The 72,089-nt window shown below is 41.7% G+C and overlaps 1 protein-coding gene across 1 annotated transcript; it reads right to left on the reverse strand.

Moving 5' to 3' along the window:
• Positions 1-13,816: 13,816 nt before the first annotated feature.
• Positions 13,817-44,589, reverse strand: ZNF717 (zinc finger protein 717). Its single transcript, XM_050786144.1, has 5 exons — positions 44,500-44,589; positions 40,939-41,096; positions 17,534-17,660; positions 17,208-17,300; positions 13,817-15,351 (listed from the first exon to the last, which is right to left on the reverse strand). The coding sequence occupies exons 2-5, from the start codon at positions 40,993-40,995 to the stop codon at positions 13,904-13,906; spliced, it is 1,725 nt and encodes a 574-aa protein (XP_050642101.1). The 5' UTR covers positions 40,996-41,096; positions 44,500-44,589; the 3' UTR covers positions 13,817-13,903.
• Between the last annotated feature and the right edge of the window lie 27,500 nt (positions 44,590-72,089).

Genomic DNA, 72,089 nt, shown 5'->3' on the forward strand with positions numbered 1-72,089 from the left:
ATGTCAATTTGAATATTCCCATTAACAAGATAAATAGCCAGCCCGCCTCTATAAATTAATAATTTACTTCACCTGCTCTATGTTTTGAGGGCAGTGCTTCTCCTTTGACAGTCACAAGATTCAGCCGGGGATCTCCTTAAAATGTAACACCATAGACCACACTTTGACTAGCTGGGATAAGGGGTCAGAGCATCGAAATGAGTGTGTAGGAGACTGTGCTAAGATTCTACTACTCATCTGGGCACTGGCTCACCATATAAACAAAGCTTAGGACCTCTAGTCCTTGCTGGAAAAGAAACACACATACATAGGATGTGACTGTGCATATGGAATATCTGTTGTGTTCTGGACATTGTACTAGACACTAGAGATAAGAAATCAAATAATCCCTTGTCTCTATCTCAAAGGAGTTTCCTACACAGTGGCTTCTGGAGGTCTCTTAAACTGGATTCACTTTCAGGTTTGATCATTATATTTATTATTTGATATTGCCATTCAACCCTGTGATATGATAGTTTTTTTCAGAACCTGCTAGAACAATTGACTTTGCTTTCAGCATTACGGAGCTACTTTTGGGCAAGTAAATAGCTCTCTTACTTTTGTATGTAAACCAGATAGGAATAACTTGAAGGATTTTTTTAACCATCTTTCTTTTTGTTTTTGAGACAGGGCTTCAGTCTTTCCCTAGGCTGGAATGCAGTGTGGTGTAATCTCAGCTCACGGCAGCTTCAAACTTCTGGGCTCAAGCGATTCTCCCACCTCAGCACATGCCATCACGACTGGATAATTTTTAAAATTTGTTTTGTAGATATGGTTTTTTTCCATGTTGCCCAGGCTGGTCTTGAACTCTTGAGTTCAAGCGATCCACTCATCTCAACCTCCCAAAGTGCAGAGCCTTGTTTTTAGTTCATTTTGAACTGTTTTATAATCGTTTTGAATCTATAAATTTGGATTCATTCTGATATTTACAGATTTACCATCCTACTTCCCACAATGCTCATATCCTTGATCCATTACAATAGACACCTCGTCCATCTCTGCTCACAGCCCCGATCCATCACAGTAGTCACCTCGTCCACCTCTGCTCACAGCCTTTATCCATTACAGCAGCCGCCTCATCCATCTCTGCTCACAGCCTTTATCCATTACAGTAGCCACCCCGTCCACCTCTGCTCACAGCCTCGATCCATTACAGTAGCCACCTCGTCCATCTCTGCTCACAGTCTTTATCCATTACAGTAGCCACCTCGTCCATCTCTGCTCACAGCCTTTATCCATTACAGCAGCCACCTCGTCCATCTCTGGTCACAGCCTCGATCCATTACAGTAGCCACCTCGTCCATCTCTGCTCACAGCCTTTATCCATTACAGCAGCCACCTCGTCCATCTCTGGTCACAGCCTCGATCCATTACAGTAGCCACCTCGTCCATCTCTGCTCACAGCCTTTATCCATTACAGCAGCCACCTCGTCCACCTCTGCTCACAGCCTCGATCCATTACAGAAGCCACCTCGTCCATCTCTTCTCACAGCCTAAACTAATCTATTAGTTTAGTTTAGCCAGAGGGAAGAAAAGGAAGCCAACGCGGGTCCCGAACACACATTTTATAAGAGCATAAGAAATTTAAAAATAGCAAAGTATATCACGAAGTTTGTAATAGATATGCATGATTAAAATTACTATTTTAGTCAATATATTCCATAAACAGACAAATTTAAATATGTGAAAAGACAATTTCATAATTAATGTCAAGAATATGGCTTATGTTTTTATCTTTGCAAAACGCAGGGGCACTGGGAAGGAAGAATTTATAATCGTGGGGAGTGCATATGATACTGGAGGGAGCCTTTTGACAAGGGCGGAAATGGCATCATGAGATATGCTATGGTCATACCTATGTGGGAGCACAGCTAGCTATGGTCTCCCCCATCCAACCCACTGGGCAGTACCAATATTGAGGTAGAGCTCACTCTCCTAGGTCAGAAGAGAAAATCTACACTGCAGTCAGAAGCCACTGTGTAGGAAACCCCTTTCAGATAGAGACAAGGGATTATTTGACCTTTTATCTGTAGTGCCTAGTACAATGTCCAGAACACAACAGATATTCCATATTCACAGTCACATCCTATGTATCTGTATTTTTTTTCCAGCAGGGACTGGAGGTCCTAAGCTTCATTATTATGGTGAGCCAGTGCCCACATGAACAGTATCATCTTAGCACTGTCACCTGGACACCCACTTAAATGCTCTTATTTTAGCTAGTCAAAGTGTGGTCTATGAGTTTGCACTTTAATAAGATCCCCCGGTTAATCTTGCGCATGTTACTGGGAAGCACTGGGGTCCTACATCATATGTGACAGGCTCTCACAGTCACCATCATCACGGGAAGCTGCATTTAGAGCATTTAACTATATGGGCTCTGAAATCAGATGACTTAGGTTTAGACTTGCTTCTACTTCTTACTAAGTAGATAATTCTGGGGTGAAAACTTTACGAGGCCCAGTTTTATCACGTCCAAATTGGAGGCACAGGGAAATTATAGCATTTTGCATAGAATGTCGTTTTCAGTATAAAATGAAATAGTATGCAGGAAGCTTCTGCCATATGCTAGGTGCACAATAATTATTAGTTAATAGTAACTCATTTAATCCTAAGAGGTCTATAAATTTGTACATAATTTTTTGTGACTACCCAAATTTTCATAATTAATCTAGATTTAAAATCAAGGAATGTTCTTACTTGTAGTTGGCAATCAGTATGACATACCAAAATCATATGTATTTTATTGTTGGTGGGGATATAAGAAATTTGCCATCAAAAGAGGGAGGATAATCTTTGTTTGCAGACTCCAGAAAGCTGTCTCTCATATAAGAGTTTGCAATTTCTGGGGGGAAAAAAGAGAAAGTCGATTGCATAAATAAACATTACCATAGAGTCTTCTCTATGGCAACATCAGAAATGAAAGCTGATTCTCATCTTCCTAACAATCTGCAAAGATGAGTGAAATGCAACCGACTGAGCATCCAGCTAAAGAAGGAGAGAACTTGAGTGGCACAGGAGGAAACCATGTTGCCGCTAGGGAAATCAACATGACCAGCATTCCTCTGCCCTCCTCCGAGGATAAGGGTGGGTTAAATATCAGTGGCTGACCTCAGATAATGGAATGAGCAAAAGAGCTATAAAAATGCCTGCATTACATAACTAAGAGGGTGGGAAGGGATTTTTTTAAAAAGGCAATTCCTAGTTGGGTTCCTTCCTGTTTATCCCATTGGTGAAGAAGCTAGTGTTGCCCTAGGATTCTGGGAATGGCTGCAGACACAACAAACACTGAGTAGACGAAATTCACAGTAATTTATTCGTCACACATACTCCGCCCAGCAGAGGAAGACACTGCATCTATGCAGTGTCTTCCCGGGGATTGCACTCTGAAGCAGAGGGTGAGGGAGGCAGGCCTCGTAGAAATCAGAGGGTGGGGAAACCCCTGGTCCCTTGAGGGATATGTTTGACTATTTCAAAGAGTTTTGCAGTCTGGTGGGGGCATGAAAGCCATTATGCTGAGGACCTGGTGGGGTGCTGCATGAAATTTTAGGTGTCACAATACAATTGACCCCTGATGCTTTAACATCAGATATTTATTTTAATGATGACTAATATTTTAAGAGGCTGAGAGAAGGCTGTTGAGACACTGTAATAAGTGCTTGGGGCATGAGAGATTAGTAAGGCCACAGTTGTGAGTAATGAAATGTGGAAGCAGATGTAAAGCTACTGCCCCCATTTGTTTCGCAGGAGGCAAGAAAGGAGGCCTCTGGCAGCACAACTGTGTTTGTAAATATGTGGGTGACTTCATGCATTCCCCATGCATTGGTTCTGGCAAGACAAGCATGTTCGTAAATATCTGGGTGACGTCATGCATTCCCCCACGCATTGGTTTAGAGATCTGGGGTCTCTGGCAGCACAAGTGTGTTCGTAAATATTTCGGTGATGTCCTGCATTCCCCATGCACTGGTTTAGAGATCCGGGGCCTCTAGCAGGACAAGCGTGTTCGTAAATATCTGGGTGACGTTATGCATTCCCCATGCGTTGGTTTTCATGTTTCCAGTGAGTTGGTGGGCAAGTCTGATATTACTGATCCACATGCAGCAGGCAGCTTCCTGTACGGAGCTACCTCCACCCCTTGGACAGTCCAGGACTGTATGTTTGTCAAAAATGCGAACTCTTTGATGTCCATTAAAGGCAACTGAGAGAACTGTGTAGCACTGGTGCAAAAAGTGCACTTTCCTAAGGAGTATGAACTTAGAGTAACCAAAGCCTGTGGCAATAGTGGAACCCAGCAGGTCATCCACTCGCTACTTAAATAGGAATTCTTTGTGGAGCTCAGTCTTTGTAACTTAAATAGGAATTCTTTGAGGAGCTCAGTCTATCTCTCAACTAAAGCAGCTGCCTGCAGCCGATAGGGGCAGCGGAAACTCTACTGGACATCTTCTTCACAAGTCCAGCACTGTGTTTTCTGATGAAATGTTGCCTTGGTCCCTATCAGTAGTGTCTGGAACTCTGCAGGGGATAAGGAGTGTCCCTGTAAGATCCGTACTGTGTCCCTGGTTAAAATAAAGGCATCTGTTACCTTGACTGATATTCTGAATATCCCTGAGACAAGAAGTTTCTTTAATTCAATGGGGAGGGGAGGTGGACAATTCTTGGCAATTGCCAAAAAGTTTGTAAAAATGTACAAATAGGGCTAATTGTTGGCCCAGCATCAGTGCTGAGATGACCATCTGAAGTTTGGCTGGTCGTGCTGAGGCTTGGGTGTCATCCTTTATCAGGGACATCCTAGCTGAGGGAGGGAAGGCAGCAGCATCCCACTGAGCTCCATCATGTCCGATGATGGCATCCATTCAGAAGGCAGATGAACTTCATTGCTGGTCACTCAGGGGATCCCAAGGGGCCTGGGAGAAGGGTGACTTCCAGCACCACAGTCTGAGGATGGAGGCAGCCAGTACCAGCACCACAACCTGAGGATGGAGGAGGCCAGTGCTTCCTGTAGATGAGAATGGCAGGGGTTCCAGATTTGACTCCATCCTGAGGCAAGGAGGTCTCTGCAGCTGTGCCAAGGCTGTGGGGTGCTGCTTCCCAAGGCTTGATGGCCAGATGGGCATGAAGGCTCATGGACATGGACACAGAGCCCTCTGTTTCCAGATGGTCCAGTATGTGGTCAGCAATTACTGCCCTGATGCTGTACAGCACAGGGCCAAAAGGGGGCAGGTTTGTTTTCTACATCAGAAGCCCATGGACAACTTATAGCCACCATATGCAACCCAGATACTTCAGGAAGCATGAGAAGAGGTTGCTCAAGCACCTGCAGTGTGTTCTCTGATGGAATTCATAGGAGCACCTGTTAATTTAAATTTGGGCAGATTCCAGGATCACTTGAGCCCAGGAGTTCAAGACCAGCCTGGGTAACATGGCAAGACCTTTTCTCTACCAAAAAAAAAAAAAATTAGCTGAGTGTGGTGGCACACACCTGTGGTCCTATCTACTTGGAAGGCTGAGATGGGAGAACTGCTTGAGCTCTGGAGGTCGAGGCTGCAGTGAGCTGAGATCACGCCACTTCATACCAGCCTGGGTGACAGAGCAAGACTGTGTCTCCAAAAAACAAAACACAAATTAAAGAATGTTGGGCTTCTATTAACCTTGTGGACGCTCAGAGAATCAATAACTGTTTCTTGAAAGTGTCGGGAATAGAGCAGCCGCATGTTTACCAAGGCATTTTCAGGAATTGAAGCAAAGTGGCAGGCCCTTGCACTATTGTGCTGGAGAAAGGTCCATTCCCTTTGTGGAAACCTCCTTGTGTCTGTGTGTCCTTAGTGTGTAAAATGAATTTTCTCTGAGAATGATGTGATCAGTATGTCACACCTGTGCTCCTGCAGAAAGGTGGTTGTAGTGTGATCTTGTCTGTGAAGCCTGCATGCAATGACAAGGCTGCCAAGGCATTTCATGGGTCACCTGGTCCCTTCAGAGATGAAGGCAGGCTGTGACTGAGACTCTGTTAAAATAGGTACAAAACAGAACATGTTATCCAAATCTATAACAACAAAATATTTACCAGTTGCATGAATATGTATATAGGTTTATTATAAGGAATTGGCTCATGTGGTTATGGAGGCTAAGAATTTCCAGGACCTGCAGTCAGTAAGCTGGAGACCCAGGACTGCCAATGGTGGAATTCCAGTCCAAGTCTAAAGTCCTGAGAGCCAGGAAAGCTGATGGCATAAGTTACAGTCCAAGTCTGACTTCAAAGGCAAGAGAAGATCTACATCTCAGTTCTGAAATCATCAGACAGAGCAAATTCTCTCTTCCTCTACCTTTGTGTTTTATTTCGGTTTTTAATGGATTGGATGAGGCTCATTCACAATGGGGAGGGCAACCACTTTACTAAGTCTACATATTCAAATGTTCATCTCATCAAGGAACACCCTCACAGACACACGCAGAATGTTTAACCAAGTATCAGGCAACCCAACTTGGCAAATAAAATTATCCATCATAAGGTGAAAGATGTACACGATCTGAAGAGAAACCAGCGATGCAGGGACAGTTAAACATCTGCAAGTCAACAAATGTGATACACCATATAAACAGCATTAAAAACAAAAATCACATGATCATCTCAATTGACGCAGTAAAAGGATTTGACAAAATCCAGCATCACTTAAAACCCTCAGCAAAATCGACATAGAAAAAGCATTTGACAAAAATCCAGAACTCCTTTACGATTAAAACCCTCAGCAAAATCAACATAGAAGGCACATACCTTAAGGTAATAAAAGCCATATATGACAAACACGCAGCCAACATTATACTGAATGGGGAAAAGTTGAAAGCATTCCCCCTGAGAACTAGAACATGACAATGATGCCCACTTTCACCACTTCTATTCAACACAGTACTAGAAGTCCTCACCAGAGCAATCAGATAAGAGAAACAAAGGTTATCCATATCTGTAAAGAGGAAGTCGAACTGTCGCTCTTTGCTGATGACATGATCGTATACCTAGAAAACCCTAAAGACTCATCCCAAAAGCTACCAGAACTGGTAAATGAATTCAGCGAAGTTTCAGGATACAAAATTAATGTAAATCATTAAATTAATACAAATCAGTGGCTCTGCTATACACTAACAGTAATCAAGCCATGAATCAAATCAAGAACTCACCCCCTTTTATAATAGCTGCAATAAAAACCTTAGGAATATTATAATTCCTATAATTATAATAGTATATTCCTATAATTGTAACTTGCATGCAATCTTTGCAGATAAAATCTTAATTATATCTTGAATACTTAACTGAAGAGGCCAAAGGTATCTACAAGGAAAACTACAAAACACAGCTGATAGAAATCATAGATACAAACAAATGGAAACACATCCCATGCTAATTGATGGGTAAAATCAATACTGTGAAAATACCAGACAGCCAAAAGCAATCTACAAACTCAATGCAATCCCCATCAAAGTGCCAATATCAGTCTTCACAGAACTAGAAAAATTCATATGGAACCAAAAAAGACATATAAGGGACAAACCTTAAGGTAACAAAAGCCTAGAACCAAAAAAGAGTCTGATAGCCAAAGCAAGACTAAGCAAAAAGAACAAATATAGAAGTTGACTTCAAACTATACTATAAGGCCATAGTCATCAAAACAGCATGGTACTAGTATAAAAATAGGCATACAGATCAATGGAACATAATAGAGAACCCAGAAATAAAGCCATATACTTACAGTCATCTAATCATCAACAACTCAAACAAAAACATAAAGCAGGGAAAGCACACCCTATTCAACAAATGGTGCTCGGATAAATGGCAAGCCACACACAGAAGAATCAAAGTGGATCCTCATTTCTCACCCTATACAAAAATCAACTCAAGATGGATCAAGGACTTAAATCTAATACCTGAAACCATAAAAATTCTAGAAGATGATATTGGAAAAACTCTTCTAGACATTGGCTTAGGCAAAGACTTCATGACCAATAACCCAAAAAACATGTGCAACTAAAACAAAGATAAATAGATGGGACTTAATTAAACTAAAAAGCTTCTCCACAGTAAAAAGAAATAATCGGCAGAGTAAACAGATAACCTATAGAGTGGGATAAAATCTTCGCAATCTATACTTCTGATTAAAGGACTAATATCCAGAATCTGCAAGGAACTCAAACAAACCAGCAAGAAAAAAAGTGCCGTCAAAAAGTGGGCTAAGGACATGAATAGACAATTCTCAAAAGAAGATCTACAACTGGCCAACAAACACATGAAAAAATACTCAACATAACCAATTATCAGGGAAATGCAAATTAAAACCACAATACAATACAATGCCACCTCACTCCTATAAGAATGGTCATAATCAAAAAATCAAAAAATAATAGATGATGGCATGGATGTGGTAAAAAGGGAACACTTTTACATTTTTTGGAGGGAATGTAAACTAATACAACAGCTATGGAAAAGAGTGAGGAGATTTCCAAAAGAAGTAAAAGCAGATCCATCATTTGATCCAGCAATCCCACTCCTGGGTATCTACCCAGAGGAAAAGAAGTCATTCTATGAAAAAGATACTTGCACATGCAGGTTTATAGTAGCACGATACGCAATTGCAAGAATTTGAAACCAGCCTACATGCCCATAAATCAATAAGTCAATAAAGAAAATGTGGTATATATATTTACCACGGAATACTACTCAGCCATAAGATGGAATGAAATAATGCATACACAGCAAAAAGTGAAGTAACCTAGGAATAGAAAACCAAACATTGTATGCTCTCACTCATAAGTGGGAGCTAAGCTAAGAGGATGCAAAGGCATAAGAATGATACAATGGTCTTCGGGGACTCGGGGGAAAGGCTGGGAGTGGTGGGGTGGGTGTGGTGAGGGATAAAACACTACACATTGGGTACACTTGGGTGACAGTTACACCAAAAATCTCAGAAATCGCCACTAAACAACGTATTCATATAACAAAATACCACCCGTTCCCCAAAAACCTATTGAAGTTTTTAAAAACCCATCATATTCCCCAAAAACCTATTGACAAAAAAAAAATTAACTACAATAATATTAGGCATTGAGTATGGCAGAGTTGATGGATGGGAGCACTGCACTAACATTACAGCAATCCACTGTGAAACATTTATTATTAGCAAGTTTAAGAACAGGTCAAATTCTACCGCTAAATGTTGAAGCAATGAGGATAATCACCCCTTCACTAATTAATTAGGTCTTATATAATAAGTTTTATTTATCTGAAGTCATGTTGTAATTTTTTTTGCACCATATTTCCTAATTTATCAACATGAAGGCCAGGCACCATGGCTCAGGCCTGTAACCCTAAACCCAACACAAAACTCTACCCTAACCACTAACCCTAACTGCTAACCTTAAACCCCAACCCTAACCACTAGCCTAGCCCTAAATCCTAACCCAAACACTACCGTGACCCTGACCCAAAACCTAACCTATAACCTAACCCTAACCATAACCCCTAGCCATAGCCCTAGCCCCAACCCTAACCAAACCCTAAACCCTAACACCCTAAACCATAACCCTAAGCCTAACCCAACCCCAACTCCAAACCTTAACCCCAACGCTAACTCCCAACCCAAGCCCTTAAACCCTAACTCTAACCATGAACCTGAACCCTGAACCCCTAACAACAAGCCACGGCCCGAGCTCTAACCCTAATCCCTAACTCTAACCCCTAATCCTAACACTTAGCGCAAGCCCTAGACCTAATCCAAACCCCAAACCCTAACCCTTAACCCTAACCCCTAACCCCTAACCCCTGGACCTGGCCATGGCCCTGACCCTGACGCTTACCCTGACCCTGACCCATAACACCTAACACTAACCCAACCCTAACCATAACACCTAGCCTAGCACTACTAATAGGCCTAGCCCTAACCCATAACCCTAACCCTAAACTCTAACCCAAACCATACCACTGACCCCCTAAACCCCTAAACCTAACTCTAACCCAAACCTGAACCCCAACTGCAACACCAAACTCTAACCTAACACAACCCCAACTCTAACCCTTAACCCTTAACACTAACCCTCAACCCACAACCCCTAACCCTACCTTAACCCTAACCCACTAAACCTAATTTTAACCCAAACCCGAACAACCGCAACCCGAATCATAACTTTTAACACTAACACTCTAACCACCGAACCCTAACCACTAAGCCTACCCTAACCCTAAACCCTAGCCCCAACTCCAACTCCAAATCTATGCCTAACTTAAACCACTAACCCCAATCCAAAACCAACACCAACTGCAACCCTAACCCCTACCACCAAACCCTAACATTAACCACTAACATGAACCCTAACCCTAACACCAACCCCAACCCATAATCATAAACTCAATACATACCCGCAAACGCAACTCCAACCCCTAACTCTAACAATAAAACCTAACTCTAGGCCTAGCCCTAATCCTAACCCCAACCCAACCGCAACCTAACCCAAACGTCTAACCCTAGCTGCTACCCTACACTAAACCTAACCCTACCCTAACCCTAACCCAACCCGAAAAACCTAACCCCTAACACTAACCTCTAAACCTAACCGTAACCCAAACCCTAATCACTGACCCTAACCCTGCCCTAACACTAGCCCTAACCCTAGCCCAATCCTAACTGGACCACTGACCCTTTAATGCTGAACATGACGTTGACCCTAACACTTGACCCCCGACCCCTACCCTAACCCTAACCCTAAAGCTACCCTAACCTCAGCCCCTGGCCCTAACCCTAATCCAACGCGAACCCTAACACCGAACCCCTTAGCCCTAACCCTAACCACAACCCCTAACACCTAAACCTAACCACTAGCCCTAACACTTAACCCTAAACCATAGCCCTCTTAACCCTAACCCTAATACTAACCAGGAACCCCAACACCTAGCATTAAACCCTAACCACTAACCCAAACCCTGGCCCTAACCCAAGACCTAGCTTCAGCACAGACCTAGCTCTAACCCTAACCCGTAGCCCTAACCCAAAGCCCAAAACCTAACTGCAAGCCCCGACCAGGACCTTATCCCTAACCCCTAACCTTAACCCTAATCCCTAAACCAAACCCTAGCCCTAGCCCTACACTTAACTTTAAACCAACCCTATGCCTAACCTTTACCCCTAACCATGACCCTGACCCCAGCCCCGGCCCTGAACCTAATACCTAACCTCAAGCCTAATCCTAGCATTAACCCTAAGTCCTAAACCCTAACAACCCTAACCCTAACCCCTAACCCTAGCCCTAACTCCAACCCCCAACCCTAAACCTTAACCCCAACCCCTATCCGCAACCTGAACACACATCCCTAACCTTCTAACCCTAACCCTCATCCTAATTCTAAGCCTTAACCCTAACCCCAACCCTTACCGTAACACAAACCCTCTAATTGTAGCCCATAACCCTAACCCAAACCCTAAACCCTAACCCTAATCCGACAGCAACCCCTCACCGTAACTGCTGTTAACGCAAAACATTAACCCTAACCTTAAAATGTAACCGCAACCCAAATCCCAAAGCTGATGTATCCTAATCCATAATCTATTCTAATCCTAACCACAACCCCTAAACTCTAACTCCTTATGCTAATGCCATCCCCAACCCCAACATTATACCCTAATCCTAACCCTCACGCTGACAGCAACCCTAAATCTCACCGTAACAATTGTAAACCTATCTTTGGATTCTAGGCCGTGACCCTGAGTGACCCTAACCCTGCTCCCTTGTTACACATTCCCATTTCACCATGCCGTATTTGGAATCGAGCCGTGTCACTCCACTGCTGCAAAATCCTATTCGTCAAGATCCTGTATACCTTACCTTGCCTCAGCAGGTGTCTGTCTTTGACACGTTCTTCAATACTGCTCTTCCCCATTAAACTACTGTACTCAGGAAAAAAACGTTGCCACACTTGTGTGCACCACTTACCATGGATTAACACACGTCCTAAAGGAGTAAGCCAAGGATAGACATTCAGTTTGATATTTTTATTTTTAATTTTTGTTGGGACACAGTAGGTGTATGTGATTCCTTCAGTCTTAAAGCAGCCATCTTCTCCCACCTATGGCTCCCAAGGCCATCACAGGGGTCCTCAGCACTTCAGTACCACAGGATCTGAGAAAATGTGGAAGGTTTTATGTCGTCCTGTGTAAGGGCCAGGCCCGTAAGGATCATCACTTGCATACTTTGTTTTGTTTTGTTTTTGAGACGGAGTCTTGCTCTGTCGCCCAGGCTGGAGTGTAATGGCGCAATTTTGGCTCACTGCAACCTCTGCCTCCCGGGTTCACACAATTCTCCTGCCTCAACCTCTAGAGTAGCTGGGATTACAGGTGCACACCACCATAACCGGCTATTAATTTTTCTATTTTTTAGTAGAAATGAGGTTTCACCACATTGGTCAGGCTAGTCTCAAACTCCTGACCTCGTGATCTGCCCAACTCAGCCTCCCAAAGTGCTGGGATTACAGGCGTGAGCTACCACTCCCAGCCACATGGGTACATATTCTACTGCAGAGCTGTTATCTGATGCAGCCACAAAAACAGAGGGCTGAGAAATGCCGTGTGTCCAACAGAAAAAGGTGTGAATTTTGTAGAACACATTTAGCCAGTCTCTGACACACAGGGTTTCTCTCGTGTGAATTCCCTAATACCTGCTGAGGTGTTACTTCAGACAAAAGGATTTTGCACATTCATTACACTTTTTTTTTTTTTTTTTTTGAGATTGGAGTCTCGCTCTGTCGCCCAGGCTGGAGTGCAGTTGCACCATCTCGGCTCACTGCAACCTCCAACTCCCAGGTTCATGCCATTCTCCTGCCTCAGCCTCCTGAGTAGCTGGGACTACAGGTGCCCGCCACCTCGCCCAACTAGCTTTTTTGTATTTTTAGTAGAGACGGGGTTTCACTGTGTAAGCCAGGATGGTCTCCATCTCCTGACCTCATGATCCACCCTCCTCGGCCTCCCTGCCCTCCTCGGCCTCCCAAAATGCTGGGATTAGAGGTGTGAGCCACCGCGCCCAGCCCACATTCATTACACTCTTAGGCTTTCTCCCTTGTAAGAATTTCTTGATGCCTCCTGAGGTCTGACTTCTGCTAAAAGGTGTTTCCAACACTCATACAGCCACAGGGCTTTCCCTGTGTGACTTCTCTGATGGGTATTAAGGCTTGACTTGTGGTTGAAGGATTTCTCACACTGGTTACATGCACAGGGTTTATTTCCTGTATGCATCCACTGATATGCTGTAGGATTTCATTTGCTACTAAGGCTTTTCACACCTTCAGTATGTTAACAGGCCTCTTCACCTGAGTGAGTTCTGTAATGTACAGTGAGGGATGACTTCTGGTAGAAAGCTTTCCTACATTCTTTGCATTCATATGGTTTCTCATGTGTGTGAATTCTCTGATGTCTATTGAGAGTTGACTTCTGGCAAAAGCTTTTCCCACATTCTTTGCATTCATACGGCTTCTCCCCTGTGTGAATTCTTTCATGTATCATGAGGGATGACTTCTGGTAGAACATTTTCCCACATTCCTTACATTCATGGGATTTCTTCCCCATGTGAATTCTTTCATGTACAGTGAGGGCTGACTTCTGGAAGAAGGTTTCCCTACATCCATTACATTTATAAGGCTTCTGTCCTGTGTGAGTTTTCTGATGCCTGCTGTAGTTTGCCCTCTGACGAAAGGTTTTTCCACATTCGTTACACTTGAAGGGTTTTTCTCCTGTGTGAGTTCTCTGATGTGTGGTGAGCACTGACTTCTGGTAGAAGGATTTTCCACATTCATTACATTCGTAGGGTTTCTCCCCTGTGTGAGTACTCTGATGCATCCTCAGGTTTGACTTCTGGCTAAAAGTTCTCCCACATTCATTACACTCATAGGGTTTTTCCCCTGTGTGAGTCCTCTGATGTTTAGTGAGAACTGCCTTCTGGTAGAAGGTTTTCCCACATTCACACACTCATAGGGTTTTTCACCTGTGTGAGTACCCTGATGCATCCTGAGGTTTGACTTTTGGCTAAAGGTTTTTCCACATTTATTACATTCATATGGTTTCTCACCTGTGTGAGTTCTCTGATGTATAATGAGAACTGAATTCAGGCAAAATGTTTTTCCACATTCATTACATTCATAGGGTTTTTCTCCTGTGTGAGTTCTCTGATGTACAGTAAGTTTTGACTTCTGAGCAAAAGTTTTCCTGCATTCTTTACATTCATATGGCTTCTCACCTGTGTGAGTTCTCTGATGTACCGTGAGGGCAGACTTATGGTAGAAAGCTTTCTTACATTCTTTACATTCATATGGCTTCTCACCTGTGTGAATTCTCTGATGTACCGTGAGGACTGACTTCTGATAAAAGGTTTCCCCACATTCATTACACCTATATGGTTTCTCTCCTGTGTGAATTCTCTGATGTACATTGAGGGCTGACCTCTGGTAGAAGGTTTTCCCACATTCCATACATTCATAGGGTTTCTCTCCTGTGTGTATTCTGTGATGATAAATAATGGCTGACATTTGGCAGAAGGTTTCCCCACATTCATGACATTCATAGGGCTTTTCCCCTGTGTGGATTCTCTGATGAACAATTAGGTTTGACTTCTGACAGAACGATTTCTCACATTTGGTACATGCAAAGGGTTTCTCCCGTGTATGTGTTCTCTGATGATTTGCAAGGTATGATTTCTTAATGAAGGATTTCTCACATAGTACACATTTATAGGGTTTCTCTCCTGTGTGTATTTTCTGATGTTTGGTAAGCTTAGACTTTTTACAGAACACTTTCCCACATACACAACATTCGACATTTATCTTCCGGCAAGTGAGTGCTGACTTATCACAGGATTTCCCACGCTCACTATAGGTACATGGAGTCTTTCCACCGTGACCCTTCTCTGCCTCAGTGCTGAAGGCTTTTCCTTGTCTACTATACTCAAAAAGCTGCTGCTCCATATGAATCTTGTTATGGTGACTAAAATACTCATGACACGTGAGAGATTTCCCAGTTATACTTCGAGCATCAGGTTTTCCTCCTGCCTGCATTTCATGAGGCTCAATCGAGATATGTATGTTCTGACTTACATTTAACTCCTCAGGCCTCATTCCTGAATAGTGTGCATTATTTACCATCACATCTGGAATATGGTTTAAGCTCAAATTAAGTATTTTTCCTAATTCAACTGTTTCCTTGGTTGATGTTTTGCTGTTGGTGACTGCAACTTGCCATATACGTCTATGATGAATTTCCTGGCTTCTTTCAATTATATCAACTGTCTGGACACCTGTAACGAAGAAAAAACAAAACAAAGCAAAACAAAAATCCATGAACCACACACAAGCATTTGTTATGGAATGCTTATATAAAGACTCAATGAAGTTATTTTCTCTCCTAGTGGCATAAGATTCTTTAAAAATCAATAATCAGGACTGGTTTTATAAGCACATGGCTGTTCCTACTAACTTAATATAAGAAATTACATTACTAGATTTTCTAATGTGAAATTATGTTTTTCACTGTTGTTTCATTAAAAATATTTGGTAAAAAATATTCACCTACACCTAGTTGTAATTTTCCCCTAAGGGCTTATCACCTGCCAACTGTTTTCTCTATTGTTTTTCTCCATTTCATTCTTGTAACAATGGGAGGCATCTTGTGCTATTTTTCTCATTCCGCCTTGAAGATGATAAGGTATTCCTGGATCAGCTACCTGCAGGTGCCCACCATGGCCACTTGTCTTCAGGACCAGATTTTACACCAGTGTTTCTTTAGCTTTCATGCTTCCCTGGGAATGTCTATAGGCATCTGGGCATTTTTCAAATACAAAATCTCTCCTCCAAACTAGGTGAAGACTGCCTCTTTCAAATTTCTAACTTAACCTGACTCGCTTAGCTTCTCAGAACTGTAATAGATACATGAAGTTCCACTCCACCACTGTGGGCATCCCCTCCCTGCTGGTCCTAAGGATTCAGTTCTGGAACTCGGGTGGGGTTCACCATCTTTGAAAAATCATTTATTGGCTCCTTCCGAGATGAATAGACCTGATATTCTCCCCCCAAATTCTTGGCACATCCATCCCTGCTTCATAATTCAATGCTTCTGAAGGCTTTTGTGTGTTCAAGTTTCAGCTGTCTCCTAGTTTCAGAGAAATATGGGGTCTCTTGTACACTTCTCATTGTCTACTGCCAAACAGAAATCTCAGCCCTTCAACATGAAACCTTTGCTTCAACAGGCTTTGGAATCCAGAACCTCCTGGTTCTCTTCCAAATTCCAGGCCTATCCTGTTCCATGCTCTTATGCTGGGTCCTCCTCACTGTAAGGATTTCTGATGTCATTATAAAAAAAGCCTCACTATGAGATTGTTCTTATTTTTTGTTCAACTCCCTAAGTGACCTCCTCTATAATTATGATTCTAAACACCAGCTTTGACTTACCGATTTTTAAGTTTGTATCTCCAATTGTGATGTCCACTCTTTACATATATATTTATATTCACCTACTATGTGCCACAATTGGAAAAGAGTTAAATTGAACTGGAGCTATGCCAAAGTTAACAACGCCTCTAACACTGCATTGTCTTACCATCTTTCCTAAATTTTATCCCTTTTTTACTCACTCTGGTTAAATATTCCACATGGTTCTTTTACAACTACTTAACATATATTATTTTGTTTCTCTTATCACAATGTACACTTTATGAAAAAAGACATTATTTTGACCATTGCTGTTATAAACGCCAAGTATAAAGTTACCATGGCTTACAAGCTACTCGATTAAGATGTGTTGAAAGAATCAACGGATGTATGAATAAATGTCCGGGGGGAAAAAAACAGTCCATGAAAATGGAGGAAAAGAAAACAACTGAGAAAATTGAGAAAATGAATAGCAAAGAAACATGTCTAAGAGCAAGGTAGGGACTAGATTGAGTAAATATTTTAAAATATTCACAAAATAAAATGCAGGGATATATGCATGAAAGCCCTCCTTGGAGATGATAGAATTCACATGTTTGATGCATAAAGATCAGCTGTCCTCAGGTATGGGACCTGGGAGAAAAAGTGGTGAAAACAAGTCAATGATGCAAATATCTGCTGGGCTTTACTCTTCCTGGCTTCCCTGCCCAGGATGCAGTTGACTAACCTGAGAGGCACTGGTTTGCCCATTCTTCTCCTAACCATGGCTCTGCTCCTTGCTCCAACTTGAAGATCACCTCAGGTTTGGTAATGCAATGGCCTGGAAATGGGAAATAATGGAGGACTTAGCCAAACTGCAAAGTAAGGTCCTTTTCAGAATGACAACAGCTCGGTTTCAGAAGCTGTATAATGAAGGAGCCTATTTGAATCTTTTGTTAGAGAGGGTTGACACATTCTTCACATGGAATAGCATTAAACCTTATAAATGCTTCCTATACTTACCAACATGGAAGTAAGTGTTGCTTCTGGGGGTTACTGGGCAGCTTCACTCACCCAGTGACACCAGGCTGCTGTAGGTCTCCAGCATCACGTCCCTGTATAGTGTCCTCTGTGCATCATCCAGGTCCTGCCACTCCTCCCAGGTGAAGTGCACGGCCACCTCCTCAAAGGACACCAACCCCTGTAATGGCACATTTCTCCTCAAGTCATCAGCCCAGGGTCACAAGATAGGAATGTCAGAGTTCATTCTTCTGTAGCGGCATGTCTCTTATGTGTATCTTACATAAACTGTAGCTTCTCTGTACTCTATATGGAGAAAGAACAAGCATAGTAGAAGTATCCTGCCACTATCATGTTTTGTTAATAAAATAGATTACAAAGTTTACCTTGTAGATGTAGAATCATCCTTATTGTGAAAGATAAAAGTAGAAAAAAATTCTGTGATCTGGTATGATGACAAAAATTATAAACACATACCTAGAACAACATGATAGATGAATTAGTAGAGACATAAGTTTAATGTCGACTGCAGTAAGAAAGGAGAAAATACAGTTCTATATTGCATTAGAAAGTTGCACTTCATTGAAAAACCAAAGATGCTTAGTACTTCATGTGAACCATGTGTTCTCGTGACTTTGAGGCAACACTGGAGTCTAGTCATAAGGACACGAAGAACACATACCATATTAACGGAACTGCACACAGCACCATGTCTAGCTGAATGATCCCGGGCTGTGATGAGAGAGAACACAACACTGAAGGAACTGATTATGGAGTGAGTCTGCATGTAAATATCTGACCTAACTCCAAAAGTTATTTTAAAATTATTTATAAATTAAAATAATGTACATAAGCATCTGAACATTTCCTTCCTCATGCCCAATGACTGCTTGTGTCCACCCTTAGGGTGCACACTCCTATTTCCCTAACCACCGGGTGTAAATAATGTGTAAATCTGTGTAATGTTTACCCTCATCTGTGAGTGTAATGCGTGTAAATACCTGTAAGAACAAGTATGTTACATGACCAAATATGCATTTTCACAGTCACCTAGAGGGAGAATGGGTAAGGACTTTGGGGAGATTCAGAGGGGAAGAAAACAGAGTGATAGATGACCACATTCATCCTATCACAGAGCAGTAAGAATACAGAACAGGGAAGCAATCCTTAAAAAGGAAAAGGGGAAAAGAAAAAGAATTTGGTGCTAATTTGCTGTGCAGAGGGTAAAATGGGGAGTTTCACTTTCAGATGATGCAGAATCATGTCTAGTGAACTGCAAATTTAGAAAATTAAAAATATGACGACCAGAAGTGACACAGACTTAGATCATATTGGAAACATCTGAGGTACCAAAAGTGGGGATGTCCAACTAGCAACTGGATATACAATTCCAGAGTTCAGAAAAGATATCTAAGCAGAAGATAAATATGTGGGAAGTATCAGAATTTGTAAGGTACTCGTAGCCATCACAGTTTAAGAGATTAAAAGAAAAAATGAACAAATGCAGAATCTACAGAAACACTGACCAAGACAAACTTTCGAAGATTATTCTACAAATAAAGCTCAATACGTATACTAATATAACCATATTCACAGTTCTATAAAGAAAAATTCTTCAATTTTGCACATAGACATACACGACGTACTTTTAGAAACACATTCCGGGTTTCTATTTCTGCATGTAAGAAGATTGAAAGTCATCATTCCACCTTAACAACAAATGAAAAGCTGAAGAAACTGAAAAATCAGCAACTCTTCTTGGATCTGTAAGGGAGGGAGAACACAGGACAATCCACTGCCCCAAGATTGGAGATCTAGACAGGCAAAAACAAGAACAGAGATTCACTAGCAAAAATCACCATGGGAACCAGTGCAGGAGGAGGAAATTCTGAACTGTAACTGACAAACTGTGAGAGGCTCAGTGCGAACAACTCCAGAAGTTAAAAACTCCAGGGGGACCCAGTCATGAGGGTGACTCCACAGCACTGTGAAATTTGCCACTAGGAGCTTAAGTAAGTAGCCTCCTACAGTAAATACTGGAGACAGCTCCCCTCCTGCTTCCACCTGCAGGCAGGCGGGGAAAAGGCAAATCATTTTGAAATATGAAAGAGTACTGCATTGCTTCTTAACCAGAGCCTAGCCTGATGTGGTATTAACAGCTTCAATGACCTAGGTGAAGGGAAATATCCAACTCCAACCCACTCTAGCCATCATGTCGCACCTAAAATAGAAGGAAAAAAAAAAAAGAGCAACACTTGTGAAGTTCACAGTTCAAAAGAAAGAAGAGCTCACTAAAAGAAATAAGTCCTGTTGACAGGACTACAGACCACTTTGGCTATGCTCTAAAAGTGTGTGTCCCCGCAAAATCGTTACTTGGAAGCCTAACCTCTAATTTTACTGCAAGATTTGGAAGATACAAATTCAAGTGATTACCAAGGTTGGACTATTGGGAGATACCTGTTTTGATGACAAACACTGAGACCACACAATCGACTAGGCCAAAGTTATCTAGAAAAATGAGTTCACACATGGAAAAGTGTGAAACCCAGCTGTTCCTATTGTGTTTTCCAAAAATTAGGGACGTCTGCCTTACGAGACTCACGCTGCTCTCAGGTACACACATGGTAATCCTTTCGTTTAAGCAGAGGCGCTTGCAGCACCTTCACAGCACCAGCCTCTCCCCAGAGAAAAGGGCCACCCAGATAATCCTGCTGCTGGATCTCATTCTGTCACCCAGGATGGAGTGTAGTGGCACAATCATAGACAACTGTAACCTCATGGGCTCAAGTAAATCCTCCCTCCTCAGCCTCCTGGGTAGCTAGGACTACAGAAGTGTACCACTATGCCCAGCTAATTTTTTTGTTGTTTTGTAGACATGAGATCTCACTGTGTTACCAAGGCTGATCTTGAATTCCTGGCCTAAGGCAGTCTTTCAGTCTCAGCCTCCCAAAGTATTGGGATTGAGACACAAACCATGGTGTGCAACTATATGACATTTTCTATATTCACTTATATTTCTATGGACATTCAGGTTGTTTTCATATCTTGCCATAATCCATTTTCAATTTACTTTTCTGTATGGTGTAAAATGTGGTCCAATTTTTTTGCATGTGGATAACCAGATTTCCCATCATTTACTGAAGAGTTTGTTTTCTCGTGTGTATTTGTATGCCTTTGTTGAAAATTAATTGACTCAGGCCAGGCTGACTGATACATTTCTGACCTCTCTATTCTGTTCCATTGGTCTATGTGTCTGTTTTTATGCCAGTGTCATTCCGTTTTGATGACTACAGCTTTGCTATGCAGTTTAAAATCGGGAAATATAATGCCTCCAGCTTTGCCTTTCTTACTCAAAATTGCTTTACTCTTTTATGATTCTAAACTTAATTTTTTTTCTATTTTTGTGAAATATGCTATTGAAATTTTGATAGACTGATTTGAATCTGCATATCACTTTGGGCACTATGGATGTTTAAAGAAACCTTTTTCAGGAACACAACATATTTTGTTTTATTTGTGTCTCCTATAATTGCTTTCATTAATATTTTACAGTTTTTGATGTATAGATCCTTCACCATCTTGGTTATATTTATTCCTAAGTACTTTATTCTTTTTGACATTATGTTAAATGGATTTATTTCTGGATTTTTGTCAGATATATTGTTAGGATATAGAAATGCAAGTGATACTTTTGGTACATTGGTACAATATCCTGAAATGTTACTTAATTAGTTTATTACTTCAAAAAGTTATTTGATGTAATGAGGAGCACAATGGACTGTGGTTACACATTAAATGATAGCTTCTGTTAGTATATCACCATGCCTCAAAAAGTGATCTGCTGTATTTCTGCTGTTACAAATTCAGTCGCATTTTTTAGCCCTAGTATTTTTTCTTCTAAAATATTTTTGTCTATCATTAGCTAATAATGTGTATCCTCTGCTTATTGTTCAATTGTGCTACCCATTTATCTTCCAGCCTAGTTAGTCCAACTTTCTAATAAAATTTTTAACAATGGTATGTTCATTTACTGTAAACTTAAATAGTAAATTTGTATGATAGTTTTACAGTTACCAAATAGGATTTAAAACATGTCAATTTGTTGCTACCAATGAATCTCTGGGTTCCTAATTTTAAACATTTATGTATCATGTCTATTAAATATGTACGTGCAATGGCTTAGAATCAAGCCTAACATATCGTATGCACTAAGTATCAATCAAACCAATTTTTAAAATTATCACTTTCATACTATTAAAAATTATTTAGAGAGAAGAAAAAGATATAGGTCATACACCTGGATCTACATAAGGAAAGGAAGAGCAGTAAAGAAAGAATGAGGGTATCTTAACCAATCTACATATTATTTACAAACATATGCAATTATATACATATGCACGATTATGTGTGCTTATATGTAGTTGAAATGAATGATGACAACGACACAAGGGACAGGAAGATGGAAGAGAAAAATTATGTTAGAAGATAGTCACGCTACTTGTGAAGCAGTACAGTATTATTTGAAACTGGACTTGTAAGTGTATATTGAAACCCTAGGGCAACTTTTTAAACTAGTACAAAAAGTTTAAAAAATTATAGCTATAAAGAAAACACATGCTAAGAAAGAAGAGGAAATGGAATCATATAAAATGCTCAGTTAACATCTCAAAAGGCAGAAAGAGTAGAAGACAAAACAATATGGGAATAATAACAGTAACAAATATGGCAGTTATTAATTCAACTATATCAATAATCACTTTGAATATCAATGGTCTAAATTCACGAATTAAAACAGAGATTGTCAGAGTGGATCAAAATACAAGACCCAACTATATGTTGTCTACAAGAAACCCATTTTAAATATAAAGCCACTCATTAATTAAAAGTAAACAGAGAAAAATATACAATGCTAACAATAAGAAAGCAAGAGTGGCCAGGTGCAGTGGCTCACACCTGTAATCCCAGCACTTTGGGAGGCTGAGGTGGGTGGATCACTTGAGGTCAGGAGTTCGAAACCAGTCTGGCCAACAAGGTGAAACGTCTCTATTAAAAAAAATACAAAAGTCAGCTGGACATGGTGTTGGGCACCTGTAATCCCAACTACTTGGGAGGGTGAGGCAAGAGAATCACTTGAACCGAGGAGGCAGAGGTTGCAGTGAGCTGAGATCACGCCCTTGCACTCCAGCCTGGGCAACAAAAGTGAAACTGTGCTCAAAAAAAAAAGAGTAACTATATTTCACACAAAGTAGACTTCAAAGAAAGTAAGTTATCATGGAAAAAGAATGGTACTTCATCATGACATAGCAGTTAATCCTCCAAAAAGATGACAATCCTTAATGTGTATGCACCTGACAACAGACTGTCAAAAGACATGAGGCAAAAACAAAACTGGAAGGAGAAATAGATGGATCCACTATCACAATTTGAGACATCAACACTCTCCATTAGAAACAGATCCAGCAGGCAGCCATATGTAGAAAGCTGAAACTGGATCCCTTCCTTACAACTTACACAAAAATTAATTCGAGATGGATTAAAGACTTAAATGTTAGACCTAAAACCATAAAAACCCCAGAAGAAAACCTAGTGCAGGGGCCTTTGAAAACAGTATGCTGAGAATAGATAGGGCTCAAGGACAGTATCTCCAATTGAACTTTTAATGAACTCCCGTAGGCGCCAAGAAGGCTGGCAGATAAGGAAGAGCATAGAAACAAAGAACTGAGAAGGTTACATCTGGGAAAAGAAAGTTTGTTTTGCATTGCATTCTTTCTGCTGACGTGGGGTTTATGGAGTATAAATAAAGTGAGGCGGAGGCTCTGAGCGTGGCTGCCATGTTCGCTGTGTGTCTTTGTCTTTTGTGTGTTCTTTCATTCTCCACCACCCCCGGCACGTACCCCAACAAGTGGCGCAGCGAGCAGGGTCAGCACGGGTGAGTAGGGGAGAACAAGAAGGGGAACCCCCTAGGAGCGGGTAAGGCTTGGATATTGTTAAGGGGAACCTTCTTAAGCTTTCGTTATGGGAATTCCATCTCTCTGGCCTCAGAATATTTATGGCTGTTTCAAGGACTGTTGCTGTCTATGGGAGTAGAAGTGAAAGAAAAAGACTTTGAAGCGATTGTTTGCCCATGTTGAACAACATTGTTACTGGTTTCAGTATCAGACTAAAGTGCAGCTGAATCGGAAAAAATGGTTACAGGTAGTAAAAGCTCTGCTTAGAGCGCTCCAGTTAGGGGATATTATGCCTCTAAGATTGTGGACCTTGTGTAACTCTATCACTCAGACATTAGAGTTACTTGAGACTGATTCGGAGTGTGGTAACGTAGCCACAGGAGGAAAGGTATCTGAGGATTTGGAAAAATAAAATAAAATAAAATAAATCTGAAATGGAGCCCATTTGTGCCAGGGTAGCAAAAGGGGGAGAGGAGAAAAAGCCAGCTCTTCCTTCTTCTAAGGGAAATTCTGACATGCAGTGTATTATGGAAATGCTTCAACAAATATTACAGATACATTCTTCTAATTCACCTTTGTGAGCTTTCCCTGTTTCTTTTCCTTCTGCCCTGTTAAAAGAGGATTTTCCAGTGCCTCCAACCCCCCAGCTTCCTTATCTTTACCTTTATTTGGCAAAGTTTTCTCAGTGCCTTGCCCGCCATTGGGGGAGGGAGGGAAAAAAAAAATTTTAAAGAGCTGGATATGTTTCCAATTATTTGTGCTTCTTTTGCTCCTAATGCTCAGTTTTCAAATGGTGGCAATAAAGTCCAATTCAATGCCTTACAAATTAAATTTTTAAAAGAAATGAAAGCTGCCATTTCTAACTATGAACCCCTATCCTTGGTCTTCTTGATATTTTTTCATCAGAAAATTTGATAATTCCTATAGACTGGAAGACTTTGGGGAAGGCTTTTCTTGATCGTTCTCAGTGGTTACAATTGCACAGCTGGTAAATGAACAAGGTGCATGTACAGGCTAGAAAAAATGTTATGTGTGATCCCCCAGGAGCCACTGAGGAACAACTCACAGGCACGGGCCAATATGCTACTCTTAATGCTCAGGCTGGTCTAGATGATGTTGCCCTTACTCAAATCAAGACTTTGTTTTTAAGGGCCTAAAATAAGGTAGAGATAACAGGAAAATCTTCCCTTTCCTCTGTGAAGATTTTACAGGGCACAAATGAACAATATCCAGATTTCGTAGCCCATCTTCAGGATGCTGTCTTGAAAATTGTGGGTGCTGACCTTGCTTCAAAAATTTTGTTACAAACGTTGTCTTTTAAAACTGCTTATGCTGACTGTCAAAAATTGTTAAAATCGTTAAAGGCCAATGGGGCCAATTTAGATAAATATATTAAAACTTGTGTTAGTGTTGGAGGGGCTATTTATAATGCTCAATTATTTGCTGGAGCTTTGTCTAAAGCCTTAAAAGGAAATAACAAATAAGGTGTTTGCTTTCAGTGTGGTAAACCTAGACATTTCAAAAAAGAATGTCATAAAAATTGAACACTTTTATCCCTCAAGGCAGAAAGCTGCCTTCAGAGGTGTACAAATGTTGTGGTAAAGGTCGACATTGGACAAATAAATGTCGTTTCAAAACTGATAAAAGTGGAAATTTACTGTCTCCTCTCCTGGGAAATGGGAGCCGGGGCCCACAGGCTTGGGGCCCCAACAATTTATGTCACCAGGTCTGAAAATGTAGTTGGTTTATCAGTCTTTACAAATGAGAAATATAAGAAAGGAAAATAATGCACAAACTAACTAGGTTTCTTGTAATAAATCACTAAACTAGTCAAAGGACCAAAAAATACAAGATCAGCGTGACTCTGAAGGATGTGAGATTATGGTTCTGCACTTGTTACATTAAAGAGCTAAAATAAATAGACGTAATATTAACAATAATAACAGTAATAATAGCCATAGTATACTGAGTACTTACTATGTGTCCACTACTGTGAAAAAATCTTCACTTGCATTTAGTTCTTCCAACATCCCTTTAAGACTGACAAATTTTATAATTATTACCATTTTGTAGACAGGAAAACAGAGTTAAGACAGTTTTATAAATGTATCCAAGGTCATATAGCTATTATATTTTGAAAATATGACTTTCTGTCCCCAGAGCTTACATGCTTAACCCTTTCCTCTAGACTGCTCTATGAAGTACAAAATTGGTAGTCACCCTCCTTGGAATAATCGGAGGAAAGAAAAATCAATAACTAAGTAAAAGTTGTATCTCAGCACCAGATCCAATCCCAATTTCAAGTATCCATTTAGCCTTGGATTATTGACTGAATCTGCATACAATACCCAGTGAGCAATGGCCTACAACATCAAGGAATAAATTCAAGTCCTCCTTAAGGATCCCACACCTTACACCAGTTTCTCAACCTTATGCGGCAACTAAGCAGAGCGCCGCTGCTGACTTAGCTATTACTCAGCCTTATACTTTGTCTCCTAATAGAGGAGTATATAAATTAGCTATTAGAGTGTGTGGCCCTTTGCCAAAAGGACATGATGTTACTAATAAAATTCTTATTATGGTTCAAGTCTCACAATTTATATGCCTAGAGGCAGGGGAACGTATTCTCAATAGGGAGGGTTTGGTAGCACAGAAAAAACTGTTTTTTGGGAAACTTTAGTTTCAAATCAAAAGCCCTTATGTTCATTGCACATTAATGAAATAGTTTTTAAGGGGTTAATTGATACGGGGGTGAATATGTCTATTATTTGTTTAAATTAGTGGCCTATACAATGGGAAAAAAGACAAGTTTCAGTTATACTCACTGGCTTGGGTGCTGCTTCTGTGATTTATTAAGACGTAGAACTTTTAACCTGTGTCGGTCCTAAAGGTCAACAAGGTCAAGTGTTTTTTTTTATTTTTATATTGTTCCTATCAATATTAATTTTGGGGAACAAGATCTTTCACAACAATTTGCTGCTTTTTTAAACATTCCTCATATTTCCTCAGCTGCCAAAAATATGATGTTCAGAATGGGCTACAATCCTCTAAACTCATAGCCACCACTCCTATTTAGGTGAAACAGTGACCATTATTTAAAGAAATACTTAGGACTCTAAAAGAGTAAGTCAAAAAACAAATGGCCAAGAGGAATATAAAGCCACGTATTTCTGCATGGAATTCCCGTCTTTGTCTTGTCTTAAGACTATAAATGTTTACATTAAACCTAGGGAAAGTTTACAGCCTGGTCTTCCTAATCCTGCCCTTATCCCACAAAGTTAAAAATTAATGGTCATAGATCTCAAAAATTGTTTTTTCTCTATTCAGTTACAACCTCAAGATTGTAAAAAGTTTGCCTTTATTATTCCTAAATATAATAATGGACAACCCATTCAAAAATATCAGCAGAAGCTTCTTCCTCAGGGTATACTTAATAGCCCTACTATATGTCAAAAATTCATACATAGGACTTTAAATCCTGTAAAAAATCAGTTTCCAACTGTGTTAATTTATCATTGTATGGATCTTCTCTGTCCCTGTTTTTAATAATTCTCAGCCACTTTCTCAATATCAATGGAAAGTTTTACCTCAAGGTATGTTAAACAGCCCTACCTTGTCTCAAGAACTTGTCCTTTTGCATCATTACAAACTCAGCTTTCTTTCTATTCACTTAATATTGCCCCAGAAAAAATTCAACTGGATTTTCCTATTCAATATTTAGGTTATACCTTAGGAGCACAAAATATTCGACCCCAAAAAATTCAAAGTCAACGTGATCATTTCAAAATATTAAATGACTTTCAAATGATGCGTCCTGTTTTCGGAATATAACATCTTTTTTCTATTCTAGAAGGAGACAGTCACTTGGACAACTCACGCCATTTAACTCCTTTGGCTTTACAGGAACTCCAGCTTGTAGAAGAGCAACTTTAAAAGGCCCCTTCCTGATGTTCCCCTTTCCTTTTGTTTATTTCATACTTTACATTCTCCTACAGGAATGATTCATCAGACCAATCGGCCACTAGAATGGATCTTTTTGTCCAATAAAACATCTAAATGCTTGGCTACTTATATTGATTGTTTAGCTGAACTGATCATCAAAGGACGGCATCACTGTCAACAACTTTGGGGAGGAGATCCTTCCTTAATTATCTCTCAATTCACTCATAGTCAGATCACTTATCTTCTTGCAACTTCTGATTCTTGGCAAGAAGCTTCATCAATCTTGAGTTACAGTTTATCCTTATCCCTCAGTGCAATAGGGAGAATTGTTTGCTATTCTCATGGTCTTACTTGATTTCCCTACTACTGGTTGTAACATTGTTAGTGATTCTCAATACGCCGTTTATCTTACTTCTTATATTTCTCAGGCCACTTTACCTCTTTGTGCTACTTCTTCTCTTCAGAAATTCTTTTCTTTATTATCCTTTACTTTGAGCCAACGTCGAGCTCCTTTATTCATCACTCATCTTCGTTCTCATTCTCAACTTTCTGGACCATTAGTTCATGGTAATACTCAGATTGATTGCTTTTAATCGGCCACCTACATGCTGCAGAACAAAAATATACTCTAGGCCGGGCGCGGTGGCTCAAGCCTGTAATCCCAGCACTTTGGGAGGCCGAGACGGGCGGATCACGAGGTCAGGAGATCGAGACCATCCTGGCTAACACGGCGAAACCCCGTCTCTACTAAAAAAATAATACAAAAAACTAGCCAGGTGAGGTGGTGGGCGCCTGTAGTCCCAGCTACTCGGGAGGCTGAGGCAGGAGAATGGCGTGAACCCGGGAGGTGGAGCTTGCAGTGAGCTGAGATCCGGCCACTGCACTCCAGCCTGGGCGACAGAGCGAGACTCCGTCTCAAAAATATATATATATATATATATATATATATACTCTACATCACACTAATAGTTCTGGCCTTCAACGATGGTTTCATTTAACTCATAAACAAGCTCGTTCTCTTATTCGAGCTTGTCCTTCCTGTGCTCCTCTGAGCATTCCATCCTTCCATCCTGGGGTTAATCCACGAGATGTCCCTTCTTTTGGACGATTAAAATGTTCATCATACCATTGATACCTTTTCTCATTTCTGTTATTACTCATCTCTTAGTTTGTTTCGCCATCATGGGCATTCCTCTTATACTTAAAACTGATAATGCCCCTGCTTATGTCTCTCATAAATTACAAGTTTTCTTACAGCAATACAATATTCAAGATATCACCGGTATCCCGGGCAACAGTCAAGGTCAAGCCATCATTAAGCACGCAAATTTAACCTTAAAAACTCAACTGCTAAAACAAAAAAAAAGGGGGGGAAATGAGCCCCCCCCCAAAAAAACAGATTTTTTTGAAGGTTAACCTTTCTACCTTAATTTTTTTGATTTTGAAGGTTCTTTTTACCTTAATTATTTTTTGAATCAATGGAGACAATTGCAAGACTCCGCTGTCATAACCCATCTTTCTTCACCTCCCTCGGTGATAGTCCCCGCTGACAATTTAAAGATTTGGTATCCTAATGAAGAAGTTAAGTATGTTCTAGGGCAAGTTCTAAAACAGGGACGAGGCTATGCTCTTGTCCTTACAGGGAGCGGACCTGAGTGATTTCCTACAAGATGATTGAAACCCTGTTGAAAAGAAAACTGGATTCAGCATGCATTTCTTCCTTTGTTGGATGTGCCTCGGCGGGGGACTTATTTCCCTTAGTGAGGCTTTGTATGAATATTGCACTTATATTCCCTTTCCGTCCTTGTATCAGGGAGTCGCCTGGGGAGAGGCGGAAATTAAGGTTTTCACCAATGACACTACTTGGATGCCGTCCCCCTATATAGACAAGGACAATATAGAACGGGAAACGGGAATTATAAACAGCACATACCAATTTGGAGTGGAAGAACTTCCAATATGCATGGGAAATAGTTCTCATTGTCTCCGAAAATCGCATGAAGCCTGGGTTGTTTGCTATAATCATAGTCATGTGGCTGCTAATACTGTTATTATAATCATACTGTATATAGTAATGAAACTATTCCTAGTTCTTTACCTTTTTGTCCTATTCCAGAGGTTTCTCCTAATATTGAGGTGCTGGAGTGGCAACAATGTCGGGGAAATAAACCCCGGATTTTATTAGAATACAATGGGATGCAAATAACTGATTGAAGTGTGCACGGTGATTTTCAAACAAAATTTAGTCACATACCTTTGAAATGGCACCGGGTAAATAAAAGTATTGCTGCTAACAATAATGAAACCTTGGTATGGCGGGAAGGAGGCCTAAGTACAGAGTCATCTTTGGAAGTTGTTAGCTGCAGGCAATGCCATTAGCATTTTTGTGGGGAATATGCCCCTTAATCTTTCTAACCCAAATAACTCCTTTCATATTCAGTTATATCAAAATACCTCCTGATATATTATTGCTTGTGTCCATAAGCCCTACCTATTATTAGCAAGGAATTTGACATGGGATAATGATACGGGGATTGTTAATTGTACAGATACGTGTACATTTTTGTCTTGCCTCAATCATTCCTGGTGGCACAACTTTACTGAGGATATTTATATCCTCAGGGCTCGTAAGGAAATTTGGCTACCTGTTAACCTTACGCGACCATGGGGGGCATCACCTCTTGAGACTTATATTTGGACTTCTCTCCAGCGAACCCTCTGTGCCCTTGGACTTATAATTGCCTCGGTGATGAGCCTTGTCGCCATCGTCTCCACTGCGGCCATAGCAGGGCTCGCTCTTCATCAAAGCATACAAAATGCTGAATTTGTGCAGCAATGGCACGAACAATCTCACCGGTTATGGCTTCAACAACGAAACATTGATTCTCAACTTGCTGAAAGATTGGACAACATGGAACAAGCCTTGACATGGCTTGGAGATCAGCTCACTGTCCTCAGTACTCGGATAACATTACAATGTGATTGGAACTCCACTCAATTTTGTGTAACGCCTGTGCTTTTTAACATCTCTCAAAATTGGACTGTAATCCGAAAATTATTAATAGGCCATAAAAATATTAGTTTGGACATCCAAGAGCTCACTCAGAACATTTCCGAAGCATTTCGACAACAATTACATGTGTTGTCCGGAACTGTAACCCTTCAGGAGCTGGGTCAGCACCTTGTTGCCTTTAACCCATGGACCCAGATGAAGACATGGATTTCTACAATCTCTGGAAGTATATTGCTTTGGGCACTTGGATTGGGTCTACTTCTTTTGGTGATTCGATGCTCCCTCCGTCGCCTCCAAAAACAAAAGAAAACACAAGAACAAATACGGGCTACCTTTTTAGGATTGAGGCAAAACAAAAAAAAAGGGGGGGAAATGCAGGGGCCTTTGAAAACAGTATGCTGAGAATAGATAGGGCTCAAGGACAGTATCTCCAATTGAACTTTTAATGAACTCCCGTAGGCGCCAAGAAGGCGGGCAGATAAGGAAGAGCATAGAAACAAAGAACTGAGTAGAAGGTTACATCTGGGAAAAGAAAGTTTGTTTTGCATTGCATTCTTTCTGCTGACGTGGGGTTTATGGAGTATAAATAAAGTGAGGCGGAGGCTCTGAGCGCGGCCGCCATGTTCTCTGTGTGTCTTTGTCTTTTGTGTGTTCTTTCATTCTCCACCACCCCCGGCACGGACCCCAACACCTAGGCAATACCATTCAGGACATACGCATGGTCAAGGACTTCATGTGTAAAACACCAAAAGCAATGACGACAAAAGCCAAAATTGACAAATGGGATCTAATTAAACTAAAGAGCTTCTGCACAGCAAAAGAAACTACCATCAGAGTGAACAGGCAACCTACAGAATGGGAGAAAATTTTTGCAATCTACTCATCTGACAAAGGGCTAATATCTAGAACCTACAAAGAACTCAAACAAATTTACAAGAAAAAAACAAACAACCCCATCAAAAAGTGGGCGAAGGATATGAACAGACACTTCTCAAAAGACGACGACATTTATGCAGCCAACAGACACATGAAAAAATGCTCATCATCACTGGCCATCAGAGAAATGCAAATCAAAACCACAATGAGATACCATCTCACACCAGTTAGAATGGCGATCATTAAAAAGTCAGGAAACAACAGATGCTGGAGAGGATGTGGAGAAATAGGAACACTTTTACACTGTTGGTGGGACTGTAAACTAGTTCAACCATTACTATAGGAAGACAGTGTGGCGATTCCTCAAGGATCTAGAACTAGAAATACCATTTGACCCAGCCATCCCATTACTAGGTATATACCCAAAGGATTATAAACCATGCTGCTATAACGACACATGCACACATATGTTTATTGCAGCACTATTCACAATAGCAAAGACTTGGAACCAACCCAAATGTCCATCAATTATAGACTGGATTAAGAAAATGTGGCACATATACACCATGGAATACTATGCAGCCATAAAAAAGGATGAGTTCCTGTCCTTTGTAGGGACATGGATGCAGCTGGAAACCATCATTCTCAGCAAACTATCACAAGGACAAAAAACCAAACACCGTACGTTCTCACTCATAGGTGGGTATTGAACAGTGAGAACACTTGGACACAGGAAGGGGAACATCACACACCGGGGCCTGTCATGGGGTGGGGGGAGGGTGGAGGGATAGCATTAGGATAAATACGGGTGCAGCAAACCAACATGGCACATGGATACATATGTAACGAACCTGCATGCTGTGCACATGTAGCCTAGAACTTAAAGCATAATTTAAAAAAAAAAAAAAAAGGAAAGAAAAAAGAAACAGATCCAGCAGGCAGAAATTAGTAACAATATAGTTGAATTCAGTATTAATATAAACTGGATACTGACAGAGCAGTCACACCATCACCTCGGACAAACACCGCCACTTTAAGTTCCAGCTCCCTTCTTTGCCTCATGCACTTCAAGGAAATCATTTCTCTTCTAACTACAAGTAGCCAGACAGAGCAGACAGTAAAATACCGATAAGACAGCTCAGCCCCAGAGGGAGGTGAGGGGAAGTCTCTTGGGTAAAGTTTCACTGCCAAACTTCACCCTCATACAACAGGCCCAGTCAAACAGTGGGGCTTGATAATTTAATCAGCACATGGCTTTCCCTTCAGGTGCACTAAGACAGGGAAGCTAAAAGCAGACTCGGGACATGCCTGCAGCTGCAGAAAGATGCATGGGGACAGACACACAACTCTCCCTCCCAGATAAGCACAACACAGACACAGAAGCAGTCCAAGCCTTAATAAACTTTCCCGCCCTGAATCCTTAAAACTCTGTCTGTAAGAGTGAGCCTCTGACCTAACTCGGCCAGAAGGCGTCTCTCAGGTTTGTTTTCTCTAAAATAAATCTGTCTTAACTGGCAAGACACCTTTCATGTTTCTCTCCTCTTTATTTAATTCTTACAAATACAATTGCTATTTATAGACTTCATCCAACAACAGTAAAATATACATTCTTTTCAGGCTCAATAATCACCAAGATATACCACACTGTGAACCATAAAATACCCTTTAACCAATTTAAAATAACAAATCTTGCCATATGCACTCTTAGACCACAATGAAATCAAAACTTAAAATGAGCAATAGACAGACAAGTGGAAAATCTCTAAATATAGTGAGACAAAAGAACACCTTCTAAATAATGAATGGATCAAAGAAGAAATCTCAAGAGAAATTAATATTTTATTATTAGAAACAGGGTCTCACTGTCACCCAGGCTGGAGTGCAGTGGCATGATCAAAGCTAACTGCAGCCTTGAACGCCTGGGCTCAAGCAATCCTCTCACCTCAGCCTCACCAGTGGCTGAAAATACAGGCACATGTCTCCCTGATAACTTCTTTTTTTTTTTTGAGACGGAGTCTTGCTTTGTCGCCCAGGCTGGAGTGCAGTGGCACCATCTCGGCTCACTGCAAGCTCCGCCTCCTGGGTTCATGCCATTCTCCTGCCTCAGCCTCCGAGTAGCTGGGACTACAGGCACGCACCACCACGCCCAGCTAATTTTTTTTTTTGTATTTTTAGTAGAGACGGGGTTTCACCGTGTTAGCCAGGATGGTCTCAATCTCCTGACCTCGTGATCCGCCCGCGTCGGCCTCCCCAAAGTGCTGGGATTACAGGCGTGAGCCACCGCGCCCGGCCTCCCTGATAACTTTTTTAAATGTTCTTGTAGAGACAGGGTCTTGCTATAGGTGCTCAAGCTGATCTCAAACTCCTAGCCTCAAGTAATCCTCCTGCCTTGGCCTCCCAAATCTCAGCCTCCCTGGCTGAGATTACAAGTGTGAGCCACCATGCTGGGCCTAACAAATATTTTCACTAAATAAAAATGAAAATAAAAACACAATGTATCAAAATGTGTAGAATACAGCAAAAGCATGGCTTAGAAGAAAATTTATGGCATCAAATGCATATATTAGAAAATAAGAATGATCTAAAATAAAGAAAAAAATGAGCAGATTAAATCCAAAGTAAGAAGAAGAAAATAAATTGTTGCAGAAATCAGTGAAATGGAAAACACAAAAATCAAGAGATATTATCAACAACAAAGCTGGTTCTTTTAAAAGGCCAATAAAATTAAAAAGCCTATAGCCAGGTTAAGAAAAAAAGTAGAAACTAATAATATCATAAATGAGGGCCAGGAGTAGTGGCTCAAGCCTGTAATCCCAGCACTTTGGGAGGCTGAGACGGGCGGATCACGAGGTCGGGAGATCGAGACCATCCTGGCTAACACACTGAGACCCCATCTCTACTAAAAAATACATAAAATTAGCCGGGCAAGGTGGCAGGCGCCTGTGGTCCCAGCTACTCGGGAGGCTGAGGCAGGAGACTGGTGTAAACCCAGGAGGCAGAGCTTGCAGTGAGCTGAGATCACGCCACTGCACTCCAGCCTGGGCGACAGAGCAAGACTCCATCTCAAAAAAAAAATAATAATAATAATATAAATGAAAGAGGGGATGCCACCACACATCCCGTGGATGTTAAATGGATAAGGAAATACTCTGAACAATTCTGTGCATACATCTGATCATCCAGTTCAAATGGGCTGCTTCCTTGAAAGACACAATTTACTGAAACTCACACAAGAAGAAACACACAGGCCGGGCACGGTGGCTCACACCTGTAATCCCAGCACTTTGGGAGGCCGAGGCGGGCAGATCACAAGGTCAGGAGAATGGAGACCATGGTGAAATCCCGTCTCTACTAAAAATACAAAAAATTAGCCAGGCGTGGTGTCGGGCGCCTGTAATCCCAGCTACTCAGGAGGCTGAGGCAGGAGAATGGTGTGAACCCGGGAAGTGGAGCTTGCAGTGAGCCGAGATCGCGCCACTGCACTCCAGTCTGGGCAACAGAGCAAGACTCCATCTCAAAAAAAAAAAAAAAAAAAGAAGAAGAAACACACAATCCGAAAAACCCATTTTTTAATAACCTTCAGAACAGAAAGTACCTGACCCAGATATATTCACTGGTAAACTGACCAAATATTTCAGGAAGAAATTATACCCATTCCCCACAATCTATTTCAGAGGATAGAAGGTGTTGAAATACTTCCTAGTTCATTCTGTGAGGCCAGCATTATTCCAATGACATTTCAAAATAGAAAACCACAGACCATGATCTCTCATAAAAATACATATAAAAATCCTCAAAAACATTGGCACATCAAATCCAACAATATATAGAAAGAATCATACACCATCACCAAGTGAGATTTATTCTGGGGATACCAGGCTGGTTCAACATTTGAACATCAATTAATGTAATTCATTATATCAAGAGGCTGAAAAGGAAAAATCACATGATCCGGTGCAGAAAAAGCAGTTGACAAAATCCAGCATTCATTCATGATAAAAACTCTCAATAAGCTAAGAGGGGAACTTCCTGAAATTAATAAAAAATATCTACACAAAACTACAGTGAACATAATACTTAATAATCAGAAACTCAAAGCTTTTCCACAATATCAGGAGGAAGAAAAAGATCTACTTTCTCATCACCCCTTTCAATATCATACTGAAAATACTAGCGAATGCCATCAGGCAAGAAAATATAATTAAAGGCATACAGATTGGGAAGGAATAAATAAAACTTTGTTCATAGACAACAGGATTGTCTACGCAGAAAATCTAAAAAAAAAAAGAAAAGAAAAGAAAAAAGACCAAACCAAAAAAAAACCCCTCCTGGAACTGAAAAGCAAGATCACAGAACACAAGGTTAAAGGAGAAAGCTAACTGCTTTCCAACACACCAGCAACAACCAAGTGCAATTTGCTATGAAAAACACAGTGCTACTTATATTTAGCACCCAAAAGATGAAATACTTACGTATAAATTTAACAAATGTAACAAGATCTATATGAGGAATAGTACAAAACCTTAATAAACAAAATACAAGTAAACCTGATTCTAAAGTTCACATGGAGAAGCAAAAGACCAAGAAGAGTCAATTACTGAAGAACAAAGTTGGAAGATTAACACTACCTAACTTCAAGCCTTATTATATAGATTCATTGTAGGCAAACATAACAATGGAACAGAATAAAGAGCCCCAAAATACACCCACATAAATACAGTAAACTGATGCAATAAAGCAGAGTTGCTGTTTTCAACAAATGATGTGGGGACAACTAGAAATCCACATTTAATAAAAAACAAAAAACAAAAAACTGAATCTAGACATAGATCTTATGCTCATCACAAAAATTAACTCAAAATGGATCATAGACTTCAATGTAAAATGCAAAAGTTAAAAACTATAGAAAATAACAAAGGAAAAAACCTAGATGATCCTGGGAAAGGTAATGACTTTTTAGATATAACACCAATGTCAAGATCCACTTTAAAATGATTCATAAACAAGACTTCATTAAAATTGAAAACTTCTGTTCTGCAAAAGCCAATGTCACAAAAATGAGAAGAAAAGCCACAGACTGGGAGAAAATATCTGCAAAAGACATATCTTGGTAAAGAGACTGTTACACAAAACATTCCAAAAACACTGAAACCTCTACAGTAAGAAAACCACTAAATAAAACAGACCAAAGACCTTAACAGATACCTCACCAATGATGAGAAACACACAGGAAATAAACACATAAAAGAATGCAGTATATTCTGCAACATTAGGGTAACATATTAAAACAACGAAATACCGAGATACCGCTACATATCTAGTAGAATGGCCAAAATTTGGAGCACTGACAACAACTGACAGTGAGAATGTGGAGCAACAGGAACTCTCCTTCACAGTGTGGAAATGCAAAATAGTATAGTCACTAAGTTGGAGGACAATTTGGTTGTTCTTACAAAAGTAAACACATTCTTACCATATGATCCAGCAACTGCACCTCTTGGTATTTACCCAAAGGAGGTGAAAATAAATGCTAGCATAAAAACCTGTAAACAGGGATTTATAGCAGCTTTATTCAAAATAGCTAAAATTTGGAAGCAACCAAGATGCCCTTGAGTAAGTGAATGGATAAACTATGGTATACATAATGGAACATAATTCAGCACTAAAAAGAAATGGGCTATCTTGTCCTCAAAAGGAGGAACCTTAAATGCATATTACTAAGTAAAAGAAGGCAGTCTGAAAAGGCTACTTACTATATAACTGCAACTATGTAACATTCTGCAAAATGATGGAGATGGTTTGCAAGGTTAGGGATGATAAACAATAAACAGGAAGAGCAGGGATGGCTTTTAGAACAAAGAAAGTGTCCTGTGGGGTACTGTAAGGCTGGATACATGTCATTAAACTTTACTCAAACCCATAGCATGTAAAACCACAAGAGTAAACCCTAATGCAAACTATGGCCTTTGGACAACTATGATGTCTCAGTGTAGGTTCCTCATTTTAACAAATGTACTACTATGGTGGGCGGAGGTGTTGAAAAGGGCAAAGGCTACATATATATGTGGATCAGGGTATATGGGAAATCTATGTACTTCCTAATTCTGCTGTGAAATTAAAACTGCCTTAACAGAGTATATTTATTTTCAAAAAGAATCTAACCATCTAAAAACGTTTTCAATAACAAAAATTAAACCAATATTAAAAACCACTTCCCCATTTGTAATAGGAACTCTCAATAACAATGAATGCATAAAGAAAATGTGGTCTATGCACGCAATGAAATATTACTCAGCCTTAAAAAGGAAGAAAATCTTGCCATTTGCAAAAACATGCACATACCAGAAAGATATTGTGCTAAGTGAAGAAATAAGCCAAACAGGAACAAAGTATTACATAATCCCATCTGGATGTATGCAATAGTCTGGATGTATGTATTCCCCTCAAATTCCTATGTTGAAATCTAATCACCAAGGTGACAGTACTGTAAGGTGAGGCCTCCAGGGAGTGATGAGGTGAGGGCTCTTCCCTCTTGAATGGGCTGGGAGTGCGTTCATTCTCCATCACTCTTTTGCCTCCACCATGTACAGATACAGGAAGAAGTCTCTCATCAGGCACCAGATGACAGTGCCTTGATCTTGGACTTCCCAGCCTCCAGAACTGTTAAGAACAAATTTCTGTTCTTTATTAATTACCAAGTCTGAAGTATTTTGTTGTTCCAGCACAAATGAAGCTATATTTTCTGTACAGCCTGTGGAACTCCATGTACATAAAAATGTGAAACAGTTAAACTTACAAAAACATAGAGCTGAATCGTGGTTACCAAGGGCTGAGGGGGAAGGGTAACTGGGGAGGTATTGGTCACAGGGTATAAGTTTTAGTTATGCAACGAGTAAGTTCTAAATATCAAATCTACAGACCAATGCATGTAGCTAATACTGAATTGCATACTTAAAAATCTGTTAAGAGGATGGTATGGTTTCGATTTGTTTACTTGTCCAAAGCTCATGTCCAATTGTAAGCCTCAAGGCTGGAGGTGGGGCCTGGTGGGAGGTGACTGGATCAGGGGGCAGACTTGCCCCTTGCTGTTCTTGTGACAGTAAATTCTCATGAGATCTGGTTGTTAAAAGTGTACAGCACCTCCCCCTTCACCACCCATTTCCTCCTGCTCCAGACACAGAGGACGTGCCTGCTTCCCCTTCATCCTACACCACGACTGTAAGTCTCCTGAGGCCTCCCCAGCCACGCTTCCTGTACAGCCTGTGGAACTGTCAGCCAATTAAACCTCTTTGCTTCCTGTACAGCCTGTGGAACTGTCAGCCAATTAAACCTCTTTGCTTCCTGTACAGCCTGTGGAACTGTCAGCCAATTAAACCTCTTTGCTTCCTGTACAGCCTGTGGAACTGTCAGCCAATTAAACCTCTTTGCTTCCTGTACAGCCTGTGGAACTGTCAGCCAGTTAAACCTCTTTGCTTCCTGTACAGCCTGTGGAACTGTCAGCCAATTAAACCGCTTCGCTTTATAAATTACCCAGTCCCAGGTAGTTTTTTATAGCAATGGCAGAACGGACTTATACAGAGAATGTATCTTATCTCAAATGGTTGTATCCCAAAAGGGGCGGGGAGGGGGGAGGAAGAAACTCATGGAGGCAAAGGTTGTTTATCGCACTGTTTGTGGTGATGGTTCCATGGGTGAATACTTTACAGGTAAGTATATTTTGCACATGGGAGGAATGTAAATAATTTGTAGCCAGAGGGAAAACTGGTTTACTAAAGACTGCTACAGATTCTCACTACTCCTCTTATTGAAAGGTAGAAGCTAATTACTCTCTAATCTAATACCGTATGTAAAGGAAGAGAGAAGGATGTAACTTTTATTTTGGATTTGTTAAGCCTGAGGTGCCTTTCAGATAGCTACAAAGAATCATTCAATGGAGAGTTGAACCTGTGATCTAGAGCAGCGATCCCCAACCTTTTTGGCACCAGGTTTTGTGAAAGACCATTTTTCCATATACCAGGGTGTGACCCCTCACATGGTTTTGTGATGAAAACGGTTCGTCAGGCATTGGATTCTCATAAGGAGCAGGGAACCTAGATCCCTCACATGCATAGTTCACATTAGGGTTCATGCTCCTATGAGAATTTAATGGTGTCATTCATCTGACAGGAGGCAGAGCACAGGCAGTAATGCTTGCTTGCCTGCCACTCACCTGCTGTGCAGCCCAGTTCCTCACAGGTCACAGACTGGTACCAGTTCATGGCCTGGGGATGGGGATCCCTGGTCTAAAGGCTGGAGAAGTCCAAGCTGGAGAGAAACACAACTGCTACACCAGAGAGCAGAACTGGTAAAAAAAACAAACAAACAACAACAACAAAAGAACTGCACAGTGGGATGGATGGGGAATTGGATCAAATAATTGGACAAGCTACGTAAAGGAGAAGGAGAATAATTCAGGAAAAAAAAGACAAGCAGCATCAGTGAGGTCATGATAGAAACTAACACAGAAGAATTTCCAGGAGAAAAATCATGAACGATAATTTGAAATGCAGGAGTCCCCCCTTATCCACGGGGGATACACTGCAGGTCCCCTAGCAGATCCCTGAAACTGTATAGTACCAAACCTTATATACACTATGGTTTTTCCTATAGATACATACCCTTGACAGTTTAATTTATAAATTAGGCACAGTATGATACTAACAACAATAAAATGGAACAATTATAACAATATACTATACTAAAACTTATAGGAATGTGGTCTCCCAAAATATCTTATTCTACTGTATTCAACATATTCAAAATATCAAAATACTCAAGATATTCAAAGTATCTTATTGTCTTTTCTGTCTGCAGTTGACTATGGGTAACTGAAACCACAGAGAGCGAAACTGTGGATAAGGGGGATAACTGTATGGCACAAGATTCAAGTAAGGCAGACTAGAGAATAGCCAATGGATTTGCATATAATTTAGGTTAATGGTGAGCATCAGAATAAACGAATTAAGACTACACTGAATGAAAGCGCAAGTGAGCAGTGGAAATATCTGTCAGAAAATACAACTGTGAACAATCTGCTACAAATTCTCCATGTACAGATGAATTGACAGAAACATATGGGGGGTTAGTTAAGGACCTGTGGTCAACTCAATCCTCCAGATGTTCTAGGTTTTAGCCATGAATCAAGTAGGGCCTTCCAAAAGCTGTCTGAGATCACACTGTTTCAGCAACTCCAGAAAAACCTCATTACAGGAGTTGTGCTTTAGCACTAAGTGACTATTTCTACTGCAAAATGCTAATAGTGTTTATTTCCAGGTTGGTAGTAAAAAAACTTTTCACTACATCATCTCTGTGACCAATGCAGTCAATGTTCCAGACTTTAGTGACAGCAAGTCTTCCCGTCCCATGAGAATGTAGCACGTACTTTCCAGGCTCCATTCCAATCACGTAACAAATGTGACTGCCTTTTTGTTGCAGCATCAGAAAGACCAGAGACATATCTGTACTCAAGTTCCATGGCTATAACCTGCATATGTCTACAAGCCGGCATTATTTTATTTATGTGCATTTCCTTTAACCTGAATTTTACTTATTTCTATTTTTTTCATTTTAATCCACGGACTCCATAAAGGTAAAAAATGCAATGTAAAACAAAGTGAGGAATATATAAACAAATAACTCACCAGAGATTTATTCACTGTTTGTTGATTGTGGAAACGCACAGAGCACTTTGGAAGCATAGCTGGGAGAACAGTCGAATGGAGTGGGTTAAGGAGAGAACTGGTGTGGCTTGGTCCTAGATTCTCCTGCCCAAAATGCTCTACACAATAGCTGGAAAAGACTAAAACAACAACAAAACCTCCCTGTGACAGAACAGTCATTCATGCCTCAATAAGGGACAACAAATATCCCACTGAAGATGTACCCACAAGTACATTAACTAGTAGAGATACATACAATTTATTTTTGGATTAATGAAAACATGTATTACCTACTGATTTAGGAACAATTAATTTGCCCAAAGAAACAATGTAATAATTTACACCAAAGAAATATACACTTAGTCTTCAATGAAATTAATATTGTAGAAATATAATTCAGCCACATTAACTATTTCACTACTAATATGGAGATTCTACAAGATTCCATATAGGTGTTTCCACTAGAACACATCTTGCTTTTATACCTTTGCATCATTGAAAGGATGCATCTTTTATATACCTACGCATCATTGAAAGGATGCATCTTTTATATACCTACGCATCATTGAAAGGATGCATCTTGCAACCCAACACTTTTTGCCCACAATTATATAGGGGGAAAATGTACATATTGTATATTTCTTGGGATATACTGTTTTAGTAATGTTTCCTAATGACATGTCTCCCTGTATCTCAGACCTCATAGAGTATGCTCTGATAACGAACAGGGCTCTGCCATTTGACTTGCTTTTGCCAATGGGACATGAAAAATATGATGAAAATATAGGCTGGAAAAGTACTTGCCCACTGGTGCTTGCCTTCTCGGACAAGGGTCAGCATGAACCATCAGACATGTGAGTGAAGGCACCAGATGACTAAAGCCTCATCTGTGATCCAGACAACATTAGCAAAGGAAATGCCCAGGTGAACACTTGCCAAAATGTGAATCAACAGAACTTCTATCAAATAAAATGGTCACTTCTTTTTAAGCCAGTGAGTTTCATTGGTTCTTCAGACAGAAAATAGTAACTGATACACCTAAGCCACCAGAACTCAATGTTTTTAAGAAAATCATGTGAAGGAGATAATGTGAAATTACTTGTCAAGTGCAATCACTAGAACATCACAACCTCATGTCGAAGTTTTGCAAATCACAATGCCAACTTCATGGAAATCAGTGAGACTGCTGGTGCTAAAAGACCATGTGAATCGTAAAAAGCAACTCTTTGCGTATTAGTAAATTGTGTTTTAAGGTTCTTCACATCATAAAAATGTCTGTTGACTTTAAAAAAACATAATACACAAAAAGGATCTCTTATAAGTAAGCATTGTACTGTATTTTACTTACATTTTAAGACACTGGTTTGGAACAGAAGTGAGACATGGTCTAATCTTCCCTCTTTAAATATGTAAAATATGCTATTATTTTCCTACAGAATTTATGATTTCCAAGAACAGATTACTGACACTAAGTGGGAAACACTTGTGTTATTTGCCCTTGAGGTCCCATAATTCACAGGAAGAGTTGGGGCTAACAAGGAACAGAGATGGTTAACGGAATGTTTCTGCTTGGTTGGTTGGTTGGTCGGTTTTGAAACAGAGTCTCATTCTCTCACCCAGGCTGGAGTGCAGTGGCACAACCACAGCTCACTGTAGCTTCGCCCTCCTGGGCTCAGGTGATCTTCCCACCTCAGCCCCCCAAGTAGTTGGGGCCACAAGTGCATGCCACCACAACCTGCTAATTTTTTTTTCTTGTAAACACATAGGGTCTCCCTATATGGCCAAGGCTAGTCTCAAACTCCTGTGCACAAGCGATCCTCCTGTCTTGGCCTCCCAAAGTGCTATGATTACAGCTGTGAGACACTATGCCCGGCAAGGGAAAGTACTTTATTATTATTTTTTCCAGTGGGAGGGGTGGGCAGGCACGGAGGGGCTGAGAAAGTACTTTAAAGCAATGTTTGTTCTTAGTTGACTTCAGTGTCAACAAAAATCTAAAAAAAAAAAAGAAAAAAAAACTTTTGACTTAATTGGAGCAAAATGAATAACACTAGCCAAAAAGTCAGGAAGCATAACATCTGCATATCATGTGGCCCCGGCAAGTCACAGCTCCTCAAAGCCAAATTTTTTTCATCTTTCTCATAAGGTGGAAATGGTTTGGCAAAGCCTTACCGAACTGCCAGGAAGAGCTACCAGGATAGCGGGAGCTTCGGCATATCACTGGACGCTAAATTTCGTGACAGACTTTTTTTTTTTTTTTTTTTTGAGAGACAGAGTCTCGCTCTGTTGCCCACGCTAGAGCAGGGTGGCACAACCTCAGCTCATTGGAACCTCCACCTCCCGGGTTCAAGTGATTCTCTTGCCTCAGTTTCCCAAGTAGCTGGGACTATACAGGTGTGCGCCACCACGCCCAGCTATTTTTCATATTTTTTAGAAGAGATAAGGTTTCACAAAATGTTGGCCAGGCTGGTGTCGAACTCCTGACTTCAGGTGATCCTCCCGCCTTGACCTAGACTACTTTTAAGAAAGTTCAGCCACTAGAAACAATGAGAAAAGATTGAACGAATTAAAGTGTGTTTACAGAGTACTCCACACAAATCCTCTCAGGTATAACAGGTTATTTTTCCACTCAGGACAACACTATTAAGTCCCCTCCAGTAAGTAACATCTCTTTGGCCCTTGCCTGTCACCCGCAGCCAAACTCCCCTCTTCCTTCTCAATGTTGGTCCAAACCTTCCGCTACCACCCAGCATTTGAGAGCTACTGGATAAGGTATTATCAACCAAATCTGGACCACTCCGGGGAGTGGGAAAATAACTGCTTGGGTCATACAAACTGGAATCTTCGCCTGTGACACTTCCCCTGCTTTGAAGCACCAGTGAGAGGGTTAGTCCAGAGAGGTGTTCTTTTAGGTGGGATTCCTAAAAGGCGCCCTCCTCCAAACTTTATTATAAAGAAAACAGGACCATCATCTGGCACCCCCAACTTCCCTAGAAACCAGATCTTGTATAAACTCCTATAAACTAAAGCGGGGATGGGATGCGTAGGAAGGGGACACAAGCAGAATCTTCACTTGCTGAAAAGACACCGGGAAACCCCACTAATACCCTCGCCAGGTAGTAGGACGGTGTGCACGCGCTTCGTACTCCTCATCTGGGAATGAGGGGCATCTTCCTAGAACTATCCGTATGCTGACCTTACAAGGGGGTGCATGGAATGCCGCACAAGGTCCATGCGGTGCCGGAGCGCAGCCTCCCCGCAGACCTCCCAGGTAGGGGCGGCCTGCAGATCCCGTCCCCGCGCCACCGGCTTCGCCCACCCGCTCCGGCGCCTCTGGAACTGGCTTCAGTGCCGAGATCCCACGCCCGCCCTCCCAGCAGCGCCGCCCTTTTAGCCCCAGCGTTAGTCCGCCGCCCGCACCTGCGCGTCAGGCCCCGCCCCCCCGAGATGTGCCCACGTCTCTGCTCCCACCAACTGTGGCACGTCGGCCCCGCCTCCCTCTGGTGCCTCCAAGCCCGCCGTCTCCGCTTTCATCCTACCACCAACCTGCAGGGATGAACACCCAACCCCAGAGCTTCCAGAGCAGCCTCTGGACGGCAGCAGGAGCCGGGTTTCTCTGGCGGAAGATGGTGGCATAGGCGGGGCGGCGCATGCGCAAAGGCCATCCGGAAGAGCCCTTCCCACCGTCCAGTGCTGGTGACGTCATTGGAAGCCGCGACGGCATTTCCCACGAGCCACTGCGGTACCGAGGCGGGAAATTCTGTTCCAAGCCGGGGCCGAGGACGGATCCGGGTTGGCGTCTCCCCGCCTGACAGACATGGAATCTGGTTAATAAATCCTGGTTTGACAACCAGGCACATTGTGGGAATATTGGGAAAATTCGAATGCGGCCAGCTGGTCAATTATATTAGCAAGTAATCTTACTTCTTTTTTACTTCTAAGTGTTGCTGTTACAGAAAAACCTTTTTTTTTTTTTAACGGATTCTCCCTCCGTCTCCCAGGCTGGAGGGCAGTGGCGGGATCTCAGCTCACTGCAGCCTCCACCTCCCGGGTTCACGCGATCCTCCTGCCTCAGCCTCCAGAGGAACTGGGACTACAGGCGCGCGCCACCACGCCCGGCTAATTTTTGTGTTTTTAATGGAGATGGGGTCTCCCCATGTAGCCCAGGCTGGTCTCGAATTCGTGGCCTCAAGTGATCTGCCCACCTTGGCCTTCAAAAGTGCTGGTGTTGCGGGAAATAGAGGACTAGAGAGACTAGGCAGACCAATATGGAGAACAGGAGGATTGTTTATTTGAGGGTATGCACCGGATTCGTGGATTCATATCTAAAAAGCTGAGCATTGAACAAAGACGGAGCGGGGCTTTTATAAGCAAACTCACAGAAGCAAAACAAAAGCTGTTAATCATACAGTGACTGGTCACGTAATCTATAGGGAACTGTTGACTTGGCATAACTTGTGGGCTTGTGTAGCCGGTGGCCTTGTAGCTGCCTCGAAAAAAAATAAGAACCGGCTAAATACAGACATTTGTAAATACATCATCATGCTTAAGAAGCCAGGGAAAGCAGTAACAGTAAAGGAATTTGTCTTTCTGTCTTTTGTTTTCTTTTAACTTTGCTCTGGAAGTGGGGGTTGTCTGGAGCCTATTCCTTTGGCCTTGGCTTCTCAAACAGTGTTAGCTTATAACTGTCTTTGAAGTGAGCTTACTAGACAGAGGAAAACTTGTTCTTTTCTTTTTAACCTTTGCCTTGCCTGTGACCTTTCTTGGAGTGAATGAATGCATATTTATTTTTAAATTCGTGCCTCAGTTTCCTCCTTTTGATGCCTTTTATAAAAGAAGTTTAATAGAAGGCATCACTATTACTTAGTTCTGCCTGAAGAGACAAGTTTTCTTCTTTAGGCACAGGCTGATATTTACACAGATCCATTAGCTGAGTGGTAGTTTGCTTAGCTACTGTTGCCTCTATAGTTGACTGAATGCTTCTAACAAGGAGGGGTAAGAGGCAAGGGAGTATTGGGCAAACTCTTAGTATGTCCAGGAGTATTCTTATTAAATCCACTGAAGAAGGAAAACCAGCCTCCAAAGAGGGAATCTGGAGACTGCCTTTTCCAAGTTTGAACTGAAACATGGGATAATTTTCTCATTCTTGCAGTTATTTCTATAACTGCCTTTCCATTGTCATCGGTTTCCAGGAAGCAATTTGTTAGACTGAACTTTCCACATACGCCTCCTTCCTGGGCTAGGAGGTAGTCTAAAGCTAATCTGTTCTGATAAATAGCATTCTTCATTTTTGTGGCTTGCTGGGCCAGTAAATCGAATGCATTTGCTGTTTCATTAGTCATCATTTCAAGTACTGCCTGCAACCTTATGATGCAGCTAAGCATGTAAATAGGAGTGTGGTATCCTCATGACCTATCTTGTGCCTACGTAGCTGGCCTATAGTATTGAATTATTCTTTCAGAGAGCCAATCTGTGTCTTTCTAATCTCCTATTTCTGTATCTCTTTTTATGTCTGCATCTCTTTTGCTTCTTCTAACTTCATCATAGATGGGATACTTTAAAGTTTCTCCCTGTTGCAGTGGGAGTAGGAAAAAACATGGTCTAATTGTTTCAAACACACAGGACTTTGTCCATTTAGCTGACAACTGTCAATAAGCCTGTGGCTTACAGATCCAATAAAGACCAGGGGGTGCTTGCCAAGCATTTGGAGCTTCAAGCTGATATCAGGTGTGGTTTACAGGAGAGAAACAGGAGAATGGATTTGGATGAGGTGCTTTGGAGTCATCTCTGCCTCGCCACAAAGTTTTCTTTAGTGTTTCAATATAATATTGCTGTCCTAAGCAGGTTAGTTCTCCTACTGCATCAGCAAGCAACACAGTATCTCTTGATAATAGAAATTTTTAAGAGCCGGACACTTGAACTTGTGGGCATCAGTTCTGGGGAAGAGTCAATGAGAGTTAAATTATCTTGTGGCATTAACTCTTTTGCTTCCTGAGGCCATTGGTCTCCTATGTTAATCTTTCTACAAACATAACATGAAACGCCTGGGCTGCCAGCAGTGTGTTCAGCCAGCTGAGCAAACAGGTTTTCAGCTAAAGGAGTAGGCTCTGGTAACTTCTGGTCTTCTTGCTCATAGAATGATTTAAGAGTTGGAACTTGCATTTCGGTAAGCGTAATTGACCTTTGTTGTGTGCCAGGGTGCTACGATATGCAATGCCAACAATCTTTTTCTGGGGTCCTAGGGGAACGAGGTGGAGTTACTCTTGGCATGCATACATATCTGTTGTCATTTCTACAGTATCTTTCTAAAGGTAGGTTACCACAGACAGGGAGTCTTGGTCTGCTGCCTGACAAGCATCAAAATACAGAGAAATAGGCCCTTGGTAAAAGGGAGGGACCTTGGTTTGGTTTAAGAGGAGACCTTCCTTTGACCTCTTACGATGAGTCTCTTGGCAATATTTCTTCAGTAACTGCTTGAGTGTCTGGTTCATGCGTTCTACTTTTCTGGAACTTTGCGGCCGATAGGCTTCTTGTTATGTTTCATGTTATGTTTGTAGAAAGACTAACACAGGAGACCAATGGCCTTAGGAAGCAACTTCTATTTTATTTTTAACAGTCTTGTTACGTCTTGCACTATTTCAGCTACAAATGCCGGCCTATTGTCTGACTTTAAAGTTAGAAGCTGTCTAAACCTGGGGATAATGTCTTTTAACAGTACTTTAGTCACTTCTTGTGCTTTTTCTGTCCTGGTGGGGAAAGCCTCAACCTATCCTGAAAAAAGTGCAAATAAACACTAGCATATACTGATAGCCTCTGGCACGGGGCATTTTGGTAAGGTCTATAAGCAAGTTTTCACAAGGCATGAAGGCATGGCTCCTTCTCCTGTTCAGTTTCTTAGAAGAGGGGTTCTTTTTTTCTCTCTCTTTTTTTTTTTTTTTTTTTTTTTTTTTTTTGTAACTTCACATAATGGCTTAGCCATCAGTGACAAATTTATAATCTAGATACAGGAGAATCTTACTGCTTTCAACCTCTAATGTGACAATGGGCTCTTGGAGGCCTAATAAGAAGGAGCACGGTCTGTCTTCATCCTCCCATCTTTCAGCTCCTGCTAGCCTGATCAGATCAGTATCTGGTTCCTCTAAGGTGCAGCAGCCTTTGGCCAATGGCCTTTTTGTCTCACGGCCTTGGCCATTTCTTTTTTTTTTTTTTTTTTTTTGAGACGGAGTCTTGCTCTGTAGCCCAGGCTGGAGTGCAGTGGCCAGATCTCAGCTCACTGCAAGCTCCGCCTCCCGGGTTCACGCCATTCTCCGGCCTCAGCCTCCCGAGTAGCTGGGACTACAGGCGCCCGCCACCTCGCCCGGCTAGTTTTTTGTATTTCTTAGTAGAGACGGGGTTTCACCGTGTTAGCCAGGATGGTCTCGATCTCCTGACCTCGTGATCCGCCCGTCTCGGCCTCCCAAAGTGCTGGGATTACAGGCTTGAGCCACCGCGCCCGGCCTAATCTCTTTTTCTATAAGAGCTGCTGCCAACAGATCTTAAGCCTCCAATCTGCTTCTTTCTTTGCCTCCTGGTCACAGTTAACATACACTTTGGAGGCTACTTCTGTAAGCTGGGTGGCATTCATACCTGCAAAACTTTATAACTTCCTCTTCCTCTTCTTCTTCTTCTTCTTTTTTTTTTTTTTTTTTTTTTTTTTTTTTTGAGACAGAGTCTCACTCTGTCACCCAGGCTGGAGTTCAGTGGCACAATCTTGGCTCAATGCAACCTCCGCCTCCTGGGTTCAAGCAATTCTCTGCCTCAGCCTCCCAAGTAGCTGGGATTATAGGCGCCCACCACCACACCCGGCTAATTTTTTGTATTTTTAGTAGAGGTGGGATTTCACCATCTTGGCCAGACTGATCTCGAGCTACTGACCTCATGATCCACCCGCCTCGGCCTCCCAAAGTGCTGCGATTACAGGCGTGAGCCACCGCACCCGGCCAAAACTTTCTAACTTCTGAAGCTTTCATTTGATTTCACCTTGGGCCTGTCCTACAAATGACGTATTCACTATACGCTGATTTTCAGTGGCCTCAGGGTCAAACGGGGTGAAAGCCAGTATACCTCACAGAATCTTTCATAAAACTGGCTAGGGCTCTCATCACTTCCTTGAAGCACTTCTGAAATCTTCTCTATATTAATGTCTTTCTTTCCACCATCTCAGCCTTTGCAGAGGTGCCTCTTAGTACCTCTGCAAACGCTGAAGCTGAGTTGCATCCTCTGGGTCCTAGTTAGGATCTTGGTCTGGGAAATGACCTTGAGTGTATGCCGGGCATGCACTGCTGATGCATGGGCTGCTAGCCAGCGGGGAGCTGCCTAGGTTACTCTCCTGCGCTCCTCAGTGTTAAATGGCATGAGGAGGAGCTGCTGGCAGTCTGGCCAGGCCGGATTGTGTGTCAGAAAGATGGATGCATCAGATCTGTAAGAGCTGGAGGCTTCTCCGTGTAGGAGAGAGTGTGGTGTTTCCAGTTTAAAAGGTCAGTGGTTGGAAAGGCTGACTGATGAAAGTCCATTGCCTTCTTTGGACTTGGCCTTGGTCATCATAATAAATGGGTCCTCGCATCTCCTAGAGAGGCATTTGCAGAGCTTGATCACCACTGGATCTAGACAGCCTGCTTGACTATCTTGACTTCCTTCCCTGGCCTCTCAAGGCTCTGATCCTCCCCTTCGGGGTGAAACTTGGAGAATGCTGGCTCTTGAGTCTGGCTCCTGGGGGGCTGTTGGACTCGGTAAAGAGGGTTAGGCTGGGACATATGGAGGAAGAATCTCTGTTCTTTCTGGCCGCTGCAGGGGCTTTTGAAAACAGTATGCTGAGAATAGATAGGGCTCAAGGACAGTATCTCCAATTGAACTTTTAATGAACTCCCATAGGCGCCAAGAAGGCGGGCAGATAAGGAAGAGCAAAAACTGAATAGAAGGTTACATTTTGTTTTGCATTGCATTCTTTCTGCTGACGTGGGGTTTATGGAGTATAAATAAAGTGAGGCGGAGGCTCTGAGCACGGCCGCCATGTTCTCTGTGTGTCTTTGTCTTTTCTGTGTTCTTTCATTCTCCACCACCCCCGGCATGGACCCCAACAGGCCGCTCCTGCAAAACTGACTTTTCTTGCTCTCTTTGGGACTTCTTTAACTCTGTGTCTGCCAGTGAAGCTGCTCTTACTTTCACTGTTGGCTGGGCTCAGGCTACACGTGTTTTGCAATAAGCTGCTAAACAGGGCTGGATCCAGGCCGGTCTTGTCTGTGCTATACTTAACTATGAATCAATATAAGGAAATTGATCTGGATGCCTCGGCTGTCCTCTGACTCTTGTCACCACCTTCAATACACAGCCAATTATTTACTTATCTATAGTTCTTTCGGTCAGCCATCTAACACTAAAAGAAGGCCATTCTAATTCACAGAGAGTTCTCAACCCGTGTGGGATTAGCTTAACTCCATAATCCTCTGCAAAACCTTTCTTAAAGTTCTGTAACATGCCCTCTAATGGGGTGACTTTTGATGACTTTCTTCCTATTCTTCCTTTTATGGCACAGCACACTCTTCCCTCTCGTTTCGGCCTACCACACTGTCTCCTATTATGGGAGTTTTCAGACGCTGCTTGGCTTTGGAGAGTTCCTTATTCCTGCTACAACTCCGAGCTGTAGGGCAGTTCTTATTAGCCGCGTGCAGATCGCTGCTAGTCTTAGTCGGCCTTACCCTTCGCTCGGAGCACACAGTCCACGCTAGGAGATCTGTGACTCCTTACTTCGCAGCTGATGAGCTTAATTAGGCCTTTTCATTCACACACTTTCACACACTTCTCTGCTCCTTGTTCCTGTGTACCTAACTGGGGTGGCAAGCCACTCTCGCCATCTCTAGTTTCTTTTTCTCGACCGACTTGCAAGCCACTCTCGCACGTTGCGTCGGTTGGGATGTGAGTTTCATCTGAACTGGCAAGCCTTTCTCACCGCCTTTAGCCTCTCTGGGTTGGACTGCTAGGCACACCTCAGGAGGTGATCAAGCTCCTCTTCTGTCCTTGTGGGATAGGTCCTGCCTTGGACCTTAAAACTACTGCAGTTCTTGAAGCGTACTGTTTCTGGAATCATCCTGTAGCCTTTCTTTAGGTTCTGTTGTGCTGCTGGGTAGGGGCACGGGGTCACATGAAAGCCAATCTCCTCTGTGGGCTGCAGTTCTCCTGGTGGCACCTGGGGTCACAGGTCTCCTGAGGTCTGGGGCTCTAGCCCTTAGAGGCAAAAGAGACAGTAAACTTGCTGTCTCTGGTCCCTTTATGGTCGCCAAAAATGTCGCGGGAAACTGAGGACTAGAGAGACTGATACGGAGAACAGGAGGATTGTTTATTTAAGATATGCACCGGCTCAGCTTTTTTTTTTTTTTTTTTTTTTTTTTTTTTTTTTGAGATGGAGTCTGGCTCTGTTGCCCAGGCTGGAGCACAGTGGTGCAGTCTCAGCTCACTACAACCCGCCCCCTGGGTTTAAGCGATTCTTGTGCCTCAGCCTCCCAAGTAGCTGGGGTTACAGGTGCACACCATCACTCCTGGCTAATTTTTGTGTTTTTGGTAGAGACGGGTTCTCACCATGTTGGCCTGGCTGGTCTCAAACTCCTGACCTCAAGTGATCCACCCACTTTGGCCTCCCTAAGTGCTGGGATTACAGGCATGTGCCACCATGCCTGGCCCACTTCTCCTTTCCTAATCTAGATGGTTTGCATTTATTTCTGTTGCCAAATTGTCCTGGCTAGCACCTCCAGCACAATATGAATGGATGTAGTGAGAGTGGATTTATCCACCTTGTTCCTCATCTTAGGATGTAAGTATACAGGCTTTCAACATTAAGTATGCTATTGGCTGTGGTTTTTCATATGCCCTTTATTAGTTTAAAGATGTTCCCTTCTTTCCTTCTTTGTTGAACGTTTCATCATGAAAGGATGTGGGATTTTGTTTCTGAACTATTGAGATGACTGTGGTTTTGCTTACTGTATTCGTATGGTGTATTATATTAAATAATTCTGGCTGCTATCCAACCTTGTATACTTGGGATGAATCCAACTTGGTCATGAGGTATAATTATTTTCTCATGTTGCTGTATTCTGTTTGCTTGTATTTATTTATTTTATTTATTTTTTTGAGACAGAGTCGCTCTGTCACCCAAGTTAGGATGCAGTGGCGTGATCTCGGCTCACTGCAAGCTCTGCCCCCCAGATTCATGCCATTCTCCCTCTTGCCTCAGCCTCCCAAGCAGCTGGGACTACAGGCACCTGCCACCATGCCTGGTTAACTTTTTGTATTTTTTAGTCGAGACGGGATTTCACCATGTTAGCCAGGATGGTCTCAATCTCCTGACCTCATGATCTGCCCGCTTTGGCCTCCCGAAGTGCTGGGATTACAGGTGTGAGCCACCACGCCTGGCCTCTCTGTTGGCTTGTATTTTATTGAAGAGTTTTGCATCTGTATTCATAAGATATATTGGTCTGAATTTTTCTTTCCTCGTGATGTCTTTGTATGGCTTTGCTGTCATGGTAATACTGGCCTCATAGAATGAGTTGGGACATGTCTCTCTCTACCACTTCTATTTTTTGGAGAGTTTGGAAAGAATTGATCCTAAATCTTCTTCAAATGTTGGACAAAATTCACCAGCAAACTTTCTGGGCTAGGGCTTTTCTTGGTGTGGAGTTGTTTCTTTATTAATAATTCAATCTCTTTACTTATTATGTCTAGTGAGAGCATTTTTTCTTGCATCAGTGTCACTGGGTGGTGTCTAGGAATGTTTCCATTGTATCTAAATTATCTAATATATTGGCATACCATTGTTCATATTATTTTTCCTTAAATGTTCTTTTCTTTTTGCAATGCTGGAAGTAATATATCCTCTTTCATTTCTGATTTTAGTTATTTGAGTCTTCTCTCTATTTTTCTTACTCAGTCTAGAAAAATGTTAGGAAAACTTCCTGCCAGAACTGAGTTGTCCTACATAATGGAGAGAAAGCTCTCAGACCAAAGAAAGTGATAGACCATTCCAGGCTGGTAGATGGTCAAAGGTTTATTTAGGAGGATCTTACTGAGGTGGTCTTGGGCAGCAGAAAGATGAGGCAGATCTCCACATTTGCAATGCATGCCTGTCTAACCTTTTATATCATGAAAATAAAAAGGGGAAAAGAAAAAAAGCCATTTAAATTGCTTTCTTAATGTATTTACTTTCTACTTAAAGGAATTGTTCGGGTTTCCTACAATCTGGTCAGCATTTTTAGGTGAGGGGATGCAGGGGGGATGTTCCTAGCAACAGCAGTTATCTTGGTCCTCCAGTTCCCGTGTCCTTCAACTCACTACTTCTTGTTCGTATACCCAAAATACGTTTTCATGACAATAAGGTTTGTCAATTGTGTTAAGCTGGTTTGAATGTGCTTTTGGTTTCATTGTTTTTCTCCATTGCTTTTCTATTCTCTGTTTCATTGGTTTCTGCTATGATCTTTATTATTTCCTTCCTTCTGCTTACTTTAGCTTCTATTTGCTGTTCTTTTTCCAGTGTCCTTAGGTTGAAAGTTATGTTATTGATTTGAAATAGTTCTCTTTTTTATTATAGGTATTTACAGCAATAAATTTCCCTGTAAGCATGTCTCTAATTGTCTTTCATTAAGTTTTGTATGTTGTGAATTCCTTTTCATTCCTCTCAGTATATTTTCAAATTTCTGTTTTGATTTCTCCTTTGATTAATAATTTGGATGTGTGTTAATTTCCACATATTTGAGTTTCCCTACTTTTTTGTTATTAGTTGCTAGGTTCGCTCTATTGTGACTGGGGTACATGCTGTTCAGTTCCTTTAATGGCTTAGTGTAGAGTCTATGATGGACAATGTTAATGAGCCTTTGAGAAGAATGTAGCTTCTTTTGTTGTGTGGAATGTTTTGCATGTGTTTTTCAGGTCTAGTTGAACTATGAAGTTGATGGTTTTTCTATCCATTAGTGGAAATGCAATATTGAAGTCTCCAGTCATCATCAATTTTGACTCATTTCTGTCAGTTTTTGTTTCATGTACTTTGGTGATGTTTAATTGGGTGCATATATGTTTATACTTGTACTTTCTTACTGATGAGTTGGCCATTTTATTTTATTATTGTAAAATGTCCCACATTATCTCTAAAAAAAAAAAATTTTTTTTTCTTTTTTTTTATAATTTGCAATGGCGTGATCTCAGCTCACTGCTACCTCCGCCTTCCGGTTTCAAGTGATTCTCCTGCCTCAGCCTCCTGAGTAGCTGGGATTATTGGCACATGCCACCACGCCCAGCTAATTTTTATATTTTTAGTAGAGACGGGATTTTACCATGTTGGCCAGGCTGGTCTAGAACTCCTGACCTCAGGTGATCTGCCCACCTTGGCCTCCCAAAGTCCTGGGATTACAGGCATGAGCCACCGCACCTGGTCAATTTTTTTTGTTTTAAAATTCATTGTGTCTGATATTAGTATAACTACCTTAGAATAGCTTTCTCAGGGTTTCTGTTTGCATGATATATGTATTTCCATCTTTTTACTCTATTTATATCTTTGAATCTAAAATGTTACTCTGGTAGATGGCATAGATGATCTTTTTTTTTTTTTTGAGACGGAGTCTCACTCTGTCACCCAGGCTGGAGTGCAGTGGCACGATCTCGGTTCACTGCAAGCTCTGCCTCCCGGGTTCACATCATTCTCCTGCCTCAGCCTCCCAAGTAGCTGGGACTACAGGCGCCTGCCACCGTGCCCGGCTAATTTTTGTATTTTTAGTAGAGGCGGGGTTTCACCATGTTTGCCAGGATGATCTTGATCTCTTGACCTCATGATACACCCGATACACCCGCCTTGGCCTCCCAAAGTGCTAGGATTACAGGCGTGAGCCACCACACCTGGCAACAGTGAGTATTTTCTAAAATGACAATTACATTTCTTTAATGATTTTAGTACTCTATTTTTGGCTTATTATGCTAGTCAGTGTTCTTGGGCTTACATTATACATTTTAACCTATCAGAATCAGCTTCAGATTCATGCTAATTCAGAACAGTTTCAGTTAGACACAAAAACATTACCTCTACCTTGCTCCACGCCCTTCTGCATATAGCTTTGTACCCTATGTAGTTCTATACCCTTCTTATTGTATCTTTTTAAGGTATTATTCTTATTTATATTACATCTATAAATACTAAAAACTCAACAATACATTGTTATAACTATTACTTCGTATAACCATGTCTTTTAAGAAGCTGAGAGGAAATAGTAAAGCACATAAATATTTAAAATTTTAAGTCAACCTTCTTATTTATCATTTATGATTCTCTTCATTTGTTTTTACAGATTTGAGTCGTCTGTAGTCTGATATATGGAGTCGTTGTCTTAACCCAATACAGCTTTGTTCCCACTCACCTCGGTTTGACTGTTATTGGCAAACATATTAAATTTTGTAAGTCACAGGACAAACAATACATTGAACAGACATTGTTTTATAAATTGCTTTCTAAATCAATTAAGAGAAAAAATAGAAAAATGTGCATTTATACTGCCTTTTATTCTTTTCATAATATAAAATATATCAGTTTTAGAGTTTCATGTTTACCTTTACTGGTAGGGGTGTGTGTGTGTGTGTGTGTGTGTGTGTGTGTAAATTTGGATTATTGTGTGGGTAATCATTTTCAGCCTGAATAACTTCTTTTAATATGTCTTGTGAGATAGGTCTGGTAGCAATGAATTATCTCAGTTTTGTTAATCTAGGTATGTCTTCGTTTCACCCTCATTTTTGAACCATAGCCATGCTGAATACAGGATTTTTTCTTCAGACATTGTATATGTTACTCCCCTTCCTGGCCTCTACTATTTCTGGTGAGAAATCAGCTGTTAGTCTCCTTGGGATTCCTCCTATTTATAACCGTTTTAGAGGATCCCTTTTAAGCTCAATGGCTCCTCTTTCTTTATCTCACTTTCTGCTTTCAGCATTTCCTGTGTGTCTTCAGCTGTCAGCGTCATTACTATGATGTGTCTGTGGATCTCTTTATGTTTGTCTCATTTGAAGTTCCGTGAGTTCCTGCATGTGAGTAAAAGTTTATTTGCTGTATGCTCTTGGGACCATTTGCAGAGACTGTGGATGGTTATTTTTGTTTTGTGTAGTTTTTGAAATTTTGACTAATTTTCAGAAGAGAACTTATTTCTCACTCACCTTCCTATGCAGGTCAGTGAGGGGTATGTGGACTCCACAGAGTGCCTGAGGGACCTAGGCTGCTGCTAGCTCTGACATCTTACAGCTGCTCTGTCTGGAGCACATTGCAGGCTGCACAGCTGTAAGTGGACCACATAAGAGTAAGTTTCTCCTGCGACTTGACCAGGAGCTAGGCAGACTTAGGGATAGGCCGATCAACTGAGCTCGGTTCACGTGCCATGAGGTGACCCCTCTTCCAGCTCCCAGGTTATCTCCTAGATCCCCAGAGAATTTGCTTTGTTCTGCCTCCTTGCTGGTTTGGACATTGTTATTTAACCTGGCTCAGTCCTGCCTTCCAAATAGTTTTCCTTGAAAGTTCCCATAATATTTCCCACAGTCAGAGGTCAAAGCAGTCAATAACTGAAATTACTACCAACCTTGAAATAGATGAAGATGAGTTAGTTTCCAGTGGGATTCTTGGGGCCTCAAACTTGGTGGTAGGAGGGTGCCAGTTGTATGGAATTTGAAGCTAATCTGTAAGTTGGGAAAAATTTTGGATTTGGGAGCCAGTCAGTCTTCACCAGGATTTAGACAGGTAGAGGCCACCCTTCAGCCAGCTGGTGGGTGAGAACATTTGTGTCCAACAGAAACGCTTGCTGGAACATGACACGCTTTCGGTCATCACTTTGCCCATGCTGGGGGCTTGTGTGCGGTGCTGAACAAGACCGAATGTTCCGAATGTTCCACGTATCTTTCCCCTGATTTTACTACTATGGAGAACTGAATTTAAAAGGTGGCCGGTAACACTGTTTCTCCAAACACTGCCACTGAATACATTAAGGGAATTTCTCAGGGGAAGGAAACACATGACCTGCTTCTGGGAGCAGCATGTGGCTGATTTGTAGGCCCCTAATGATGGGTGGCCAGCTTGACTATTCCAGGGTTTTCTAATTTCTATGTTTCATCTAGTCCCGGTTACTGTGACTTGTGTTACCCCACTGATATGCTTTGGATGTGTTTTCCCCTCCAAATCTCCCGTTGAAACGTGACCTCCCATGTTGGAGGCGGGCCCATGGAAATCTCGCTTTGAAACGTGACCTCCCATGTTGAAGGCGGGCCCACGGAAATCTCGCTTTGAAATGTGACCTCCAGCATTGGAGGCGGGCCCACAGAAATCTCGCGTTGAAATGTGGCCTCCGGTGTTGGAGGCCGGCCCACGGAAATCTCGCGTTGAAATGTGGCCTCCGGTGTTGGAGGCGGGCCCACGGAAATCTGGCTTTGAAACGTGACCTCCCACGTTGGAGGCTGCCCACTGAAATCTGGGTTGAAACGTGACCTCCCACGTTGAAGGCCGGCCCACGGAAATCTCGCTTTGAAATGTGGCCTCCGGTGTTGGAGGCGGGCCCACGGAAATCTCGTGTTGAAATGTGGCCTCCGGTGTTGGAGGCGGGCCCAGGGAAATCTCGCTTTGAAACGTGACCTCCCACGTTGGAGACTGCCCACTGAAATCTGGGTTGAAACGTGACCTCCCACGTTGGAGGCTGCCCACTGAAATCTCGGTTGAAACGTGACCTCCCACGTTGGAGGCGGGCCCACGGAAATCTCACATTGAAATGTGGCCTCTGGTGTTGGAGGCGGGCCCACGGAAATCTCGCTTTGAAACGTGACCTCCCACGTTGGAGGTTGCCCACGGAAATCTCGGTTGAAACGTGACCTCCCACATTGGAGGCGGGCCCACGGAAATCCCGCTTTGAAACGTGACCTCCCACGTTGGAGGCAGCCCACTGAAATCTCGGTTGAAACGTGACCTCCCACGTTGGAGGTTGCCCACGGAAATCTCGGTTGAAACGTGACCTCCCACATTGGAGGCGGGCCCACTGGGAGGTATTTGGGTCGTGGGGACAGATGCCTCATGAATGCTTGCTGCCCTCCTCATGGTCAGGAGCAGGTTCTTACTCTGAGTTCACATGAGATCTGGTTATTTAAAGAGGCTGGCGTCTCCCTAGTCTCTCTCTTGCTCACTCTCACCAGGTGATGGCCAGCCCCATCTTAGCCTTCTGCCATGATTGTAAGTTTCCCAAGGCTTCCTTAGAAGCAGATGCTGGTACCTTGCTGCTTGTATAACCTGCAGAACTGTGAGCCGAATAAACCTCTTTTCTTTCTAAATTACCCAGCCTCAAGTATTTATTTATAACAATACAAATGGAGTAAAACACAGACCAACTGAAAGCATGAGTACCTCTTTGAATCAGGCCACTTCACTGTGAACTACGGCTCTGTGTTGTTTTTGTTTTTGTTTTTGTTTTTGTTTTTGTTTTGAGATGGAGTCTCACTCTGTCACCCAGGCTGGAGTGCAGTGGTGTGATCTCGGCTCACTGCGAGCTCCACTGCCTCCCGGGTTCATGCCATTCTCCTGCCTCAGCCTCCCAAGAAGCTGGGACTACAGGCGCCCGTCACCACGCCCGGCTAATTTTTTTTGTATTTTTAGTAGAGACGGGGTTTCACCGTGTTAGCCAGGATGGTCTCTATCTCCTGACCTCATGATCCGCCTGCCTCAGCCTCCCAAAGTGCAGGGATTACAGGCATGAGCCACCACACCCGGCCTAAGGCTTTTATTTTAACACTCCAATCCCTAACCCAGAACCAGACCCTAACCCTAACTTGAATCAGGCCACTTTACTGTGAACTATGGCTCTTCATCATCATCATGCCCCAACAAAGACTATGACCAACAGGACCTGAATACTGTAGTATGGAGTGGCCATGGGAGGACGGAGCATCTAGGAGAGAGAGCTGAGTGTGGTTGGATACTCCCCAGGCTCTGTGAGGGAGCTGTGGATGGAAGGGAACCACCAAGGGTCTCAGTGAGGTTGGAGGGGCAGCACTGAGCTGAGGGCTTGAGGAGACCGAGGAGGAGCAACCCTGAGGACCTGGAAATGACTGGGAGGACCAGAGGCAGTGGTGGTGGAACACAGGCTGGCAGCCAGCAGGACAGGCCAGGGTCTCCTGGCAGCAGCAGGGCCCCGGGTGCTGCCACAGGAGGCACCCCGTGTGCAGCTCCACGAGTTCCCAGTGCCATTGCCTCTCACCAAGCATGTTAAAAATTCCATGGGGTGTTGGACTGGTGCCATGGTTCACACCTGTAATCCCAGCACTTTGGGATGCCAAGGAGGGCAGATCACGAGGTCAAGAGATGGAGACCATCCTGGCCAACATGATGAAACCTCATCTCTACTGAAAATACAAAAATTAGCCGGGCGTGGTGGTGGGCGACTGTAGTCCCAGCTACTCAGGAGGCTGAGGCAGGAAAATCACTTGAACCTGGGAGACAGAGGTTTCAGTGAACCGAGATCGTGCCATTGCACTCCAGCCTGTTGACAGAGTGAGACTCCATCTCAAAAAAAAAAAAAAAAAAAAAAAAAAATTCCATGGGGTGTTTTAAGGACTCCCAGGTCAGACCCACCCAGGACCCTAAGTCAGGCCTCAGATGTGGGCCCAGGCAAGAGGTGCATGGCCTGGGGTCCCTGCAAGCATTGGCACCCGGGTCCCCAACAGGCCTAGGAGCACAGCTTTGGCCAGAAGAGATTGGCAGTTTCAGGCCTGGGACATTTCAGGTGGCATCTGCAACTGTGGCCACCCCAATGACACTGAACCAGGCTCGCTGTGCCCTTCACACAGACACCCAGTTACTGAGATAAGGGGCTTTGTGGTAAAGATTTATTCACGAAGATAAAATCCACTGTTTGCGTCCAATTATTTTTGTTATTGTTTTGCAAACCCAAGAGTCTGTATCAATATCTCATGGCTAGTTCTGAAGGAAAATCTACAGGATCTTTGTTTTGTATGAGTGTGTATGTGTGTATGTGTATGTACATGTATTTTGTTACATGTTTATGATCACAAGGCAGCAAATTTGGCTTAAAATAATTAGCCCAAATGTTTTTCAAGTTCACATGACTTATTGATCCAGCAATTTCATACTTATCTCTGCAACATACTATAAGGTGTCAGAATTTGGCATAAAAGTTATATAATTGGCTGGGCGCGGTGGCTCACACCTGTAATTCCAACACTTTGGGAGGCCGAGGTGGGTGGATCACGAAGTCAGGAGTTCGAGACCAGCCTGGACAATATGGTGAAACCCATCTCTACTAAAAATACAAAAATTAGCCGGGTGTGGTGGCTGGTACCTGTAGTCCCAGCTGCTCAGGAGGCTGAGGCAGGAGACTAACTTGAACCCAGGAGGTGGAGGTTGCAGTGAGCCGAGTGGCGCCACCACACTCCAGCCTGGGTGGCTGAGCGAGACTCCATCTCAAAAAAAAAAAAGTTATAAAACTAAACCCAGCCACCAAACAGAATTATCTCTGCTTGTGTAATTTTTAAACCAGCAAGATGTTAATATTGTGGGTATAATGAAAACAGGTAAATCTTGAATTATTGGTAAAATAACCATATACTCTTCAGGTTCTTAAGTAATCACCTGAAATTCACAGGCTATAAAAATAGGATGGATGTGAGGCAGGCAGCTATGCCACCCTGGCAACACTACAGGACAAAATAAAAATTGGGTGGCTGCTGACTTGACCAGAAGGGGGAGAGTGTTAACCAAAAGTGGAATTCTAAGGCCCCCCAACAACCATCTGAATGGACCCCTCCTCTTGGCCAAGGGCCTTCCAGAGGTAACCTGAAGCTCTAGTTCAGGGCATGATGAAAGAGGGGGTTGGAGATGCCTCATTATACCCCTCCAGCATTAACATCAACACAGACCTCAAGTGTAACAAGAAACATTTACAATCTGTTTTCTCTGAGGCCTGAGACCCAGTGGCTTCATCTGCATGATAAAACCTTGGTCTTCTGGATCCAGTGGCTTCACTGATTAATTTTACCAAACATCTAAGGAAGAATTACTATCAATCCTACTCAAACTATTCCAGAAAACAGAGAAGGCTGTTGTATTTCCAAACTCATTCTGTGAGGCTACTATTACCCTGAAACTAAAACCAAAGAAACTACAGGTCAATATCACTGATAAACATTGATCCAGAAATCCCCAATACTAGCAAAAACCAAATTCAACAACACGCTAAAAAGACCATTCATCATGTCTAAGTGGGATTTATCCCAAGGATGGCAGCAAATGGTTCAACACATGTCAATCAATCAGTGTGACACATCACATCAACAGAATGAAGGACAAAAGCCATATGATAATTTCAATTGATGCTGAAAGCTTTTAATAAAATCCAACATCCCTATGATAAAAAGAAACCCTTAAAAAAACTAGACATAGAAGGAACATACCACAGCACAATAAAAACCATATGCAGCAGACCCACAGCCAGTATCATCCCGAACAGGGAAAAACTGAAAGCCTTCCTTCTAAGATCTGGAACAAGACAAGAATGTCCACTTCCAACACTGTTACTCAACATAGTACTGGAAGTCCTAGCTACAGCAATTCAGACAAGAGAAGAACAATAAAAAGAAAGAAGTAAAATTGGAAATTGGAATCCAAATTTGAAAGAAGTAAAATGATTATTTTTTTCTTGTTTGCAAATGATTTGATCTTATATTTGGAAAAACCTAAGGACTCCACCAAAAAACTATTAGAACTGATCAACAAATTCAGAGTCACAGGAGATCAAACTACAAAAATCAGTAGCATTTCTTAATGCCAAAAATGAACAATCTAAAAAAAAAATCAAGGAAGTAATCCCATTTACAATAGCTACAAATGAAATAAAATATCTAGGAATAAACGTAACAAAAGAAGTGAAAGATCTCTACAATGAAAACTATAAAACACTGATGCAAAAAAATTGAAGAGGACACCAAAAAAATGGAAAGATAGTCCGTATTCCTTGATTGGAAGAGTAAATATTGTTAAAATACCCAGACTTCACAAAGCAGTCTACAGATTCAATGCAATCCCTATTGAAATACTAATAACACTCTTCACAGAAATAGAAAAAAAAAATCCTAAAATTTATATGAAACCATAAAAGACCCAGAATACTAAAGCTGTCCTGAGCAAAAAGAACAAAACTGCAAGGATCACATTACCTGACTTTAAATTATACTACAGAGCAATTGTAAACAAAATAGCATGGTACTGCCATAGAACAGACACATAGACCAATGGAACAGAATAAGAACCCAGAAATAAATCCATACATTTACAACTAACTCATTTTCAATGAAGGTGCCAAGAATATACATGGGGGAGAGGACAATCTCTTCAATAAATTGTGCTGGGAAAACTGGATATTCATTGGCAGAATAATTTTTTTTTTTTTTTTTTTTTTTTTTTTTTTTTGAGACAGAGTCTCACTCTGTTGCCCAGGCTGGAGTGCAGTGGCGCCATCTGGGCTCACTGCAAGCTCCACCTCTCGGGTTCAAGCCATTCTCCTCCTCAGCCTCCCAAGTAGCTGGGACTACAGGCGCCCGCCAGCACACCCAGCTAATTTTGTGTGTGTGTGTGTGTGTGTGTGTGTGTGTGTTTTTTTAGTAAAGACGGAGTTTCACCATGTTAGCCAGGATGGTCTCGATCCCCTGCCCTCATGATCCGCCCACCTCGGCCTCCCAAAGTCATCGGCAGAATAATTAAACTAGAACCCTCTCTCGCCCTGTATACAAAAATCAAATCCAAATGGATTAAAGAAAGACTTAAATCAAAGACATGAGTCTACTGAAAGAAAACATTAGGAAACTCTCCAGGAAATTGGTCTGGGCATGGATTTCTTGAGTCATACTCCAAAACCTCAGGCAACCAAAGCAATAATGAACAAGTGGTATCACATCAAGTTCAAAAGCTTCTGCATAGTAAAGAAAACAAAACGTGAAAAGAAAATTCACAGAATGGAAGAAAATATTTGCAAACTATATCTGATAAGGGATTAGTAACCAGAATATATAAGGAGCTCAAACAACTCTATAAGAAAAAAACTAATAATCCAATTATTTAAATGGGCAAAAGATCTGAATAGACATTTCTCAAAAGAAGGCATACAGGTCAGGCGCAGTGGCTCACACCTGTAATTCCAGCACTTTGAGGAGCCAAGGCAGGTGGACCCCTTGAGCCCAGGAGTTCAAGACCAACCTGAACAACATAGCAAAGAATTTTAAAAGCTCCCTGGGCATGGTGATGTATGCCTGCAGTCCCAGCTACTCAGGAGGCTGAGGTGGGAGGATTGCTTGAGCCCTGGCAGTCAAAACTACAGTAAGCTATGATCATGCCACTGCACTCCAACCTGGGTGACAGAGTGAGACCCTGTCTCAGAAAACAAGCAAAAACAAAAAAGAAGATATATAAATGTCAAACAGGTATATGAAAAGATGCTCAATATCATTGATCATCAGAGAAATTCAAACCAAAACTACAATGAGATACCATCTCACCCCATTAAAATGGCTTTTATCCGAAAGACAGGCAACAGCAAATGCTTGCAGAATGGGAGAAAAGGGAGCCCTCTTACTCTGTTGGTGGGAACATAAGTCGGTACATTCACTGTGGAGAACAATATGGAGGTCCCTCAAAAAATTAAAAATAGGGCTATCATATGATCCAGCAATCCCACTGCTGGGTATATACCCAAGGGAGGGAAAATTAGTATATCAAAGAGATATGTGCATTCCTATATTTATTTCAGCACTATTCATAATAGCCAAGATTTGGAAGCAACCTAAGTGTGCCCCAACAGATGAAGGGATAAAGAAAATGTGGGACATATACACAATGGAGTACTCTCCAGCCATGAAAAAGAATAAGACCCCGTCATTTGCAACAACATGGATGGAACTAGAGGACAGTATGTTAAGTACAATGAGCCAGGCACAGAAAGACAGACTTTGCATGTTCTCACTCATTTGTAGGAGCCGAAAATTAAAACAATTGAACTCATCAAGACAGAGAGTAGAAAGAGAGTTTCCAGAGGCTGGGAAGAGTAGTGGTGTTATGGGATCTTTGGGGTGTCACTTTTCTGGACAAAAACCTCTATGGCTGGTGGCACCTTGGCCTGGGTTTTGCTTGGGCCTACTGGGCTCATTCTGCCCACTCAGCCTGGCAGGCTGTGCTCAGCTCATGCTACCAGGTCGGATCCCATGCCTGCCAAGGGAGACTACGTGGAGTGGCAAGGGGGTTGTGAGCATGCATGGGGTCTGGCCACTGTGCAGTCAGACCTGCTGGCTGCTGCAGTGGGGCAGGTAGCTCCAGGTGGCAACACGGGCGCCAGCTCTCCACAAGGCTGTGGCTGGACCAGGGGCACCGCAAACAACTTCTGCAGCTGGCATGCTGGGAACACAGTAGCACCCAGACGCTTGGAGATACCAGGAACCACAGGGCCACAAAGAGGGAATCACAGCCCTGGCTGGGGGAGCTCCCAGGTCTGGGCTCTCCAAAGGACCGCAGCTCTTCTTGCCTTCTCTTTGCCCACAATGTGGCGAGCAAGGGGCATGTCTCAGCCCTGTTTGTGTTACAGCTCTTTCAGCCTCTTCCCCAGGATTTGTCGTAATTAATTCACATGTCGCCTTACATGTGTTTCAGTTTCAGAAGATGTATGGGTCTACACACAACATGATATGTTAGCTAGCTGCCATATGAATTTCTCCCAGTTCCACCACTCTGTAGCCTAAAGTTATTCTGTCATCCATGACTATCCTGGCTCAAGAGTCTAAACATATTTGTTTGGTAGCTATGGCTTCAGCAATTTCATTTGCTAAGTTACCTAGAGTGGTTGACAGATTTCTAATTATACGTTCATGAGAGGTTACTCCCCACCATTGCAAGAGACTTCTCCCAAACATAGGCCAAAATCCATCTCCTTGGTTTGCAGGTACAGTTTGTCTAATCCTGGAAAGTAATTTTGATGAACTAGTTCAGTTTTCAATAACAATGGAGTTAGAAAGAGGGAGAGCCACATAACCTACTAGACAATCACCTCTCATATGCCAGCTGTCAGCACATTCATAAGCCCATGGGTGGTTGATCCAGGGACCACACAGGGTCCCTGACAGATTCTGAAAGTTAAGGCTTTGGTTTACTGGTAACAGAGACAGGTTAAAGTACATGTCTTCAGTCATGAGTAGAGTGTAATCAGTCTGATTTCTTTTTTAATGAGACATCTGGTGAAGACCTTGACAAGAAGGAAGAGAAAACCCGAAATTCTATAATCATAATAATAGAATTGTAATTGCTAGTTTAAGCAGTCCTTCAAAAATACATCTCATTCCTGACAGGCTAAAACAAGTTTTTAAAATATATTATATCCAGGTTCACTAAGGGACACTTGAAGCCAGGAAATAATTCAGGATTCAGCCAGGATTCAGGCAAATAATAAAAACTGAAAAACAATGATCAGGGTTGGAATCTAATAGTATATGTCATAGTTTTCTTTTGGAACTAAATTTTCTCTCTCTAGTCCCTCATTTTTATCAAAGACAAATCATAGTAGGACCAATGTGTGTGCAAAATAAGTTTTAGTCTTATCATACCTGGCCTGATTATTTGCATAAAGTGCAGCAAGAATATTTATTGGCCATATAGGCTTCTTAAAATTGGCTTTGTTGGAACTTTTTAATAAGGAATCTTAGGCTTTTAAAAGCCGAGGCTAGCCACATCAAAGATTTGCCATCAGACTGTGTCTGTAATACTTTTTGTAAAAACCTACCTTTTTTTAATTATACTTTAAGTTCTGGGGTACATGTGCAGAACGTGCAGGTTTGTTACATAGGTATACATGTGCCATGGTGGTTTGCTGCACCCACCCATCAACCCGCCACCTATATTAGGTATTTCTCCTAATGCTATCCCTCCCCCCACCCCCACCTCCCAATAGGCCCTGGTGTGTGATGTTTCCCTCCCTGTGTCCATGTGTTCTCATTGTTCGACTCCCATTTATGAGTGAGAACATGCGGTCTTTGCTTTTCTGTTCTTGTGTTAGTTTGCTGAGAATGATGGTTTCCAGCTTCATCCATGTCCCTGCAAAGGACATGAACTCATCTGTTTTTATGGCTGCATAGTATTTCATGGTGTCTATGTGCCACATTTTGTTTATCCAGTCTATCATTGATGGGCATGTGGGTTGGTTCCAAGTCTTTGCTGTTGTGAACAGTCCTGCAATAAACATACATGTGCATGTGTCTTTATAGTAGAATGATTTATAATCCTTTGGGTATATACCCAGTAATGGGATTGCTGGGCCAAGTGGTATTTCTAGTTCTAGATCCTTGAGGAATCTCCACACTGTCTTCCACAATGGTTGAACTAATTTACACTCCCACCAACAGTGTAAAAGCATTCCTATTTCTCCACATCCTCTCCAGTATCTGTTGTTTCCTGACTTTTTAATGATCGCCATTCTAACTGGCATGAGATGGTATCTCATTGTGGTTTTGATTTGCATTTCTCTAATGACTAGTGATGATGAGCATTTTTTCATATGTTTGTTGGCTGCATAATTGTCTTCTTTTGAGAAGTGTCTGTTCACATCCTTTGCCCACTTTTTGATGGGGTTGTTGTTTTTTCTTGTAAATTTGTTTAAGTTCTTTGTAGATTCTGGATATTAGCCCTTTGTCAAATGGATAGATTGCAAAAATTTTCTCCCATTTTGTAGGTTGCCCGTTCACTCTGATAGTTTTTTTGCTGTCCAGAAGCTCTTTAGTTTAATTAGGTCCCATTTGTCAATTTTGGCTTTTGTTGCCAATGTTTTTGGTGTTTTAGTCATGAAGTCTTTGCCCCTGCCTATGTCCTAAATGGTATTGCCTCGGTTTTCCTCTAGGGTTTTTATGGCTTTAGGTCTTATGTTTAAGTCTTTAGTCCATCTTGAGTTAATTTTTGTATAACGTGTAAGGAAGGGATCCAGTTTCAGCTTTCTGCCTATGGCTAGCCAGTTTTCCCAACACCATTTATCAAACAGGGAATCCTTTCCCCATTGCTTGTTTTTGTCAGGTTTGTCAAAGATCAGATGGTTGTAGATGTGTGGTGTTATTTCTGAGGCTTCTGTTCTGTTCCTTTGATCTATATATCTGTTTTTGGTACCAGTACCATCCTGTTTTGGTTACTATAGCCTTGTAGTATAATTTGAAGTCAGGTAGCACGATGCTTCCAGCTTTGTTGTTCTTTTTGCTTAGGATTGTCTTGGCTATTCAGGCTCTTTTTTGATTCCATATGAAATTTAAAGTATTTTTTTCCAATTCTGTGAAGAAAGTCAATGGTAGTTTGATGGGGATAGCAGTGAATCTATAAATTACTTTGGGCAGTATGGCCATTTTCGTAATATTGATTCTTCCTATCTATGAGCATGGAATGTTTTTCTGTTTGTTTGTGTCCTCTCTTATTTCCTTGAACAGTAGTTTGTAGTTCTCCTTGAAGAGGTCCTTCACATCCTTGTAAGTTGTATTCCTAGGTATTTCATTCTTTTTGTAGCAATTGTGAATGGTAGTTCACTCATAGTTTGGCTCTCTGTTTGTCTGTTATTGGTGTATAGGAATGCTTGTGATTTTTGCACACTGATTTTGTATCCTGAAACTTCGCTGAAGTTGCTTATCAGCTTAAGGAGATTTCGGACTGAGACGATGGGGTTTTCTAAATATACAATCATGTCATCTGCAAACAGAGACAATTTGACTTCCTCTTTTCCTAATTGAATACCCTTTATTTCTTTCTCTTGCCTGATTGCCCTGGCCAGAACTTCCAATACTATGTTGAATAGGAGTAGTGAGAGAGGGCATCCTTGTCTTGTGCTGATTTTCAAAGGGAATGCTTCCAGTTTTTGTGCCTTCAGTATGTTATTGGCTGTGGGTTTTTCATAAATAGCACCTATTATTTTGAGATACGTTCCATCAATACCTAGTTCATTGAGGTTTTTAGCATGAAGGGCTGTTGAATTTTGTCGAAGGCCTTTTCTGCATCTATTGAGATAATCATGTAGTTTTTGTCATTGGTTCCGTTTATGTGATGGATTACATTTGTTGATTTGCATGTGTTGAACCCACCTTGATTGTGGTGGAGAAGCTTTTTGATGTGCTGCTGGATTCAGTTTGCCAGTATTTTACTGAGGATATCTGCATCGATGTTTATCAGGGATATTGGCCTAAAATTCTCTTTTTTTGTTGTGTCCCTGCCAGGTTTTGGTATCAGGATGATGCTGGCCTCATAAAATGAATTAAGGAGGATTCCCTCTTTTTCTGTTGTTTGGAATAGTTTCAGAAGGAATGGTGCCAGCTCCTCTTTGTACCCCTGGTAGAATTCGGCTGTGAATCTGTCTGGTCCTGGACTTTTTTTGGTTGGTAGGCTATTAATTACAGCCTCAATTTCAGAACTTGCTATTGGTCTATTCAGGAATTTGACTTCTTCCTGGTTTAGTCTTGGGAGGGTGTATGTGTCCAGGAATTTATCCATTTCTTCTAGATTTTCTAGTTTATTTGCATAGAGGTGTTTATAGTATTCCCTGATGGTAATTTGTATTTCTGTGGGATTGGTGGTGATATCCCCTTTATCATTTTTTATTGCATCTATTTGATTTTTCTCTCTTTTCTTCTTTATTAGTCTGGCTAGCAGTCTATTTTGTCGATCTTTTCAAAAAGCCAGCTCCTGGATTCATTGATTTTTTGAAGGGTTTTTTTGTCTCTGTCTCCTTCAGTTCTGCTCTGATCTTATTTATGTCTTGTCTTCTGCTAGCTTTTGAATTTGTTTGCTCTTACTTCTCTAGTTATTTTAATCGTGATGTTAAGGTGTCAATTTTAGATCTTTCCTGCTTTCTCTTATGGGCATTTAGTGTTAGAAATTTCCATCTACATACTGCTTTAAATGTGTCCCAGAGATTCTGGTACGTTGTGTCTTTGTTCTCATTGGTTTCAAAGAACATCTTTATTTCTGCCTTCATTTCATTATTTACCCAGTAGTCGTTCAGGAGCAGGTTGCTCAGTTTCCATGTAGTTGTGTGATTTTGAGTGAGTTTCTTAATCCTGAGTCTTAATTTGATTGCATTGTGGTCTGAGAGACTGTTTGTTATGACTTCCGTTCTTTTGCATTTGCTGAGGAGTGTTTTACTTCCAATTATGTGGTCAGTTTTAGAATAAGTGTAATGTGGTGATGAGAAGAAGGTATATTCTGTTGATTTGGGGTGGAGAGTTCTGTAGATGTCTATTAGGTCTGCTTGGTGCAGAGCTGAGTTCAATTCCTGGATATCCTTGTTAACCTTCTGTCTCATTGATCTGTCTAATGTTGACAGTGGGGTGCTAAAGTCTCCCATTATTATTGTGTAGGAGTCTAAGTCTCTTTGTAGGTCTTTAAGAACTTGCTTTATGAATCTGGGTGCTCCTGTATTGGGTGCATATATATCTAGGATAGTTAGTTCTTCTTGTTGCATTGATCCCTTTACCATTATGTAATGTCCTTCATTGTCTCTTTTGATCTTTGTTGGCTTAAAGTCTGTTTTATCAGAGACTAGGATTGCAACCCTTGCTTTTTTTCTGCTTTCCACTTGCTTGGTAAATCTTCCTCCATCCCTTTATTTTGAGCCTATGCATGTCTTTGCACATGAGATGGGTCTCCTGAATACAGCACATCAATGGGTCTTTACTCTATCCAATTTGCCAGTCTGTGTCTTTTAAATGGGGGCATTTAGCCCATTTACATTTAAGGTTAATATTGTTATGTGTGAATTTGATCCTGTCATTATGATATTAGCTGGTTATTTTGCCCATTAGTTGATGCAGTTTCTTCATAGATAGTGTCTATGGCTTTTACGATTTGGTATGTTTTTGCAGTGGCTGGTACCAGTTGTTCCTTTCCATGTTTAGTGCTTCCTTCAGGAGCTCTTATAAGGCAGGCCTGGTGGTGACAAAAATCTCTCGGCATTTGCTTGTCTATAAAGGATTTTATTTCTCCTTTGCTTATGAAGCTTAGTTTGGCTGGATATGAAATTCTGGGTTGAAAATTATTTTCTTTAGGAAAGTTGAATATTGGCCCCCACTCTCTTCTGGCTTGTAGGGTTTCTGCAGAGAGATCCGCTGTTAGTCTGATGGGCTTCCCTTTGTGGGTAACCCAACCTTCCTGTCCAGCTGCCCTTAACATTCTTTCCTTCATTTCAACCTTGGTGAATCTGACAATTATGTGTCTTGGGTTTGCTCTTCTCAAGGAATACCTTTGTGGTGTTCTCTGTATTTCCTGAATTTGCAAGTTGGCCCATCTTGCTAGGTCAGGGAAGTTCTCCTGGATAATATCCTGAAGAGTGTTTTCCAACTTGGTTCCATTCTCCCTGTCACTTTCAGGTACACCAATCAAACATAGATTCAGTCTTTTCATAGTCCTCTATTTCTTGGAGGCTTTGTTCATTTCTTTTCACTCTTTTTTCTCTAATGTCGTCTTCTTGCTTTATTTCATTGAGTTGGTCTTCAATCTCTGATATCCTTTCTTCTGCTTGGTTGATTTGGCTATTGATACTTGTGTACGCTTCACGAAGTTCTCATGCTGTGTTTTTCAGCTCCACCAGGTCATTCATACTCTTCTCTAAACTGGTTATTCTAGTTAGCAATTCATCTAACCTTTTTTCCAGGTTCTTAGCTTCCTTGCATTGGGTTAGAACATGCTCCTTTAGCTCGGAGGAGTTTGTTATTACCCACCTTCTGAAGCCTACTTCTGTAAATTCGTCAAACTCATTCTCTGTCCAGTTTTGTTTCCTTGCTGGCAAGGAGTTGTGGTTCTTTGAAGGAGAAGAGGCATTCTGGCTTTTGGAGTTTTCAGCCTTTTTGCACTGGTTTCTCCCCATCTTTGTGGATTTATCTACCTCTGGTCTTTGATGTTGGTGATGTTAATCATATTCCTTTCTGTTTGTTAGTTAACAGTCAGGCCCCTCTGCTGCAGGTCTGCTGGAGTTTGCTGGAGGTCCACTCCAGACCCTGTTTGCCTGGGTATCACCAGCAGAGGCTCAGTTGGAAATGCAGGAATCACCCGCCTTCTGTGTTGATCTCACTGGGAGCTGCAGGCCGGAGCTCCTGTTCGGACATCGTACCAGCCTAGACCTCTCTTCTCAAGGTCCCCAGATATCTTGAGGTTCCTGAGCCTGTCAGAAAGTGACATTCTTTACTTCTTACCACAAGGACAGCAACTTTGTAAAGGACCCTTGTAGACAAGACACCAGGCCAGTCATTCTAAGGGGCTTTGTATTGGTGCTATAAAGTCAACCTCAATTCCTTAAAGTTGAGGAAAGTATGGTTGTATCTGAAAATATGCCATTCGAGTTAAAGCCTTGGTAAAATAAACAGTGTCTCCAATAGAATCCTGTTACCAAAAACAGATTCGTATTGAACTTATGCAAATAATTATATAGCCATAATTTAAGAACGCTCACAAATGGCTTCTGAATTCTGGAGAAATCAGTTAGAGAGACAGATAAATGGCTCAAATTTTTGTTCACAAGATAGTTTATCTAATGTATTGTAAGTTAAAAATAGCTGAAAAGAAAAAATTTTCTTCGGAAAACAAAACATAAAGAGAATCAACAATGTTTCCAATGAAAGGGACATGAATAAAATCTTTTTCATCTTTTATAAGTTCATTCCCACGTAACTAAATCTCGTTCTGCTTGATTTCAAATAGCAATTCTCATTCAGCTTTTTAGAGTCCTGGAAGATTTTCTTAGTCCAGTGATCTCCAAAGTGATCAGAAACCACATTTAAGACTTGTCAGAGTCCTTTCCATTAAAAGTAATTTAGATGATAGCTGACTGTAAAGGTTTTCCCCCCCCACCCCCCAACATGGTCTGACTGTGTCACTCAGGATGGAGTGCAGTGGCATAATCTTGGCTCACAGCAATCTCTCCCTCCCCAACTCAAGCCATCCTCCTACCCCAGCCTCCCAAGTAGCTGAGACCATAGGCATGCACCACCATGCCTGGCTAATTTTTGTATTTTTGTAGAGACAGGGTTTCACCATGTTGCCCAGA

The sequence above is a fragment of the Macaca thibetana genome, chromosome 1, assembly GCF_024542745.1.
Source record: "Macaca thibetana thibetana isolate TM-01 chromosome 1, ASM2454274v1, whole genome shotgun sequence".
NCBI classification, from domain to species: Eukaryota; Metazoa; Chordata; class Mammalia; order Primates; family Cercopithecidae; genus Macaca; species Macaca thibetana.

Bases quoted from the DNA above. Each gene is read 5' to 3' on its own strand.
- ZNF717 (XM_050786144.1), bottom strand. From the start codon at position 40,995: ATGCTTCCAAAGTGCTCTGTGCGTTTCCACAATCAACAAACAGTGAAT. The intron at 17,661-40,938 runs GTGAGTTATTTG...GTGCCATTACAG, and splicing joins AAACAGTGAATAAATCTCTG to GGGTTGGTGTCCTTTGAGGA. The intron at 17,301-17,533 runs GTGAGTGAAGCT...TCCCATTTCCAG, and splicing joins CAGCAGCCTGGTGTCACTGG to GCCATTGCATTACCAAACCT.